This window comes from Schistocerca cancellata, chromosome 8 (genome assembly GCF_023864275.1).
Source record: "Schistocerca cancellata isolate TAMUIC-IGC-003103 chromosome 8, iqSchCanc2.1, whole genome shotgun sequence".
Lineage (NCBI taxonomy): Eukaryota > Metazoa > Arthropoda > Insecta > Orthoptera > Acrididae > Schistocerca > Schistocerca cancellata.
Window position 1 is genome coordinate 326,766,928 of NC_064633.1, and position 66,178 is coordinate 326,833,105.

At 38.0% G+C, this 66,178-nt stretch overlaps 1 protein-coding gene across 1 annotated transcript; it reads right to left on the bottom strand.

Annotated features, from left to right (window-relative positions):
• Positions 1-28,371: 28,371 nt before the first annotated feature.
• Positions 28,372-36,333, bottom strand: LOC126095031 (uncharacterized). The gene is made up of 2 exons (XM_049909693.1): positions 36,202-36,333; positions 28,372-30,753 (listed from the first exon to the last, which is right to left on the bottom strand). Exon 2 carries the CDS (start codon positions 30,748-30,750, stop codon positions 28,468-28,470), a length of 2,283 nt encoding a protein of 760 aa, XP_049765650.1. The 5' UTR covers positions 30,751-30,753; positions 36,202-36,333; the 3' UTR covers positions 28,372-28,467.
• Positions 36,334-66,178: the final 29,845 nt, after the last annotated feature.

Below are 66,178 nucleotides of genomic sequence, written 5' to 3' on the forward strand. Positions count from 1 at the left end.
CACAAATATGGCGGAAACAAAAACAAACACACACACTTTCCACAAGAAGCCTAATGACACTAACGGGACAAGTGCGGGAAATGGGGTGTTTTGGGTGGGGGGGGCAAACTAAATATAAACAAATTTAGACATCTTGCGTAGCTACAACATGTAAGTGAAGACAGCCATGCATGAATACCCACCCACCTCCCCAGGGGTCGTAACCCCTGCAACCCATAGAAGATAAAGATGCTTCAGTAGCTGATTAGTGTTTTTTGTCTTTTTAAAAAAAAAAATCTCACGGGATAGAACGAACAGATCAGAAAGATAAATATAATAAACTAAAACAGAAATTGGAGGAAACAGATAATTAAAATAAGTAATAAGCGTTTTTAAATTAAAAAAAAAGATCTCACGAGATAGAACGAACAGATCAGAAAAGTAAACAAAATAAGATAAAACAGAACTGGAGACAGCCACACTCAAACCAAACTCCGCGCCGTCATGACGTCACACACAACACCCTTACGTCACGGGTCAAAGCCGACGTGTGGGATCGGACGCTTCTGTCGACCCCTTCAGTACTCTTATAATTTAATATTTTTCTCCATTGAATTATTTTAGTTTCAAATTTTAGTACAAACTTTGAATTGCCTTCGTCATAAAAATCTGCTATATGGAAGTGTTGAAGAGTAAACAAACTTTGTGTTCCTTTATGATAGCCAACATGGTGAAATGAGAGTTGTGAAAAGTCATTGCAGGATATGTAATTACACTGCTGATATTAAGTTCAGACAGTATTGTAGACTCAGCCAAAACCTACTTGCAGTCTTTGTTGTTGTGGTCTTCAGTATGGAGACTAGTTTGATGCAGCTCTCGAAGCTGCTGTATCCTGTGCAAGCCTGTTAATCTCTGAATAGGCCTAACTGCAATCTACATCATTTTGAACCTGCTCAATATATTCATCTCTTGGTTTCCCTCTATGACTTTTACCCACCACTCTTCTCTCCAGTGCTGACCTTGTGATTTGCTTGTCTCAGAATGTGTCCTATCAACCGATTCCTTTTTCTTCTCAGTTTCTGCCACAAATTTTTCTCCTGAATTCTATTCATTGGCCACTTATTCTGACCATCTAATGTTAAGCATTCTTCTGTAGCACCACATTTCAAAAGCTTCTATTCCCTTTTTGTGTAAACTTTTTACTGTCCATATTTCATTTCCATTCATGGCAACACTCCATGGAAATACTTTAGGAAAGGACTTCCTATCACTTAAATCTATATTCGATGTTAACAAATTTCTCTTCTCCAGCAATGCTTTTCTTGTGGTAGCCAGTCTACTTTTTATATTTCCTCCATATTGATCATCAACAGTTATATCGCTGCCCAGACAGCAAAACTTGTGTGCTACTTAGTGTCTCATTTCCTAATCTAATTCTCTGAGCATCATCTGATTTAATTTGACTACATTCCATTATCCTTGTTTTGCTTTTCTTGATGTTCATCTTATATCTTCCTTCCAAGGCACTGTCCATTCTGTCAGCTGCTCTTCCAGGTCCTATGCTGTATTTGACTTAATTACAATGTCATCAGCAAGCCTCAAAGTTTTTATTTCCTCTCGCTGAACTTCAATCCCTTCTCCAAATTTTTCTTTAGTTTCCTTTACTGGTTGTACAAAGTACAGACTGAATAACATTGGGGATAGCTTACAAACCTGTCTCACTCCCTTCTTAACCATTGCTCTCCTTTTATGCCCCTCAACTCTTGTGACTGCCATCTGGTTTCTGTACAAGGTGCAACTAACTTTGTGCTCCCTATATTTTACCCCTGTTACCTCCAAAATTTCAAAGAATCTATTCCAGTCAAAAGCTGTCTATAGGTCTACAAAAGGTATAAACATAGATTCGCTTTTCCTTAGCCTATCTTCTAAGGAAAGTTCTAGGGCCAGTATCGCCTCACATGTTGCTTCATTTCCTCAGAATGCAAACTGATCTTCCCCAAGGTCATCAGCTTACATCAGTTTTTCCATTCTTTTGTAAATAATTCGTGTTAGCATTTTGCAGCTATGATTTATGAAACTAATAGTTCTGTAATGTTCGCACCTGTCAGCATCTGCTTTCTTTTGAATTGGAATTGTTATATTCTTCTTGAAGCCTGGTCATATTTCACCTATCTCATACATATTGCACACCAGATGGAGTAGTTTAGTCATCGGTGGCTCTCAAAGGGCTGTAAGTAGTGCTGACTGAATGTCGTCTACTCCTATTGCATTGTCTCAATTTAGGTCAAATTCTTCTAACAGTATCATACCCCCCTTCCCATTCTGATCTGCATCCTCTTCCATTTCTGTACCATTGCCTTCAAGTACATCTCCCTTGTATAGATATGCTATGCACTCCTATTACTTTCAGCATTCCCTTCTCCTCTTAGGAGTGGTTTTCCATCTGAGCTCTTGATATTCATACAGCTGCTGCTTTTTCCCAAAGGCCTCTTTAAATTTCCTGTAGGCAGTATCTATCTTCTCCCTGCTGATATATGCTTCTAAATCCTTACATTTGTCCTGTAGCCATTCCTGCTCAGCCATCACCATCTACTTTATTCCTTCCACCTGTTGTTGTCAGTCGTTGCCTAGTGCTTCCTCTGAGACACTCAACTTCTGGTTCTTTAAACTTATACAGTTCCTATCTCCTTAATTTCCTACCTTTTTGCAATTTCTTGGTTTTAATCTATAGTTCATAACCGATACATTGTTAGAGCCTACATCTGCACCTGGAAATATCTTACAGTTTGAAACTTCCTGGCAGATTAAAACTGTGTGCCGGACTGAGCCTCAAGTTGTACTAGCACAGTCACAAGAGCACTTGTCTGCAAAAGACAAAGGTTCCGAGTTCAAGTCTTGGTCCGGCACACAGATTTAATCTGCCAGGAAATTTCATATCGGCACACACTCCGCTGCAGAGTGAAAGTTTCATTCTGGAGCTTACAATTTAAGATCTGGTTCCAAAATCTCTGTCTTACCATTACATAATGCAATCTGAAATCTTCCAGTGTCTCCAGATACCTTCCATGTATACAGCCTTCTTACATGAGTCATAAATCAAGTGTTAGCAATGATGAAACTATTGTCTGTGCAAAACTGTACCAGCACACTTCCTCTTTCATTCCTTGCCCCAGCCCATATTCACCTACTACTTTTCCTTCTCTTGCTTTTCTTGATAGCCCTATCAAATTCTAGTGCCCCATCACTACTGAATTTTCATCTCCCTTAAATATCTGGATAATTTCTTTTATCTCATTATGTGAGGTGTGATCAAAAAGTAATGGTGTGCTTTTTTTAAGATTCTTTATTTCATCATCAACAACAATGTTGTCCCCTTCGAAGTAACACCCTCAGGTATAATACACTTGTGCCAGCACTTTTTCCAATCTAGGAAGCACTTTTCATCGTAGTGTTCAGCGCTCCGTCAGCAATTCTGCTTTTCTCTCCTCAGTGATGATAAAATGACATCCTTTCATGGCTCTCTTCAGCCTTGGGAATAGAAAGAAGTCATAGGTGGATGGGGCAGCGTGATGGTTTCATTGTTTGCCAAATAATCGTGAGCAAGCATTAAGGTGTAGGCAGGAGCATTATTGTGATGCAATTTCCACATGTGGTGTTGGCGCATATTCCCCCCCCCCCCCCCCCCCACACCACACCACACACACACACACACACACACACACACACACACACACACACACACACACACACACACACACACACACACACCGTATTTCTTATTGATCATGCAACCATAAGCTAGGAATTCATGATACACTATCCCATTATAATCCAGGAAAACAGTAAGAACCACCTTCACACGTGATCGAACTTTTTTTTTCCCCCTTGGCTCTTAGGGCAGTTTCCATTGGGACGATTATGCCTTGGTTTCAGTGTCATACCCATGTTTCATCACCTGTTATAATTGTCTTTAAAAGTTCTGAATCATTGTTGACTTCATTCAGCACTTCCTGAGTGATGTTTGCACAACTTTGTTTTTTGTCAAAATCAAACAGTTTTGGAACAAACTTTACTGCTAAATGTTTCATGCCCAAAACATCCAAAAGAATTGTGTAGCATGACCCAGAGGATATGCTGACATCATCAGCAACATCTTTGATGGTGACTCAGTGACTGTCCAGAACCATTTTCCTTACTTCTACACTGTCATCATTTTCCATTTTCTTTTTTGAATTTTCTAACTTCTGCCCAATTAGGGAATCTAACATTCCATGATTCAAATTTTTTTTTTTTTTTTTTTTTTTTTTTTTTTTTTTTTTTTTTTTTTTTTTGAAAACAAATTTGTTTCTCCTGATGACATGTTGAGTAGTGCCCGCCCAGATATCCAAATGAGGAACTATTTTGCTTCCAAAATATTTTACCGGAAAGGATGCTATTATCATTTAACCTTAGAGTAGAGCTGCAAGCCCCGGGGAAACATTGCAGCTGTAGTTTCCCTTTGCTGTTAGCAGTAGCAACAGAACACGGTTGTTTTTGTTGATGTTATAAGGCCAGATCAGTGAATTGTCCAGACTGCTGCCCCTCTTCAGGAACATCATTTGTCTGGCCCCTCAACAGATACCCCTGTGTTGTGGTAGCACCAATGGTATGGGTACCCATATTGTTGAAGCACACAAGCCTGCCCACCAACAACAAGGATATATTGGGAGGGGGGATTTCGTGTTTACTAACAATTCTCTATCCTTATTACAAAATCCAACATTAATTACAATGTCTCATTGACTATAAAAATGTAAGATGATAACTTGTTTTATTGAGCTCTGCAATATTTTGAAGGCAATTTTTTTTCCTGTGAGTACACAATATCTGGTACCATAAATTTTCTGGATTTTTAGAAATGCCAGAGAAATATTTAAAATTATTCCCATGCGGTGATTGTGGGGACAACTCCTGAAGTATACAGTCTACAACTAGTGTTATATGCGTTCTACAATGCATGAGCCAAGAAATGAAAGTACTCTTTCGGTTTGTAATGGGCATGAAGATGGTGTAAGTGTTGTGCCAAAACTAGTTGTCTGAAATAAAGTTCTTCGATGATCTGGCTGTGGTGATTCTTTTTCTGTATTTATTTCTCATACTTCCCAAAGACTCAAAGTTTTTTCTCATGCTTGTTACTAACAGAAACTGTTTGCACCTCTAGAAGCTGAAATAGTGTATTTAACGACTCACTTGTGACAATTCAAATAACTATGCAACAGTAATATCTCATCCCCTCCATTTTCATATAGTCACATTGTTGGTCACATCCCTCAACTGATTTAGGAACGATTGTTTACTGAAATTATCTTGTATAAAATTTGGAACTACGCCAACATTTATGAAAATTGCAACATCCAGAACAAGTATCAAGTAATCCATACTTGGATGTCTTGCAGAAGAGTTTTCCAATGATAACTGATTAAGGTTGCAGAGGCATGATGTACAATACCCAACTGTGCAGCAGCCACAAACATTTTGTTACAGTAAGCTCTGTTTGTGATATAGTGTGAAATAATTTGGAAACTTCAAAGCAAGAGCCAGTATGCCTCATCAACATTAAAGGGCAAGATGTGAATGAACGTAGTAGCGGAATATTCACAGGACTCGAAGATTGGATTTGTCGTACCATGACAGTTATTCTTACAGACCATGTTGATATAATTGACTGTAATACTAGTGTGTAGATAATGATTCTATGTTGGACTTAGTGTGTACTGGACAGTGCATGTTGCGCACAGCATGGTTTAACTGTTGTCTTCTCTTCATTGTCATAATGAGTTAGTCAGCTTCATATGGACTTTTCAGTATCAACGCTTTAATGCTTTGTGCTCAGACAAGAGTGGGCATATGTGCCTGAGCAATATTGTGGGTCTTGATGTGGCAGCTGTAAAGGTACGGTCTTCTTCAAAGCACTCTGTGTGCCATATTTTTGTGGGACAACACTATATAAAGCAAGGGATGCACATGCCTTTTTCATGCACACACATTTATCAACTTGCAAGTTTGCCCAATATGTTTCCCATTCTACATTTCTGGGATTTGATTGATTTTGTTTGTTGGCGCTCTTATCCTACTGAACCCAGTCCCACAGCCATGCTAATAGTACTGAAGTACTTTCATCCATAGAATAAATATAACTGTAGAAAATTATTTAGTCACTCCCTACATATTTGCTTCATAATAAAATCTGCCATTGTGCAGCAGACTGCTTAGTAATGAGTATTATTGTGGCATGGGCGAATATAGAAAGAGCTCATTTAAAGCAGTTTGTTCACCATTCATTAGAAATAAAATGTTTTTTGGTACAAGGCTTCATGATTTTGTTTCGATTTGTTTTCAGGTACACCCAAAATTATTCATGATGGGTTCATGCAAGATTTCATAAACAGTCTCTTTTTGTTTGTCATTTCCATCATATTGTTTTATTATTGTACAATGTATTTTATTGGCAATAAGTATCTGATTGTATTCTGTTGAGCCCATGGCCAAACTTAAAGCAAAATTCTGTATTTCAAGATGCACTGAAAAAAGATATGATTCTAAAAGTGACACCAAACAATTTAGTGCATCAGAAAGACAACTGCCAAGTTTGGAGTTTCTGAAAGAGTGGTGAAAACAGACAACAGGAAAAATAAGATCAGTATTTTTGCTTCATCAGGTGAAAAAAGGCTAAGTAAGGTTCTGTCTGATGCTGTAAAAAGATTGACTGCTTTTTATAATGAGGAATTAATGGATTAAAAACTACAAAAACTGACTACTGCTAGGCAATAAGAAAGAAACTTTTATAACTTATTTTTTTAAGTTCAGCCACAAAATCCTACAGATTTGAACTTATTTTATGTATTACTGTACTGCCTTGCAGAATGCAGTTCATAAGAATGTCAAAAAAAGTTCTTGCTAATAGCATTGTCCAAAATTGTTAATAGATCTGACAGAATGCCACTAAATATTGCTTGCTGCATCAGTATAACATTTGTCTAGGAAATACTGCTTTGGTGTCACACCGTTGTTTTTTTACAAAGAAGTTGTTGATGCAGATTATCATGAGTACAAATAGTGGGTGCAGGCAGTTCATGCATCACTTGAGAAGAACTGTTTTTTGCAGATTTAATAACAGATTGTCCATAAAAAAATCTCTGGTTTGACAGTTGCAGTTGACTTGAAGAATACTGAAGTAAGTTTTTAGAGATGTGTTAGCAAAATTTCTAACTCAAAAGAGCATCAGCTGGAGTTTGAAGTTTGTTGACAGGAACTCTTTATTTGAATTCATGCAGTTTTATTTATCAAGGATTGTGCTGCAAGAACATTCACAGGTCACTGTGTATATGCACAAAAGACAATAGGTTTTGCTTTGGTAACATTTCTTAAATTTCACTTCAGGAACATGATGTTCGGATTACTATCATGCATCCTTGTGAACCTTCATGTTTCTGACATTGGCCACTCAGAAGGGAGAATATCTGGTTCCCCAGTTAACATGCTCTTCAAAAGCAGCCAGTTCTTGAAGCATCCTTTTTGGGCAGACAACAGTTTCCCAGACAATTTGGGTGACAGAATATCAGTTTGAGATCCATTACGCAACTGACTTGAGATTTGCGAATGTCGCTTGAGAGGTCCACTCAGAAGCTTGGGTGCCTCAGAAAAGTGCCCCACCTGCAGCTGGCTACTAGGCGTGTCACCATGGCAACTGGAATACCATTTCCTTTGGAGTGGTGGTGGCAAAAAATCACCATGGACCAACAGAGGTTAGTGCCCAGAGGATCCCAGCACCAGCAACGAACCTTTGCTTACAATGCAGTTGAGGATAAATTTGCATGTAAACGAAAACTGAATGGGGCAGTTTTTAAGGCATGCTTTGTAAAAGTTAACTTTGCCATGGTTTTGAAAAATTGCATATTTTATGCAGCAGGATATAATAGGACTTCTCTTACCATCAAAATAACCAAGGGACATCAATATGTTTTAAACAATAAACAAGTGTTTCTTCGTTTATGAAATTTTGCATGAATATGTCTTGGATAATTCTGAGCTTGTCTGAAAACACACTAAAATGAAATGTTGCCTTGTTATGAAAAATGTGCTATTTCTAATGGATGATGAATGTGGTGTTTATAAGGTTGTCAGGTCTTCAGTCGAAAGACTGGTTTGATCAGCCTGTCCACTCTAATAATTCTGTGAAAGTCTTTGCATAACTGCTGCTCCTAACATGCACTGGAACTTGCTTTCTATATTCAATCTTTGGCAAGGTGTCTGCTGGTCATGAAATTAATTACAAGGAACTGAAGATCATAAAAGTAATGAAATTGAGTGAGTGGTCATGAATTTTGTTTTGAGGAACAATCATTCAAAGCAAAGAAAGGTTAGTAATCATGTGCTCTAAAATGCATACCGTAAGGCTATGAGCACTTTTTCATCTCCACTATTGTGGAACCTCTCTTCTACTGAACTGTCTTTGTTATCTGTAGAGGACTTATATATCCATCTAAGCAATCCATGTTAGCACAGCCTTTGCTACTGAAGTATAGGCTTACCATACGTCTGGAATTATCCCGGACAGTCATGCTGTGGTTTTTTTTTTTTTTTTCCTGCCCGAGGTTGCGGAAATGTTTTTTTCTGCCCGAGGTTGCGGAAATGTTTTTTTCTGCCCGAGGTTGCGGAAATGTCGTTGGGTTTGAGAACTTTGACTGTTGAGGTCTTTTTTATTTTAATATCAACACCATGTTTACAAACATTATCTTATGGCCGTTCCTTTGTGCTCTGACACTGGAGAAAACACTGCCACAACTTTGCACTTGCTCTTAGTCGTTGGGCTTCGCAAGAGGGGCAATTTGTTTGTGGTGTTTTGTGTCAACTAACTCGTTTTTGATCATTTTATCTCTATTCAGTTTTTGCGTCATCGTTTAGCAATGGGTAGAGAGAGATTAACCCTAACCTGCAACAAAAATACAAATTTCTGGTTGTGAATTATATGATGTAATTAAAAGAAACAAACAATTTCTGAAAAAATGTTGTCTACAAAAAAATACTGTTGACTAAATTAAGTCTAATGTTTCAGTAAACTGTTAAGATTTTTAAGAAATTTGAAGCATATGTCCTGGGTTGGACCCAAAAAAATACGGTAAGCCTACATAGGGGGCCGGTGCTGAGGCAGAAATTTGGAGGTGTGGCTTCATTAACACACAGCTATATGAGGCATATATACCTAATGGAAATGACGTGTGAACTGTAATGCTGCCCAAAAGAGTGCTGCCATCTAACGTGTTTCTGGAGGAGTATCAGAACAGCTGTTTTCTTTAATTCTATTCACTATTCTATTTAAATCTCTTTAATCCGTGTCATTTTTAGAAAGGCATTTATTTAAACATTTAAAGGTGCTAAGGAAAATCAGAGTGAATTCATTTTCTCACCAGCAAAAAAGTTTTCCAAGCTATATTAGTACATAGGAGCTTGCAGTAGTGTCTGCTGGTTTTTAAGTTTGTTTTCTTCATTCCACATGAGATTTTAGAGTATTGTGCAATACAAATAGTGTAATAATATTAATTTACTGTTAGTGAAATGAAGGCTATAAATAGTTTGATTCATAAGCATTTTCTTGTGAGGTCATTAGAGGAGAAAATCAGAATAGAAAGACTTGATAAACCAACACCTGCCATCAAACTTACACAGACAATTTCATTCAAATTTTAGAAGTGAGTGCACAGTTATTTTGCAAGATTTGTATTTAAAATTTGCTGGGAAGAGTACTTTGAAATTAAAGATTGTGTATTGTGGCGCCCATGTTTATCACCTGAGGTTATCCATAGATTCATTTCGAGAAGCATTAATAGCGAAGAGAATATTTTGAAATTTCAGACTGTTATGAAATACAACTGAAACAATTCAGTTCCAAGGAGAACAAATTTGATCACTTTTTGATGAATGTAGAACAAAGTGTGAACGATAACTACATGAAGTTATGCATGTTTCATGAAAATGCTCTGTTAACAAAGAAGTTTTAATTGAAAACTTAAAAGGGTATAGTTTCTGCAAAAATAAGTGTTTACAATGCAGTACATTCATTAGGCGATTTACTTAGTGAAAAGTAACTGAATGTGGATAGAACAAAATCGATGGTACTTGCTGTGAAGAACACTTCACCACAAAGAGTATGAGCCTCAAATAAGGAGAAATATGATGAAACTGAAGTGACCAAGGAGAATAGTGCAAGAAATAAGTGGTCAAAGATAAAAAAAAAAACCAAAAGGTTATACAGAAGGCAAAGCAAGAAGATTCAGTTTTAGATGTTGAATTTCAAGTTTAACTATCACACTTAAACACTGAATCTTTTACTTCGAAATTTGATATTTATTTTGTACTTTCGTAAGGATTATTGTCTCAAGGAAAATTGTAAATTTTGATTACATTACTATGTTAAAACAATTTGTATTTTAATTGATGTAATGATAAATATATATCTGAAAATAGCCATACCCCATCCTAGATGGAAGTTGAATGTCTTTATAGCATTTAACGAATGGTGTAGTAAAAGTCATATATAGTAATGTTATTCATATTGACGTACTGTTTAAGTGATACAAGAATTATCACATTCAGGTTTCATTTCAATTGGCTTTCAGGCTTTAAAAAACAGTGTACTTTTTGGTAAGTGGGATATATAAAGTACCCTAAGGTCTCCCTGGTCACTGCCTCTCCTAAACAAAATCCCATGATCTACCACTGGCATGCTTCTTACTGTCAGATCAAGGAGCAGTGATAGGTTCTGTATTTTCTGGACAGGAGACATATTGATAATATCTGTGAGAAACAATCGTACGTGCAGTACTTTTTGTACCTCTAGTATATGACTTTCTGTCATTTCACCCAGAAACCCATTTGCATCAGCTTCTAATCAGTCTACAGTAATCAAGTCAAATTTCATCTTTTTACAAACAGCAACTAACTCATCACATGCCCGAGAATAGCATTCACAGTGGGGCTGTATTGTGGTTGGTGAAATTATTCTGGGCGTAATCTATTGGGTAGAAGATCTATATCTAATACAGCTGATGTCAAGAAGTTTGCAGTCATCAAATTATTTCATAAAGCTGTGGATTGTAAAGTATTAGTTGGCCACAATATTACTGCATTTAGGAGTGAGAGTTCTTCAGTCGGCTTATGGTGAGTTTTTATCGTGATATTTCACAGGGACATACTGAACCACTTGATGATATGTGCACAATTGTCTTGAAATCATTCACGGGGCACTGTGCTTTCTTTACAACACTGTTTACTGTGAAGTTGCAGTGTTTTTGTGATAATGGCCACTGGAGGCCAAGTGCAATAAAATCATGGTTGAGCAGTGATTAATTTATTGTATTGACATGGCTCATTCTCTTAGCCTCCCCATTGACATTTCTCAAAATCTAACATTTCTGTGTAATAATATGCTGGGTATAGCTAGTGATTGGAGTGTAATCCTTGATAACAACCTCTTAATTATATGTTATTCTGATAAGTTTTGCCATCCACAATGACTCTGTCACTGCAGTGGTTGTTTTTGTGTGTGTGTTTACTAGTATTTATCATAAAACTATGTACAATGAATACGTCCTGCCACTGAACTTTCTTCTTCAGTCATATGCATAATTTCACTACAAGTGAACTCGTGACCAAAATTTGTTGCCTCAATTTATGTCGAACATATTTTCAAGTCTGAAGACCAGTGTCTGATGATCTGATAACCCATCAGTGCCCCTCCCATAATGAAACCACTAATGGTGCATCAATAAACATATCCATTGCTGTAGAGCTTTTCCTCATATTTTTAGCGGAAAATTCATAGTTTGAAGCAAACTGAGTCTACATTGAATTCCTCAATAATTTTATCCTCCATGAATAACTTTCATTGCACTTAATAACTACATTTATATTACGTACTGTGATTGTTACAACTCTAATTTCCAAATTATTCTATTAATAACACATATGGAGGTGCCTTAATTGTTACGTTAAACTGAACAAAGTTTCTTAACCAAGTATGTTAATCAATAATGGACAAGTTTGCAAACTGCCACAGAATCATCAGGAATGGCACTCAGTTTGAGGAATGTCAGTTTTATTTTCATGTGGTATTTGCAGCCTTATAGCTGGACAGTAGTCATGGGAAGGGGAGGGGGGAAATGACAGAACTTTTAAGAGTATTACAGTACATGGTGATATAACCTGTGATTTAGGCTCATTGAAGAGCGATGTCTGAAAATAGACAATGTAGTGGTAGTTGAAAATGAGGCAAGACTTGGGCCATTAGGGATGGCATTAGACTTTAGCACATTGCTGAGAATGCTTCTCATATTAGTGTCACTATGAGCAGTATGATAAGCCCTGGATGAACCATTCTGTGGAATATGTTAATGCTGAGGTTGGAAAATTGCTCAAAGGAGAGGGACATTCATGTATGGGTGTGACCTTGCACCATAATCAATATAGTTTGTATCTTAATGCTTCTGGTAAGAGTCTACTTGCATACGTAATTCCCGAAAGCATCCAGTCTGTTCAAAAGAGTATCCAACCTATCCCAGTAATTTCTAATGCATTCCCCAGGTGATCTTTATGATGAATTCATCTGAAAGACAGAGTTGGAAAGTAAATAGAGTTTTACTTCAAACAGGTACTAGTGAAAGAAAATACTGCAGCTTGGGAAACACAATAAATATTATATAAAAGACATTCAGCACCTCCTATCAAAACTTCAGAAGCATCATTACAAAAAAGTTAAACTTCGCATATTCATTAGGGAAAACAAAATGATGGACGGAATATCATCAGATTTGCTGGTCGTATAAGAATATCATATGGAATCAATGGAAATTGAACAGAAGCATCTTGATGGATACAACCTGATATCATATTACCGTAGAACCAGTAGGAAGAAATGGGGTGTGGGTATGTATGTAAAACATGGCATTAAGTCCCAAGCTCTCCAGATTAATAACTATTGTGTTGAATAGCTCTTTGAATGCTCCGTTTTGGGGCTAACAGCACCTGTAGTACATGCATGTGTAAGACTCCTGGCCCTCTAAATTGATGAAGGATAAAAGCAATAGATAAATCGTGGGACAAGTCTACTCCAGTGGCAGTTCCTATACAAAACTCTTTGTGACAGTGTTCACTTTTCAGTGAGCCTGTCAAGACCTTGTCAGTACCTTATGGACAAGTTGCCAAATCGGGTTCTCCAAAGACTCACCTAGCAGTTGCATACATACATTTGGGATTCTGGAGCGACTACTGCCTCCCTCGTCATCCTGATACACACAAAAACTGCTTCCATCATGCAGTAGCAGTCATTGCACATGCTGACCCGCAACACTTTCTATGAATACTTTGTTGTTGTTTTGGTGGTCTTCAGTCAAAAGACTGGTTTGATCCAGCTCTCCACACTACTCTATGCTGTGCAAGCCCCCTTCATTTCCAAATAACTACTGCAGCCCACATCCTTTTGACCCTCTATTCATCTGTAGCGCCACATTTCAAACACCCTTCTGTTCTCTTCTTGTCCGAACTGTTTATCATTCAGGTTTCACTTCCATATAAGGCTACACTTCAGACAAATGCATTGAGGATAGACTTTCTACTTAAATTTAAATTAAATGTTTACAAATCTTTTCTTCAGAAATGGTTTTCTTGCCATTTTCAGTCTACATTCTATCTCTCGTCTACTTCGGTCATCACCAGTTAGTTTACTGCCCAATTATCAGATCTTGTCTGCTACTTTCAATGTCTCATTTCCTAATATAATTCCGTAAGCATCATCTGATTTAACTGACCTACATCACATTACCTTTTAAAAGTCATCTTATATCCTTTCAAGACCGTAGCCATTCCATTCAACTGATCTGTCTGTGACAGAATTACGATGTCACTGCCATACCTCAAAGTTTTTATTTCTTCTCCCTGAACTTTAACTCCTTTTCTAATTTTTTTAGCTTGCTTTAATGCTTGCTCAATGTACAGACTGAATAACATCAGAGATAGACTATGACTGTGTCACACTCCCTTCACAACAACTGCTTCGCTTTCACTCCCCTCAACTCTTAGAACAGCAGTCCAGTTTCTAGCCTTTTGCTCCGTGTTTTACCCCTGCTACCTTCATAATTTCAAAGAGAGTATTCCAGTCAACATTGACAAAAGCTTTCTGTAAGTCTACAAATGCTATAAATGTAGGTTTGCCTTTCTTTAACCCTACCTTCTAACATAAAACATAGTCAATAAAGCCCCATGTGTTCGGCATTTCTCCAGAACCCACACTGCTCCTCTCTCAGGTTGGTTTCTACCAGTTTTTCCATTCTTCTGCAAGTAGTTCGTGTCTGTATTTCCCAACTATGATTTATCAAATTGATAGTTTGATGATGATCACATTTGTCTGCACCTGCTTTCTTTGGATTTGGAATTATTACATTCTTCTTGAAGTCTGAGGGTAATTTTAACCCTCTCTCACACACAGCAGGTGGACAAAAATATGGAAACATGAAAAATACAACACATTACAATGTATAGTAAAGTGTACGAAAACTGTTGGCTTCAAAATAGCTTCCAGTTGTCTCAGAATGGATAAATACTGCTCCTCTGTGGTTTCGAAGGGAAGATTATATCCATCTTTCTGTAAAATAGTGGCAAATTCAGGTAACAGTAATGGAGCTGAATAGCAATCATGCACCCATCTCTCCAAAGTAGACCACAAAAGCTCAATAATATTGTGTCCGGTGATTGTGGTAGACAGCAACAATTCGTCCTCATGCTCACACGGCCAGCCCAGGACGATGCGAGCTGTCTGAACAGGTGCCGTGTTGTCTTGGAACACAGCATCACTATTGGGGGAGGGTGGGACCATTGAACCATGAGATGGATCTAATCAGCCAAAATGGTCACATAATCCTTGGCAGTAATGCACCACTGCAGAGCAACCATGGGGCCCAAGGATTACCACGATATAGCTGCCAGAATCATCACATTTTGGGGATGTAAACTTGACAAGAAGTTGGAAACAGTATGAAACAAGACTCATCCAAGCAAATGACCTCCTTCGATAAGCCCACAGTACACATTTTATGGCTTTGGCACCACTTTGTCCTGATATTGGCATTTGCATCACTGATGTGTGGTTCTGAAATTATGCCTCACCGGACAATTCCCCACTTCTGTAGCGGACTTCATGTTGTTTTGATGCTGACAGCTTTCACAAGTGCAACATTCAGTTCCGCAGTGACTTTTGTAGTTGTTGTCCTCTCATTTTTCGTCACAATCCTCTTCAATGACTGTCTGTCAAGATCACTCAGCATGCACTTTCATCTGTGCTGACTTAGCAGATTATGTTTTTCCCCTTCTTCTGTATGCAGTATAAATACGGTGCCTCTTCGAACACCATAAACTTTGGCTCCCTTGATTATGGAAGTACCTGCCATATGAGCATCCACAATTTGCCAATGTTCGAATGCACTAAGCTCTGACATAATGCACTCCCAATCACACACAACACTGTTCGGACCACAAATGACCCTTGCAACATGCTGAGGGCGTGGCACAGGCACTGTTCATAGTCGTAGTGCAACCAACAGGCTTGGCTAGCACCTAACTTGATCTTCAAGTGTGCATTTCTTGTGGTGTTTCCTTATTTTTGTCCACCCCCTACACCTGCCACACCAAGTGGAGTTTTATGTCGTGGCTGGCTCTCCCAAGGGTACGAGCAGTTCTGAAGGAATGTTGTATACTCCAGGGGCCTAGTCTTGGCTTAGACCTTTCAGTGATCTGTCAAATTCTCCTCACCGTATCATGTCTTCCATCTTGTCTTCAGCTACGTTCTATTGTCTTTCAATACTAGTGCCCTCAAAAACATTTCCGTTGTATAACACCTCTACATATCCCGTTCACCTTTCCCTTCTTTGCTTAGTACTGATTCTGCAAAGACCTCTTATTTTCCTATGCGTGGTATCTATCCTTACCTGTGGTTATATATGCTTGTGTAGCCTGGCATTTGTCCTCTAGCCATTCCTTCTTAGCCATTTTGCACTTCCTGTCAATCTCATTTTTTAGAGTATTCCTTTTTCCTTGCTTCGTTTGCTCCATTTATATATTTTCTCCTTTCATCGATTAAATTCAATATTTCCTGAGATATCCAAGCATTCCTACATGGTCGTTTCTTTTTACCTATTTGGTCCTCTGTTGCCTTCAATAGTTCATGTTTCGAAGCTACCCATTCACCTTCTCCAATATTACTTTCCAGTGCTTCTTGTTAATTGTTGCCTAATGTTCCCTTTGAAACTACAAGCAGCCTCCGATTCTTTAACCATACCCACGTCCCAATTCGACTTTTCGCAAAATTCTTAAGTTTTAGTCTACAGTTCATAATCAAAAAATTATGGTTAGAGTCCACATCTCCCCCTAGAAATGTCTTCCAGTTTAAAAACAGGTCCTGTCATCTCCGTCTTACCATTATATAATCATTCTGAAATGCCAGTGTCCCAAGTTCTCTTCTTTCATGATTCTTATACCAAATGTTAGCAAATGATTAAATTATGCTCTGTGCAAAATTCAATCAGCTGGCTTCCTCTTTCATCCTTTTTTTCCCAGTCCATATTCTCCCACTATTTTTTTCGCATATAAAAGTACAAAACTAACCTAGATTTCAGAATAATTAGTTCCTTTCTTGGGAGAAAAGAGGAATGATGGATCGCAGAAGATTAGAAGGGAGGGGGCCAATCATGCAAGATGTGACACACCCATCTTAAGATAAAGTGACTACTATAACCACTGAATGCAATGTCTGAGTCAAGTATTGATGATATACACTCCTGGAAATGGAAAAAAGAACACATTGACACCGGTGTGTCAGACCCACCATACTTGCTCCGGACACTGCGAGAGGGCTGTACAAGCAATGATCACACGCACGGCACAGCGGACACACCAGGAACCGCGGTGTTGGCCGTCGAATGGCGCTAGCTGCGCAGCATTTGTGCACTGCTGCCGTCAGTGTCAGCCAGTTTGCCGTGGCATACGGAGCTCCATCGCAGTCTTTAACACTGGTAGCATGCCGCGACAGCGTGGACGTGAACCGTATGTGCAGTTGACGGACTTTGAGCGAGGGCGTATAGTGGGCATGCGGGAGGCCGGGTGGACGTACCGCCGAATTGCTCAACACGTGGGGCGTGAGGTCTCCACAGTACATCGATGTTGTCGCCAGTGGTCGGCGGAAGGTGCACGTGCCCTTCGACCTGGGACCGGACCGCAGCGACGCACGGATGCGCACCAAGACCGTAGGATCCTACGCAATGCCGTAGGAGACCGCACCGCCACTTCCCAGCAAATTAGGGACACTGTTGCTCCTGGGGTATCGGCGAGGACCATTCGCAACCGTCTCCATGAAGCTGGGCTACGGTCCCGCACACCGTTAGGCCGTCTTCCGCTCACGCCCCAACATCGTGCAGCCCGCCTCCAGTGGTGTCGCAACAGGCGTGAATGGAGGGACGAATGGAGACGTGTCGTCTTCAGCGATGAGAGTCGCTTCTGCCTTGGTGCCAATGATGGTCGTATGCGTGTTTGGCGCCGTGCAGGTGAGCGCCACAATCAGGACTGCATATGACCGAGGCACACAGGGCCAACACCCGGCATCATGGTGTGGGGAGCGATCTCCTACACTGGCCGTACACCACTGGTGATCGTCGAGGGGACACTGAATAGTGCACGGTACATCCAAACCGTCATCGAACCCATCGTTCTACCATTCCTAGACCGGCAAGGGAACTTGCTGTTCCAACAGGACAATGCACGTCCGCATGTATCCCGTGCCACCCAACGTGCTCTAGAAGGTGTAAGTCAACTACCCTGGCCAGCAAGATCTCCGGATCTGTCCCCCATTGAGCATGTTTGGGACTGGATGAAGCGTCGTCTCACGCGGTCTACAAGTCCAGCACAAACGCTGGTCCAACTGAGGCGCCAGGTGGAAATGGCATGGCAAGCCGTTCCACAGGACTACATCCAGCATCTCTACGATCGTCTCCATGGGAGAATAGCAGCCTGCATTGCTGCGTAAGGTGGATATACACTGTACTAGTGCCGACATTGTGCATGCTCTGTTCCCTGTGTCTATATGCCTGTGGTTCTGTCAGTGTGATCATGTGATGTATCTGACCCCAGGAATGTGTCAATAAAGTTTCCCCTTCCTGGGACAATGAATTCACGGTGTTCTTATTTCAATTTCCAGGAGTGTATCAGCAATAGAGGAACTGGATGTCCTATGTAGCATAATTACAGTGGCACTAATTCTTATATAAATGGCCACCAAGCAAAATTGCAGCATTATTTCCATGTAGTGCATGTCCCAGTCACTGAAGATATTTCTAAGCTCTATCTAATCTCCCCTCATTCTCATCTTGTGGTATGAGTGGCCTATTCCTCTTTTCTTCCCAAAAAGGAAACAATTGCCCAAAACCTAGACTAACATACCTGTTAAATCTGTTGTTGCTCATGCTATTCTTGATGGTTCTGTAGTTTTTGTAGGATGTAATTTGAAATTCAGTTTGGATGTTAATGATACATTTTCGCAATGTAATGGCTGGTTTACAGTACCCATTGTTAGGGGACATAGTGGTGAATTTAATGTTCCTGTTCAGCTTTTCTAAACGCTTTTCACTGAGAAGTAGCCAACAGGGATTTTGGAAAGTCGTATCATATTTCACCATCTGATTTTAGTTTGTAGACTCATAATAAAAGTAAAATAAACTCTGATGAAAGTGCTCATGTCTGAGTTAAAGGTAAAGGAGTACGTGAATATGTAAAAAAGACTGATGATTGTACTGTATATTATCATAAATAAATTTATTTTTACAAAAAAATGAGCTACACTTTAATCTTGTGAAAAGCCAAAACGCAGTTCTTCTTAGTGCTTTAGCTCCCTGGAGCACTCTGGGATGCTCTGTGTCGTACATAAACTGGATAATGAGGCACGAGTTGTCTATTTTTGGTACGTGACATTGGCTGGTTCCTACTGCTTTGGCTGCTTGTACTAGAGATCCTATACACACCGGTGGGATAATGACTAATGCAGATCCCTGCCATGAATTTTTCTCGAAGTCCCCCATGGGTATATAAAGCAAGTGCAGTCACTTCCTTGCAGTGGTCTGGATCGGGCTGCTGCAAGGCAACTGCATTGAACGCCAGCATGCCTCTATGTGGAAGATTTTGTCATCGTTCAAGATATACTGTATATAAATCTATTTATAATATAGAGCTAACTACTACCACTGCCGATAAGAGGGAATAAAACACCTGTTAAAACTGTTGCTCCTCATGCTATTCTTGGCGGTCCTGTAGTTTTAGTAGGATGTAATTTGAATTTTAGTTCATAATTTTGTGTCTCTGTCAGCAGTACTCAGAATTTTGTCTTCTTACAGTCTCTTCCTGATATCTCATGATCATGGATGCTGGATGAACCTGGTCAGTTTTGGAATCAGGCTGCTGTAGAAACTGAAGATCAGACAGAACCTGAGAGTTTAGAGTCGAGCCTAGAACTAATTTCTACTTGACTCTGTGGATAACTACATGGCAACAGCCCTAAAGTTATACAAAATGCTCCCTGAGCATCATACATACACAAGATTATGCTACTCTCCCAGGATGTGACAGTTCAACAGTTGAATTTCTTGTCTGTGTCAGTTGTCAATGGTGTATCATGTCATCAGATGTATTATATAGTTTAATTATGGTGGTAGTAATTCCTATGTCAGCTGCCTACATGCAACAATGTTGTGTTATTTAAAGGTAGCATACTTTTTACTCACTGAAGATGCTGGTATGTTCTCTAATCAAAGGTACAGACACAGTCATCACACTTTTATTTCCCTCATGATCCTCAGTATGATGCAATGGCCTGCAGAAATACTGCCTTCTATCAAAATAAATGGTAGAGATGAAGGAGGAGGCAAAGCTTGTGATATTCCCATATCTGCTCTACAGTTCACAGCTTTCCGTCTTCTCTATAGGAAAAAAGTCATGGTAAAAATTCATAGAATGCTAAGAAATGACTGCTGAATGAATAAAAGTGTTACAGTACTGCTGGATAATAGGAGGGCATGAGGGGGAATTATGTTTTGAATTTTAGACCTTAGCAGAATAACAGCAATGTGCTACCAATATACTTTTCAGCTGAGCTCATTAAAAAGTATTTTTGTTTGCATAGTGTGTTTTGACTCGTGAATTACTATTGACTCTAAAATGATTGTGACAAATGCACAAAATATGTTACTGATGCTGCAGAACAGAAGGGGAAACATGATACCAGTACATAACATTTACCTCTCTCTAATAGCACAAATGCTACTAGGGAGAGCAGTGTTCTATGTTTCTGTTGTTGTTGTTGTCTTCAGAGACTGGTTTGATGCAGTTCTCCATGCTACTCTATCCTGTGCAAGCTGCTTCATCTCCAAGTACCTACTGCAACTTACATCCTTCTGAATCTGCTTAGTGTATTCATCTCTTGGTCTCCCTCTACAATTTTTACCCTCCACAGTGCCCTCCAATACTAAATTGGTGATCCCTTGATGCCTCAGAACATGTCTTACCAACCGATCCCTTCTTCTAGTCAACTCGTGCCACAAATTTCTTTTCTCCCCAATTCTATTCAGTACCACCTCATTATTTACTTGATCTACCCCTCTAACCTTCAGCACTCTTCTGCAACATCACATTTCGAAAGCTTCTATTCTCTTCTTGCATAAACTGTTTATCGTCCACGTTTCACTACAATTCACAGCTACACTCCAAACAAATACTTTAAGAAAATCCTGACACTTAAATCTACACTTGATGTTAACAAATTTCTTTTCTTCAGAAAAGCTTTCCTTGCCATTGCCTACATTTTATATCCTCTCTACTTCGACCATCATCAGTCATTTTGCTCCCCAAATAGCACAACTCATCTACTACTTTAAGCAACTCATTTCGTAAACTAATTCTCACAGCATCACCTCATTGAATTCCATTATCCTCATTTTACTTTTGTTGATGTTCATTTTATATGCTCCTTCCAAGACACTGTCCGTTCCGTTCACCTGCTCTTCCAGTCCTTTGCTGCCTCTGACAGAATTACGTCATTGGCAAACCTCAACGTTTTTATTTTTTCTCCATGGATTTTATTCCTATTCCAAATTTTTCTTTTGTTTCCTTTACTGCTTGCTCAATATTCAGATTGAATAACATCGGGGATAGGCTACATACAACCCTGTCTCACTCCCTTCCAAACCACTGCGACCTCAAGTACATCGCTCTTGTATAAACCCTCTATATACTCCTTCCACCTTTTTGCTTTCCATTCTTTGCTTATGACAGGTTTTCCATCTGAGCTCTTGATATTCATACAAGTGGTTCTCTTTTCTCCAAAGGTCTCTTTATTTTTCCTATAGGCAATATCTATCTTACACCTAGTGATATAGGCCTCTACATCCTTACATTTGTCCTCTGGCCACCCCTGCTTAGTCATTTTGCACTTACTGTCAATCTCATTTTTGAGACGTTTGCACTCCTTTTTGTCTGTTTCATTTACTGCATTTTTATATTTTCTCCTTTCATCAATTAAATTCAATATCTCTTCTGTTTCTACTAGCCCTAATCTTTTTACCTACTTGATACTCTACTGCCTTCAGTATTTCATCTCCCAAAGCTACCCATTCTTCTTCTACTGTATTTCTTTCCCCTGTATTTGTCAATTGTTCCCTAATGCTCTCTCTGAAACACTCTACAGCCTCTGGTTCTTTCAGTTTATCCAGGTACCTTCTCCTTAAATTCCCACCTTTTTGCAGCGTCTTCCGTTTTAATCTACAGCTTATGACCAACAGATTGTGGTCAGAGTCCATATCTGCCCCTGGAAATATCTTACAATTTAAAACCTGGTTCCTAACACTCTGTCTTAGTAGGATATAATCTATCTGAAACCTTCCAGTGTCTCCAAGCCTCTTCCACATATATAACTTTTCATGATTCTTAAACCAAGTGTTAGCTACAATTAAGTTATGCTCTGTGCAAAATTCTACCAGGCGGCTTCCTCTTTCATTGCTTACCCCCCATTCCATATTCACCCACTACTTTTCCTTCTCTTCCTTTTCCTACTATCAAATTCCAGTCCGCCAAGACTATTAAATTTTCGTCTCCCTTCAGTATCTGAATAATTTCTTTTATCTCATCATCATACATTTCTTCAATCTCTTCATCATCTGCAGAGCTAGTTGGCATACAAACTTGTACTAGTGTGGCAGGTGTGGGCACCACCATTTCTCCTCCTTCCACTCCACTTGCCATTCAAATTTTGGGCTGTAACATTTCTCCCAAAACTGTGATTTGTACTGGCTATCTACAAGATGAGCATCATATGACTACCAAACATTAATGATCACACCTGTGTGGTGAATGAGTCTGGAAGATAATAAAAAAAATCTGATAAATATCTATTGTGCTCCAGTTGTATGAATTTACTCATTTTTTGAGGTTTTATCACACTCTAGGTATCTCTCGGCCTCTTGTTTGTTACACACACTGTAGATATCTATTCAAGGCAATGAAAGAGGGATGGAGAGGGGTAAGCTAGATGATCAATTAGTATGATGTAAGGACCCATATAAAATGCATGCTATCACACCTAGTCAAAGTATATCCATCAAAGTAGAAATATCAAAGAAAACTACCTGTTAGTACTAAAGAATTTTGAATACTTGCTTCTGTTTGCTCCCAAAAATACAATATTGCTTTTCTGCTATTAGCTCAATAGAATTCGTCACCCTCACCTACTCCACCCAATATAACCTTTCACCTTAGATAAGAGCAGTGCCAGTACAACCAATGGTCAACTGGGACAGTATAGAGCCACACCCATGCAAGTGTGTGAATGTTTATTCTGTACTAATTACTTCAGGAAAATGATGTCATTCTGATGATTAAGAGTGTTTTCAGTCTTGTTTATGTGTGTATTGATAACTGAATGCCCCAACTATCAACTCAGTTGTTTCTTTTACTCTTTACATTAGATATATTGCACCTAGGACTTTCCACAACTAAATTTGTACAAAAAGCAATGATTGATAACTGGGTTATTTCAAGCTGTTTAGTGCCCTTACATTATACAATCACAAACAAGAGTAATTAACAAACATGTTCAAAACAAGTTTTAGATCATATCAAATAAAGTACTGAAGAGATCCTCAGTGCAACACACAAAATTACTAGCAAATTGATGACACAGTTTTTAATTAACACGCACACTCAATGCAAGAAAATGCTAATATAACAGAAGGGTATCATGAAGTAATAGCGGTCTCGGTCTGAAGCATATAACTTGAAAAAGGGGAAAGAGGAGACAGAAAGAAAACTGACCTAGAAATTATGCAGTTTAACACTGCACCTTCTCAGTCAACAACTGTATATGAACACATTACTAAAAACACAAGACTTTATGCAATTACACTCTCATAGTTCAATGCCCTACCATGACCTTTTACAAATAATATTACAGTGACACTGCATACAACTGTAGGCCTCTTTGTTGTAAACTGGAGAAGACCTACAATTATCTCTCTCCCTCATTACCATAGGAAGTACAGTTTGTGTATTCTTGTTAAAGCTATTTATTTAAAGGGGTCAGCTCTAGTGTCCATAGTTCTGTTCATAATATATCTGTTATTTATTAACAGTAGTGAACAGAAGATTCTTTCTTTTTATTGGACCATTTACTAGGGACTGGTTGAACAGCCCAATGGATCTCGCAAGTCTGAAGAAATTGAAATTTTTATATAAGTACATATGGGTATGTACTTCATGTGCCTTTTGCTTCAGTGTTTATTCTATTCGGAGTATCACTGATATAGGGACTGCGGGACCTATAGTAAGGTTTGTATTTTCCTTATGATCTAAATGGTGGCCTCAGCTTTTGCATACTGCTCCAATTCTGATGATGTTCCTCCCATGTGTTACCATTTATCTATTGCCCCCCCCCCCCCCCCCCACTCTCTCTCTCTATCTCTCTCTCTCTCTCATATATATAATAGAGGGAAACATTCCACGTGGGAAAAATATATCTAATACATTTCGGCCTCAACTGACATCTCTGCCCAAACTCTTTGCCCTTACAAATGTCTGCTTGCGTCTGTATATGTGCAGATGGATGTGTGTGTGTGTGTGTGAGTGTGTGTGTGTGTGTGTGTGTGTGTGTGCGCGCGCGCGAGAGAGTGTATACCTGTCCTTTTTACCCCCTAAGGTAAGTCTTTCCACTCCTGGGATTGGAATGACTCCTTACCCTCTCCCTTAAAACCCACATCCTTTCTTCTCTCCCGACGAAGCAACCGTTGGTTGCGAAAGCTTGAATTTTGTGTATGTGTTCGTATTTGTTTGTGTGTCTATCAACATGCCAACGCTTTTGTTCATATATATATATATATATATATATATATATATATATGGTTATAATAGAAGGAAACATTCCACGAAGGAAAAATATATCTAAAAACAAAGATGATGTGACTTACCACATGAAAGTGCTGGCAGGTCGACAGACACACAAACGAACACAAACATACACACACAATTCAAGCTTTCGCAACAAACTGTTGCCTCATCAGGAAAGAGGGAAAGAGAGGGAAAGACGAAAGGATGTGGGTTTTAAGGGAGAGGGTAAGGAGTCATTCCAGTCCCGGGAGCGGAAAGACTTACCTTAGGGGGAAAAAAGGACGGGTACACACTCGCACACACACACATATCCATCCACACATTGTGTGTGTATGTTTGTGTTCGTTTGTGTGTCTGTCGACCTGCCAGCACTTTCATTTGGTAAGTCACATCATCTTTGTTTATATATATATATATATATATATATATATATATATATATACACAAAGATGATGTGACTTACCAAACGAAAGCACTGGCACGTCGATAGACACACAAACATACACACAAAATTCTAGCTTTCGCAACCAGCGGTTGCTTCGTCAGGAAAGAGGGAAGGAGAGGGAAAGACGAAAGGATGTGGGTTTTAAGGGAGAGGGTAAGGAGTCATCCCAATCCCGCGAGCAGAAAGACTTACCTTAGGGGGAAAAAAGGACGGGTATACACTCGCGCACACACACACATATCCATCCACACATATACAGACACAAGCAGACATATTTAAAGACAAAGAGTTTGGGCAGAGATGTCAGTCGAGGCGGAAGTGCAGAGGCAAAGATGATGTTGAATGACAGGTGAGATATGAGTGGCGGCAACTTGGAATTAGCGGAGATTGAGGCCTGGTGGATAATTCCCGTTACGTGGGAAAAATATATCAAAAAACAAAGATGATGTAACTTACCAAACGAAAGCATTGGTACGTTGATAGAAACAATAACAAACACACACACAAAATTCAAGCTTTCGCAACCCACGGTTGTTTCATCAGGAAAGAGGGAAGGAGTGGGAAAGATGAAAGGATGTGGGTTTTAAGGGAGAGGGTAAGGAGTCATCCCAATCCCGGGAGCGGAAAGACTTACCTTAGGGGGAAAAAAGGACGGGTATACACTCGCGCGCGCGCGCGCGCACACACACACACACACACACACACACACACACACACACACATCCATCCGCACATATACAGACACAGGCAGACATATGTAAAGACAAACAGGTTGGGCAGAGATGTCAGTTGAGGTGGAAGTACAGAGGCAAAGATGTTGTTGGGTGACAAGTGATGTACGTGGGGTGGCAACTTGAAATTAGCAGAGGTTGAGGCCTGGTGGGTAACGGGAAGAGAGGATATATTGAAGGGCAAGTTCCCATCTCCGGAGTTCTGATAGGTTCGTGTCAGTGGGAAGTATCCAGATAACCTGGACGGTGTAACACTGTGCCAAGATGTGCTGGCCGTGCACCAAGGCATGTTTAGCCACAGGGTGATCCTCATTACCAACAAACGCTGTCTGCCTGTGTCCGTTCATGCGAATAGACAGTTTGTTGTTATTGTTGAGCTGAAGAGGATTCCTCACACTCAACTAATACAGAAGTGTAGGTCACATTACAGATTTACATGTGCCTCCTCAGCGTAAACATTAAAATTTCCAAGTAGAATTCGCACAACAAATCAAGGTACTGCATATGTCCTTCCCTAATAAATAAATTAATTAATTTACAAGGCATGAGACAAAAACACTCGCCCCAGTATTCAAATTTCATATAAACTAAATCATCTAGAACTGACACATCTGTGATAAATAAATGTCACATTACCTTTTCAAATGATGTATGTGAAACTATATATATTACTTGGCAAAGCCCACAAACTGGCTATAGTGGAAACTAGCTCGGTCATGTGACTTAAGTAGAGTTATATTCTGCATCCAAGTAGCGCACTTGTTATCTGTCGGCACAAACATGAACAGTGACCATATGAGATGTCTTCAGAGACAGCTTGCTATAATATCATAAAATGTATTCAACACGAAAAAAGGGGAGAGACTGCCAAGAAAGAAAGTTATGAAATGTGCTCGCAAAATGTTAAAGTCAAATAAGTTCATGGTGTCCAACTTGTCAAATGGTGTGTGATGCCAAAAGGAACGAGATTAGAGTGTCTACCCTACAAAAGAATAACTGAAAGTGTTATCTACATCCATATTTTGCAAACCAATGTGAAGTAAGTGGTAGAAGGTAATCCCAACTGTACCACATCCTGGTACTGTTTCTTGGACCCATTCCATTCATGTGTGGAACACAGGAAGATTGACTGCTTAAATGTATCTGTGCACACTGCAACTAATCTTATGGAAGTAGGCTGTTTAGGTTTTCTTATTGGTAACGCCACGTAGCGCTCTGTATGAAAATCACTGGCTGTGCTGTGTGCAGTCTGTGGCTAGTTTGCATTGTTGTCTGCCATTGTGGTGTTGGGCAGCTGGCTATTAACAGCGCGTAGCGTTGCGCAGTTGGAGGTGAGCCGCCAGCAGTGGTGGATGTGGGGAGTGAAATGGCAGTGTTTTGAGAGCGGATGATCTGGACGTGTGTCCATCAGAAACAGAACATTTGTAAAAATGGATGTCATGAACTGCTATATATAATATGACTTTTGAACAATATTAAGGTAAATACATTGTTTGTTCTCTATCAAAATCTTTCATTTGCTAACTATGCCTATCAGTTGTTAGTGCCTTCAGTAGTTTGAATCTTTTATTTAGCTGGCAGTAGTGGCGCTCACTGTATTGCAGTAGTTCGAGTAACGAAGATTTTTGTGAGGTAAGTGATTTGTGAAACGTATAGGTTAATGTTTGTTAGGGCCATTCTTTTGTAGGGATTTTTGAGAGTCAGATTGCGTTGCGCTAAAAATATTGTGTGTCAGTTTAAGCACAGTCATGTATAATTGTTCAAAGGGGACATTTCACTTATTTCATCTACAGATGTCCCTAAAGGGGTATCACCTAGGAGAATCAAATATATTCTTCAATTGCTCACTTAATACTGGTTTTTGAATCTGTAAGCAAGCACTCGCACTATAGTTCATGTCCATCTTCAAGTACCTGCCCGTACCAATTTCTAAGCATTTCTGTGATTCTGCCTGGTTGAAAAACAGTGACAATTTGTACTGCACTTATTTGTATATCTCTGATAGCATGAATCCCCCATGACTTTTAGATAAGCAATCTTCTTTGTAAAACGACTGTATTTTCCCAGTACCTTGCCAGAGAACTGAAGTCTGCCACTTGCATTACATATAACTGTGGCTACATAATCATTCCTTTTCATATCCCTACAAATTGTTACTAATTGACCAATTATAATTGTGAATCAATGATACAATAGTCATTTTTGTTTTATTTAGTGAAGTGAGCACTTCGATATCCTTGACATTTACAAGTTGCCAATCTTTGCATCAGTTTGAAATTTTATCAAGATCTGAATGAATAAATGAATATTTGTGCAACATTTTTCATACAGGTCACAACACATGATTAGCAAGAGCTTCAACGTACTTCTCTGGGGCACACCTTAAGTTACTCCTACATCTGTCAATGATTTTCCATCCAAGATGACATGCTGCTTCCTTCCTACTCTGAAATCCTCAATCCTGACACAAATTTTAATTAATCCCCTATATCATGTACTTTCTTTAATACGCATTTGAGCTGTGTCCAGTCTAATGCATAACACAACTTGCAGCAAGTTAACTTTAAGATTCAAAATTACTAAAACATGTTAACAGATTTTTGCTCATAGTAGGGCACCTAGTATGACAGTTAATAACGAGCAACGTAAAAAAAAAATACTTTAAAAATTGTGCAGTACCTTATATGAAGCACTAAAAAAATTTGAAGCAAAAGTAGCTCGTTTTACAAAAATAAATATAATTACATAACAACAATGATAATTAAACACAAATGATTTGTCATTTATAAAAAGCCTAACCACCATACATCGTATTTATATTTTCTTTTTATTTCTATTTCTATTTTTCACATTGTGCGTAGCATAGAAATTACTTCCAACCTTTTTAGGCCGGTTTTGTCTTTCTATTCTTCTTCGCATTTTACTTGTTAGCTGAGGAAGAGAAGCACTGTCTTGATCAACCTTTCGTCTTTTCTTGTGTTTCAGATTTGTTACCTGGAAATTACCACTTGTTGATTCCACACTAACATTATGCTTACTTTCAAAGTATTCGTCGTCAGAATCAAATAGAGATGAACTGTCACTGTCACCATCACCATTACCGCCCCCTTTCTGGTTTTCTGCACTATTTTCATTGTCCACTTCACTATCTGAATCTTCTACAGAACCCTCACTGTCACTTAAGTCTGAAGGATTATCTTCACAACCTAGTTTCTGTCTTAGCTCTCTGTCCTCCTTAGCAATATATGGCAATGCCACTTTTATTTTACTAAAGTTCTGCATTACTTTCAACAAAGGTTCCTTCTTATTGCACTTATTGCTGTCTTGCGTGATTTCCTCATTTATCTGCATATTATCTGTAGCCTGTGTTTCAACTGACATTTCACATTCTTCCACAGATTTTACTGGATCGTCTCTTTCCTGTATGACACTAGCACTATTATGATTACCTGATACATTATCATTTGTATTCTCATTAGATACTTTATTCTCACTTTCAGTGGTGACAATTTTCCCTTCATCTTCTTTGTCAATGGTTTTCGTTGTTGGTACTTCACTTCTGTTACCTGTTTCCTTTATTTCAGTAGTGCATGGGGTTTGGCTATTACTGCTTTCATTTGCAGGAACAGAGCTTTCATTTCCATGTTCACTGTTTCCTGTTTGCTCCTTCATGGAAAGTGGAATTTCAAATCCAGGTGGCATAACATAAAAGGGCAACTTCCCTCGCTGCCAATCATTGAGAATGATGCGGGAAACTATTGTAATATCAGGTTCACCTCCTTTCAAAAGCTTCCCAGTTCGAAATGCTAATTTCTCAAGAAATTCTTCAGCTGTTTCCCAGCCATCTACTTGGTATGTTTTAACAATGTATTCTCTCTTAACTCGCTCAAGGACAGGTGGAATATAGTCCTCTGGGTTTTGAACTAGCTCAACCCGCACTACTCCCTTAAGAACTTTCTCAGTATCAGTCTCTGCTGATGGGTACACAACACCTGGACAGTCTATCAGGTAAATTCGCCTCATTAAAGTGACATACTGCCACACTTTGGTTTCACCAGCTATTGGTGCCACTTTGCATACCTTCTTTGAGCGAAGTGTGTTAATTATAGAGCTTTTTCCCACATTTGGGTACCCTATGAGGCCAACACTAATCTGTTTCTTATCAATATGAAGCTTTGAAAATTGTCTCAGTAGGTTTATCAGAGATCCTTTACCAAAAGGATGTGTTATAGAAGCATGAAATGCTATCGTAGGATATTCTGAGCTGAGGACAGCAACCCATCTTTGTGTCACCCACGTGGGGACCAAATCAACTTTATTCAAAATAAATATGAGGTGTTTATGAGGCTTTTCTGTCTTCAAAAAATTTTCAATGTATGGGCACCTGGTGCCTAATGGATCTCTAGCATCTAAAACTTGCAACACAACATCAGAGGAGTCAATCACCTTGTGCAGCTCATTCCAAATACGTTTACTCTGCCCAGCTGCCATTATCCACTCCCGGGGTGCATCTTTAATACCGCTGTCCTCTTTCACTAAATCACGATCTTTATCTTCTTTGTAATTAGCAGCACTACTTTCAGCCATTTTTGATAAGTTTTCAAGATCTCCTACTCTTATATGCGGTCTCTTTCTGCTTTTTTTAGGCCCAAAAACACTGTCAAAACTTTCTGTGTCTAAAATATGTACTCTTGTGTTCTTAGCTTTCTCATTCAACAGTGTTATTGGCAGCTTTGTTGGTTTCATAACAACATCATATGGATTTTTTACAGCTACTCCTAATTCCTCTTGAAACTTCTGGAGTGCATTTTGTGTGATGACACGAGAATTCCCAAACCATTTCTGATTTGGCTCAATTCTTGCCACTGTACCAGATGCTAATTTCCCTTGAAAAGGTGCTGGACTTATGATTTTTCCTGTTCTATCTCGTTTTGGTTTGAAGTTCCTGTACATCTGAAGACGCTTAATTGTAGATTTCGTTCGTACTTTTGCAACTCCCTTCAGTCCTTCTGTCCTTCGTTCTGGATTCATGCTGTGACCAGACCGGTTGAACCCCTCTTTTCTGGGGGCTTTATTTTCAGATTTACTCTTTGCCATGATCTACAAAAGAAAACAAAATGCTTTAATGGAACATCATAAATACTTTAGTAAAATTCATCATAGGATAAGAAGGAAAAAACATTATGCACACGAAGCAAACAAACTGAAAAAAAATCTTGCTGTGTAATTCTGAAAACTACAGCTTACACTGTGTGATCAAAAGTATCTGGACACCCCCAAAAACATAAGTTTTTTATGTTAGGTACCACCTACTGCCAGGTACTCAATATCAGCTATCTCAGTAGTCATTAGACATTGTGAGAGGGCAGAATGGGGTGTTCCATGGAACTCTTGGATTTAGAATGTGGTCAGGTGATTGGGTGTCATTTGTGTCACACATCTGTACAATATATTTCCACACTCCTGAACATCCCTAGGTCCACTGTTTCTGGTGTGATAGTGAACTGGAAATGTGAAGGGACATGTACAGCACGAAAGCGTACACGCCGACCTTGTCTGTTGACTGACAGAGACCGCCGACAGTTAAAGAGGGTCGTAATGTGTAATAGGCAGACATCTATCGACACCACCACACAGGAATTCCAAACTGCATCATGATCCACTGCAAGTACTATGACAGTTAGGTGGGAGGTGAGAAAACTTGGATTTCATGGTCAAGCGGCTGCTCATAAGCCACACATCACGCCAGTAAATGCCAAACAATGCCTCGCTTGGTGTAAGGAGCATAAACATCGGACAATTGAACAGTGGAAAAACATTGTGTGGAGTGACAAACCATGGCACACAATGTGGCAATCGGATGGTGGGTGTGGGCATGGTGAATGCCCGGAGAATGACATCTGCCAGCACGTGTAGTGCCAACAGTAAAATTAGGAGGCCGTGGTGTTATGATGTGGTCGTATTTTTCATGGAAGGGGCTTGCACCCCTTGTTGTTTTGCATGGCACTATCACAGAACAGGCCTTCATTGATTTTTTAAGCACCTTCTAGCTTCCCACTGTTGAAGAGCAATTCGGGGATGGCGATTGCATCTTTCAACACAATCGAGCACCTGTTCATAATTCACGGCCTGTGGCATTTGGTTGCATGACAATAACATCCCGATAATGGACTGCCATGCATGAGTCCTGACCTGAATCCTACAGAACACTTTTGGGATGTTTTGTAACGCTGACTTCGTTCTAGGCTTCACCGACTGACATCGATACCTCTTTTTAGTGCAGCACTCCAAGAAGAATCGGCTGCCATTCCCCAAGAAACCTTCCAGCACCTGATTAAATGTATGCCTGCGAGAGCGGAAGCTGTCATCAAGGCTAAGGATGGGCCAACACCATATTGAATTCCAACACTACTGATGGAAGGTGCCATGAACTTCTAAGTCAATTTCAGCCAGTAGTCCGAATACTTTTGATCACACAGCGTATCAACAACAACAACAGCAATAATAATAATGCATCAAATCACTGGGCTCTAAAAACAAAATATGAACAAAATTTGGGTTTTGGCTACAGAAAGGGAAGAGGCATATCATTTTGGCACTATAATATTATTACAAATAAAAATTAATTTCATCACTGATTTGCATACTGTAATAAACCTAGAAACGTATCTCTGGCAGCTGCTGGGGCAACCTAACAAAAATCATGAAACATATGCCCCACTATTGGAAAGATTATTTGAGTTACACAAAAGAAGAATCCAGAAAGTCAATGGACAGCAATGAAAAGCCACAATATGCTTGTTCAAACTTTGCACTGAAAAAACTTGAAAAAAAAAAAAAAATCTGCTGGAATTACGTAAAATTTCCAAACATTGGCTAAGGTTTGCTACTGACAGTACATTACGAGATGACACCAAATGTAGTCAAGATATCAATTAAATTTCCATCTATTTTGGAGGACTATCACTCAACAGTAATAAAATCAGAATAACTGTTGCAGTATCACCTGGGCAAAACAGAATATGGTATGATGAGTTTTGTAATTAATCTGAATCATAAGACAGAATAGATTCTGCACTGTATTTAGGATGACAATTTTAATATTAAATGAGTTAATATTGGGAAGGAAGCAAACAACTGCACTTACTAGAAAAGGGAAATAGTCCATTTATATTTTATCGATATAATTAATTCACTTTCTGCAAGATTTCTTTTTAGCTGCTTAAGATATAAACTTTGGTGTTCTGACACAAAGTGATGGCTTCTTAAACGTATTTTCAAAATCAGTGCCTCCATGAAATATTCAACAGTTCTCTGGCAAGTTTCCAATGTGTCTCTTCCAGCATGGACACATTGCTTGTATTCCATTGTTTCTTCAGGGTCACAGTCTTTAAAAGAGTCTTCAAGAAAAGCCTCTAGTCGCATTTTTCCTGGACATTCCTCACGAAGTTGGAGCATACAATTTTGTGATTCCAAACTGCATACAGTTTTTTCATCAAATCCTCGTAGTAATCTTGAATGGATGTTGCTGAAGCCAACATTAATTTGACATTTTGATGTCTTGCACATACACATACTGAATGTGATCCAGAAGCACCACTGTACTACACCATTTCGGGCTGAGCTCACAAAATTTTCAGATGCTTAGTTCATTTACATATTGCTTACAATAAGCAACAAACATTTCTTTAAGGTTACAAAGGAGTAGGCGTTTCTCCTTGTGAATCTTATACTATTAAAAGACACAACAACTACACATTTTTTGATTTACAACTTCAAATTGTGTTAATTTTTGCATTTATCAGTAATCTATTTTACCTACTTTTGATAGGTATTCTGACGCATCAGTATGTAAGATCCAGAAATTAAACAATATAGTTTGGAAAGCTTAAAGGATGCTCTATCCAGCTGTGACAAGAAAAATAGGATTGAAGTAGACACAGTTGAGATATTGTCCCCCAAAAATACCCTAAAATTTGCACCTAGAAAATTTTGGCCAAATTTGCAGGTGCATATCTTTTAATGGGGGCATCCAGTACTAATTAAATTTGATTGATATATAGACATCATAGGTAGGAATAGTTTTGGCGCGATTGGCTCATACGAAAAGTAGCAGTGGTCGGTGAAATCATGGCTCTCAGAATAGAGTGATGAATTTTTTTGCCACTTTAGAGGCTTGTATCTATATTTAGGTATGGCTAAATCCCTAATTTTTGCAAGGGTGTGATTCAGTATAAAAAGTTGTCTATGTATATTAAAGCAAATGCTCAAATGTCTGCTAGAACTTTTAAAAAAGCCTAGCAAAGTTGGCACATTTGCACCTTCCTCTCTTTAAAATCCCCTAAGAATTCAACCACTTAAGATACTGGTCTGAAATTTGGTATATAACCACCAAAGCCCATGTAGAACCCTCACACCAAATTTAATTAGATTTTGAGATGGCTGATTGGGGACACTTTTCAATATCGCTCCCTCTGATGTGGAATGACCCTACTACTGTGTTTTTATTGGTAATTATGTACCTCGCCCTGTACTGTGTAAAACCCAATTTCCTTTATTCTAGACACTAAAGTACTATCTATAAATATAGTCAAACAGTTTCCATTTCTTAACTTTTGCAAAGTTTTGATATTTTTCAAAAGAACCGAGTTTTAGTGTATGTATTTACCCGATCAAATGTGTGTCAATTAACACTTCTCGCCAAGCATATCCCTGTGTCATTTCATACAAAGAACAAGCATAAGAAATTATGATTATATCAGAGGGATCTCAGGAGGTTGTTACAGGGTCATCGTTGACAAAATACAGAAAGTACTAAGTACACAATCTAGGAACTTTCTGGGATTTACTACAATCAATGTAATCTGACAATGTGAAAGAAAAATTATATTGTGAAGATTACTGTGTGGTGGTGCAGCATGTCTACCCAAGAAGCAGGACAGAAAACAGTTATCTTGCAATTTTTGTTTTAAAATACTCGATCTATTTTTAAACACGATTCTAAGAACATATATTTTCTATTAGGAGTCATGCTCTCTAAACTAAGCCAGTAGATGTCTGATGATTCCGAGCAAATTTTACAGCGAAACAACCCTTCAGTGAATGAGCAGCCATACCACCATTTCTACTCTAAATCTCAGGCTTTAGGCAAAAATAATATTTTAGTACGCCTAATGCATATCTATTATTTTATACCCTGCAGAAATCATAACTCCAATTGTGTAAAACAGTTAAAACATTGGTTACCTCTGTTTACTACTCCCCTAATGAATAATACTTACAAGACAGCTTACTCTTTATGTACCGCAATCTCACCCTAGGTATTTTAAATGTATTTGCTGCTTTCCTCTACTACCTGCATCTTCCATCTAAAATCTATCAGAAGAATGTGTACAATCTGTTATCCATGCTGTGAGGAAAGTTACAATAAAATCTGACGAAACAGTATAAAAGTATACAGTCATTACAAAGCAGGCAGGGTGCTTAATTATGGAATCAAGTATTTTGACCTAATATTATATAACAAACATACAGATGTAGATCCAAATCACACTATAAATTAAGTTACAACTTATTATGTTTCAATTAACATATTCATCTGATTTTTAATTTCATATCTTATGTGTCTGCAGCCATTCACAAAACAACTAAAGCAGTACCTTATGAAGGTGCTTTATTTAGGCTACTATGAATTTCTATTTTTTCCTTATTGCAACGGCCACTGAAATAGTATCATCACATGATTATAGAACATGTAATTGCAGTAAACGAATATAAAAGTGACACATAATGAACGACAACAATAACATGACAGTAAGATTACAATGTCTTCCTTATTGCTGGGGAAGCATGTTCGTTCATTTTCTTTGGTTTCTGAGAGACTCTGATGGTCTATGTCATTTGCATCATGACAGCCTAAGATATATAGCACACAATCATCGAACACTAAAATTAGAATATACATAATCCATCCCAAATGCTGAAAGTGGCAAAGAGGCCTGATTTGTAGCGTAGCCCAAGGTCTTGGTTCACTTTTATCGGCACTGAAGCTGGGTTAAATATGCATATTATGTCCATGTATGCAACTTAAAATAACTGACTGTTTGTACGCGTAACTTACAAGTCTTATGCCTACAAGCATCGATGCATTTTATACGATGGTCAGGCAGTAATTTTTGACTCAGATGGTTGGGGCAGTTAACCGGAGGTTAATAACATGTTGCTACGCCTATAACAACATAACCTTAGTCCATGGGAATCATCTGAAAGAAATGTCAAGGTAACTTTGATCCCGTTCACTGGGCCTATATATGCAGTCCTGCGTTGGCAACAACGGTAGGTTAACTTTATAATATACTTGAAAATGATCGAAAAACACAAAGTTAAACCACCCTCATAATTATGTTAGTTGATAGTGTCGCAGTGACAGTTTCTGTGTTAAGCAATTAACAAAATTAATTCCTGTAAACAACACGTGCAGAAACCTCACACACTCACGCAACGATGATTAGCACATGATAATCACAAAGTAAAATAAAAAATACTCACGGAATCGGAAAAACACTACAAACTGCCAAAATTCAAACTCTATTTTATGTTTCGTTGGCTATTAAACTCTGTCACACTGCTTTATTTACACTTTCCGTTTAAACACACACGTCCCACAAACTATCAGAGAACATGATTCGAAAACATGCCGTCCCCATACAGATATATCAGTCTGCTGGCGCAAGTCGAACTAGTATATTCGAATCATATATGATGGAGAATGCTTTTTATAGTCGAGGAAGTAATGACCTGAATTTAAAAGCAATCCAAATATTTTAATTGATTATCTACGTAATTAAATATAAGTCTTATTTGTATCTTCTTATGAAACTAGAACGAACGAAGTTTGACGAAATTGAACGGAACGAGGCGCGACGGATCGTTAAGACATTCACAATGCATTTCATACGGCGGCTTTCACATAGGATGCCTAAGGAAAGGAAAGAGACGTCAACAGATCAAAGTATCTGGGAAAGAAAGTTTTGACGTTGATATTAGTGGTGAAACGGTGTCGTCGTCTCCTTACGTTGGAAGTTAACCTATTCTTCCTGCGCTCACCAAGGAGGTATCAGCCTTGGGGCTTACACTCGTTATAGGCCAGTTCGCACTGTCTGTCACGGCACAGTCACGTCACGGAACCGTCACGTCAAGGTGTATTCCCACTGTCCATTACGTCACAGCAAGTCAAGTCAATTTCAAGTCACTTGATCTCAACTCGCTTTCCTGTTCTCAACTGTTCTTTTCGTGGGAAGAGCTCCGAAGTCTACGTTCCCTGGTTGAGACGATGACCAAACAGATACAGGCATTATAGTCAAGGACTGGTCCTAATAGAAGGTTACATTCACAATTTTCCTCTGCCCCTCAATATCAAAATCGCAACCAATATCAAGCTAGCCCTACTGACATCTACTGACTTGAAGCTCAAGCTGAGAAGTGCACAAAGCTGTTCGACTACCCAGACAGCAAGGGCGACCTAGATTAGGTGCGACAGATCGCAACAATTACAAACAGTGATGCCAACAAATGGAGCGTCATTTTACAACCATTCACAGATGGCAACACAGTGGAAAAATACGCCATTTGCAGCAGTACAGCACCTGCCGCAACGATTCAGTCACTACTACAACTGGCGTTCATATGGAAGCGTGGTGGTTACATATTTCTCACAAAACTTCTGGTCTGATTTTCTTGATTGGCATTGGCTCACATATCAGCACAGTCCCTTTCTATTGTGCAACGTCTGGTGAGCCTCTACGTTTAATGGCTGCAAACAATTTTGATATCCACACTCATAGCCACAAATATCTGAAGATTTATGTAGACTCTGCTTCTCATTTTTTATTTTTGTGGTCTCTGACATCACTCAGCCCTTCTCAGACGCTAATTTCCTTTCTCATTCCGTGCTAACTGTGGACTTAACTGAATCCATGTCTAATAAACGGGATCAATGGTCACAATGTCACTGAAATTCAGGGTCGATCTGATACTAGCGTGGCGAGAAGAGTTGACAATATAAATACACAGTTCTTTCAGAAAGCTAGCACTGCACATATTTGGAGTGACATCAATCACATAGAGCTCCATGGAGCAATGCAGCTTTAAGCACAGTTCTATGCATTACTTATGAAAAGCCCCAGGCTCACCTATTTAACAATGCATCTACAACATTGCACCAGAGCGCCTAATAGTGATTTGGGCAATCTTTGAGGAAATGCTTCACTCGGGAACTGTACATCGTTCTGACTGTTGAAGGACATCTCCTCTACACCTGGTATGTAAGAAGGGTGCCTTGAGGCGTCCCTGCAGTGATTACCACAGATTGACCATTCAAGCACCTCTAACAAATGCACTGTCTGGTCACAACACAAGGGCAAGTGAGTACTCAAATGGGCTCCAGAAATGGACAAGGCATTCTATGATCTACGGGAGAGCCTCACAGAGGCAGTGCTACTTGCCCATCCTGTACAATCTAAGTCATTGGCTATTAATGTAGACAAGACAAAGAGCAATTGGTGCCGCTCTACAGCAAAAGTCAATGATTGGTGGCAGTCGTTAAACTTTTTTTTCTTTTTTTTTTGTAAATTAAAGTCATGCAAAGAAAATGTGCTTACAATAGACAGTGTGAGGCAGTTTGCCCTGAAATCAAAGCCCAGACAGTGACTATCTTTACAGACCACAAGCTAATTGTGGCAGCCTTTCAATATATCAGTGTTAAATTTTCCCCTCAACGATGCTGACAAATTGAATTTACCATGAATATGTGTCATATTAAAGGTGCAAAAAATATAGCTGTCGACTTTAAGTTTCCCACATTTGCAGTTTGATAGGCATTCTAAAAAGTTCTAAAATATCTGAAAAGGGAAATGCAGAGGCTCAATCTAAATATAATGATTGCCAGCGAAATAAAATGAACAGAAAACAAGGATCAAAGTCAGACGAGTAGAGGTCAATATCAACAGCAGCAGAAAATGACATAATGGTAGTAGGATTCGTTACGAATAGGAAGGTAGGGCAGAAAGTGAGTAACTGTGCTCAGTTGAGTGATAGCATTGTTCTCATCAGAATCGACACCAAACTAACACCAAATGCAAAAGTTCAATAATAGATGTCAACTTTGAAAGAAGAGACTGAAGAGATAGAGTATGTGAGGATACTGAATTGGTAATTCAGTATGTAAAAGAAGATGAAAAGCTAATAGTCACGGGGGATTGTAGTACAGTAGTAGGGGACGAAGTTGAAGAACGAGTAATGCAATGATAAGGCTATGGTAGTAGGAACGAGGGGAGAGGTGAAAGGGTAATTGAGTTCTGCAATAAATACCAGTTAGTAATAGTGAATAATCTGTTCCAGAGTCACAAGAGGAGCAGATATACTTGGAAAAGGCCAAACATACAGAAGAGTCCAGTTAGATTGCATCAAGGTCAGATAGTGATTCCAAAATCAGATATGGGATTCTAAGGCATGTGCAGGAACAGATACAGACTCAGATCACAATTTAGTAATAATGAAAAGTATCCTGAAGTTTAAGAGACTAGTAAGGAAGAATCAATGTCCAAAGCAGTGTGATATGGAAGTAATAAAGGATTAAGAGGTATGCTTGAAGTTCTCTGAGGAAACAGCTATTGCTATAATGAATAGCTCAGAAGGCTGTCCAGATGAAGAGAGGAGACATATCTAAAAAAGGCAATCGGCGCAGAAGCTGGAAAGAAAAACATGGGTGCTATGATGGTAACTACAAAGAAACTATGAAGACAGAAGAAATTCACATTATCAATGAAAGAAGGAAATACCAAATGTTCACGGAAATTCAGGACTACAGAAATACAAGAGACTCAGGAACGAAATAAATAGGAAGTGTGGGGAAGCTAAGGCCATATTTCACTTCCTGTAAGAAAAATGTGAAGGATCGAAAAATAAATTAATGTTGTAGGAACAGACTTAGAACATAGAAAAGTAAAAACAAACTCTGCTGAAATTAAAAGCAAGGGTGGTAACATTAATAGAGCAATGGGAATTTCGCTGTTAAACGCAGAGGAGAGAGCGGATAGGTGGAAAGAGTACATTGAAGGCCTCTGTTAGGGGGAGGACTCATCTGATGACATGACAGCAGAAGAGACAGGAGTCGACAGGGAAGAGATAGGTGACAATTTGTAGAATCTGTATTTAGAAGAGCTTTGAATGACTTGAGTTCAAACAAGATAGATAAGATTCCCTCGGAATTTTATAAAATCATTGGGGCGAAGTGGCAACAAAACGACTGTTCATGTTAGCGTATAGACTGTATGAGACTGGCGATATAACATCAGAGTTTTGGAAACATTAACCACTCAATTCTGAAGATAGTAGGAGGCACAAGTGCGAGAATTATTGCAGAATCATCTTAACACCACATACACCCTGTTGCTGACAAGAATAATATACAGAAGAATGGAAAAGGAAATTGAGGATCTGTTAGATGATGATCCGTTTGACTTTAGGAAAGGTAAGGGCATCAGAGAGGCAGTTCTCACGTTACGGTTGATGATGGAAGGAAGACTGAAGAAAAATTAAGACACATTCATAGTATTTATCAAGCTGGAAAAGTGAAAGATGTTTGAAATTCTGAGAAAAATATAGGTAAGCTATAGGCAAAGACAGATAATATACAATATGTACAAGAACCTAGAGGGAACAATAAGATTGGAAGACCAAGAATGACGTACTCAGACTAAAAAGGACTGATGAAGTCATCTATTTTTAAGGTATGTGACCATTAAGACTTGGCATGTAGTAATTCCTTGGAAACTTTATTTATGATGCATTTCAAGTAATCATCATCAAATAATAGTGGAAAATTAATGTGAATGACAATTAATAATTTCTTCATGAATATTAGCACCTAAAAAAATTTTTAACAGATTACTTTATTGAACAATTTTTTTCAATTCCTTGTCTTTCATTTTTTGTTGTTGTTCCATTTGGATTACATGTGTCAATAAATTTTTTACATATCAAGCAACAGATATGACTGTCTGAAAGGTGATTAAGGTTATCCATTTACATAAGATAAAATTTCACCAAATAAAACTATTTTCACAACAACTAGATAATATTCAACTTTATATTTTGATTTTACAGTTAAAAATTTGATTTATGCAATTTTTCTATTGATTGGTTAGCAATAGTTATTTTTAATGAATATCAAACATATTTAATCAAAATCATTAAATGATAAATTTGTGTGTATGTTTTGGCAATAATAACAACTGTTTGAGGGTGGAAATATATACTCAGAATAATTATGTGTTTTTTGTTCATTTCCAGTTACAAATCAAAGTTCAATTATTTCTTATCATAGACCTCATTTTAATCCATTAAATTAATCTGAAGTGTAATTAAGGGTTGAACTGATATTATTTATATTTTTTGATAATCTTCTATAACACTATCATATATTTATTTATTTACTTATTTATTTATTGATTTATTTAACCTGGCAAGATTAGGGCCATCAGGCCCTCTCTTACATCTAACCAGGCATTCTACTTATTTTACATTCATACATTTTAGTAGGCATGTTAAACTACATCTAGTACAAGAAGTGAAATAAACAATTAGAAAGGTACACCTGGTAAAATACATACATATAGAGTTTATATTTGTAGATCATAAGTACTGTTATAATCAGATATTATTGAAGAGACAAATTTTAGATAGGAGTGCTGGCAGCAGGGAGTATGAGGGAGACTCATGGTGAAGGGAGGAGAAGAATAGACATGATGAAACATAATTAAGTAAATATAAAGGAAAAGAAGATGGCCTGGCTAATAGAGATAGATGAAGAGGAAGGCATCTCAGGAGCAAGAAAGGAGACGCTAGCTTTGCTATTTGACAGATGAGAGGATTGGCCTGGTACATTAATTTTGTGGAGAACTTTATGAGAATGATAGTAGGAAATGCTTCAACTTCTTCTTAAAAGCAGCAGGAGATTGAATTTTGCGCAAGGTAAGGGGCAGTTTGTTCCGGAGGCGGACAGCGGCAACTGAGAAGGAGTTGGCAAAAGTTTTTGTTTTGTGAGTGGGCACAGTTAGGATACCAAATAAGAGTGACCTCGTGTTTCGATTATGATGCCATGACAGGTTTTTAATCTCTGAAGCAAGGTACTGGGGTGATTGCGTGACGAGGAGTCTGTGAAGTAGACATAGAGTGTGGTAGTCACGCAATTTGTCCGGCCGCAGCCACCCTAGCTCGGAGTATGAAGCACTAACATGATCATATCGGCGAATGTTGCAGGTGTAACGCACACAGGCATTCATGGTTAGCTCTAGCCGTCTTTTGTTTTCACTACTCGTGCCTTGTTGAATCACATCACAATAGTGGAGGTTCAGTAGAACGAGTGCTTGCACGAGCTGGCGTTTCAAGTCCTGTGGAAATATGTTCCGAAACTTTTTGAGAGCATAGAGACAAGCAGACGTCTTTCGGCACACTGCGACTGTATTCTCCGCCCAGTTGAGATGGTCATCCAAAGTTACACTCAAGTTCTTCACTGTTTTCTGAAATGGTATTGGAGTACCGTCGAGCAGAATAGGAGGTAGCCGTTCGCGGAAATCTGAACTTATTAATTTCTGATGGGCTGTTAAGATTACTTGCGTCTTTTTTGCATTTAGTTTAAGCCCCAGGCTTTTCGCCCATGTCACTACTGAAGACAGATCATCATTCATCTGAGCGATTGCAGTGTTTACGTCTTCGGGTCTGACGCTTAGGTAGAGCTGGAGGTCGTCGGCATAGAAATGATATTTACAGGAGGACAGAACCGACGAAATATCGTTGACATATAAAGAAAACAAAAGTGGTCCTAAGACTGATCCTTGTGGCACTCCCGAGGAAACATGTTTCCAGGAAGATTTTTCATTTACGCAGACAACACATTGCTGTCTGTCTTTTAAGTAGCTTTCAAACCATCTCATTGCACTATCAGAGAAATTAAGCTGTTGCATTTTCCTGAGCAATATGTCAAAGTTAACAGTGTCAAAAGCTTTGCTGAAGTCCAGTAGCGTCAATATTGTTGCCTTTCGATTGTCGATGGCACATTTCAGGTCATCAGTTACTTTAATTAGAGCAGTGTTTGTGCTGTGATGTTTACGGAAACCGGATAGAAATTTGTCATATAGGCTGAATTCATGCAAGTGTTCAGTGATTTGGTCATGAACAATATATTCGAGTGCTTTTGAAACAGCAGGCAGTATGCTAATTGGTTGGTAATCACTAGGCAGTTGCGGGTTTTCGATCTTAGGGATGGGTCGAATTATGCTTCTTTTCCATGCAGTGGGGTATATTCCGTTCACGAGGGAAAAATTAAATATGTCAGTTAAGACAGGTACTAAGATATCGGCAACATTCTTAATCATGGTTATACCGATACTGTCGTTGCCTATTGCATCAGAAGAGATTCTCATTATTGCTTTTCTTGCCGTATTTGTTGTTACATGTTTTAGATGGAAGCTATCGTTGTTAGTTATCCTGTTTGGGGATTCTTGTGGACGGTAATTATTAGCCGTGCTGGTATTCAGAGGTGCAGAGAAGAATTCATTTAATTCGTTAGCTGACACATGAAAAGTAGTTTCAGATTTTGCCTTTCCGACCCCCAAGCTACGGAGATTCTTCCATAGAGTCGTGGGCGTCAGATTGCTGCATACAAGGGAGCGAGCGTGCCTGATTTTAGCATTGTGAATGCATTGTTTCACTCTGTTCCGTAGCTTTCTGTATTCTTCGAAACGCTCGGGTTTCGGATCTGCCTTGAAACGCCTGTGGGCAGCATCCCTATTAGTCATCATTTGACGTAATTCAGCTGTCAGTCATGGAGCAGGAGATTTTCTTACACGTATTGTGCGCATGTTTAATTTATTAAAATTTGTTAAAATATTTTAGTTCCTATTTTAAAAGTTCTTTGATAACAACATCATAACCATTAATTGGATCACTCACTTCTAATAATCTTCAATTTTTAAGTAATAGAAGTCTTACTGTATTGAAAAATGTTACCTAATCCATTCTTTAATTAAAGTTCCTATTTTTGGATCTATTCCATTTTTAATTTTTCTAATTCATTTTTATTATATTTGTATTAATTTTTATTTAACTTCTCCTAAATCATGTTTATGATTTTATGTATTAATTTTTGATTCTGTGGCGACGTATTACAGTGACAGTAGACCAGACGCAATAGTTGAAATGGCTGAGAAGTTCATGCCATTGTTCATTCTTTGTAATTTACTGGGTGTCATAGCTTAGTGCCATAGCTCAGCGTATTAATAAAGATTTAGTTCTTGGGTTCAACATGAATCTATTCATCTAGTTATTTCAGATAATAATAAGCAGCTACATTGGTGACCCTCAATGAAAAAAGAATAAGGTGCAAATCACAAATAAACAGCAGTGTAGCATAACAATGACAGAGTAATGGGAAGATACAAGCGTACAGTTGTCTTTGGCTCAAATGAGCAAGTCCACTACAGCAACCAGAAGTACGACTACAACATTACGTTTGCCGAAATTTTGGACTACATTATCTAAGAAATGGCTTATAAGGGTGGAGATCATTTCGCAGTAGTATAATGTGAACAGTGACAGTGACAAACTAAGCTATATTTTCGAAAATACGGAACCAGAGATCGCAAAGGTAGCACAAGATCCATCATGAAGACAGTTAATGAGCAATCGTGTCAAGCCTTCAAAGAGACAGTCATAAAACGCTTAGCATTACCCAAGGAACAACCCATGCAGCGTGTTTTTTCTCAGGAAGCAGTCATAGATCATACTCTGTCAGAATTACTGTGCCATTTACGCAACTTAGCGGGACATAATCTATTTTCGGACGAAACGTTATGTACTATTTGGCTCAAGCGTCTCCCAACATACCAATGGTAAACGTCAGGTGCCATGGTCACAGCAGATGAGAGGAGCTTTCTCTAAACTCAAGGATTCTTTGGTGTTGGGTACACTGTTATGTCATTCAGGTTACACCACAGAGCTGGCTCTAATGGTTGACTCGAACTAGAGCGACATTGGTGCAGCAATACAGCTGTTAATAGCAGGGAAATGGCAGCCATTGGTATTCTTTTCAAGAAAGCTCATGCCTGTGGTCAGCCATCTTTAAAGATTAACTGGCAATGTACAGAGCAGTAAAATATTACCATACAGGTTTAAGGGCAAGACACTTCTGTGTTTATATAGACCACCGCCCAGCAGTCAACGCCTTTGAGAGGATCCACCAAGAGAGTCCCCAGATATTTGGAATTCATAGGACAATTTACAACATCAGTGGTTATGACAACACTGTGGTGGACTGTCCATCAAGACTGTGTACAACGATTCAAGGAATTTCATGGCCAGCTATTGCATCAGCACAAAATTTGATGAAGAGCTGTATTAAAGAAAGATAAAAATTTGAGTTATGAATTTAAAGAAATTTATGTACCAGCAGTCGAAACGGCATTGTGCTGCGACACAGCTCACGGTCAGATTCGCATCTACATCCCTAAGCAATACCGTAATACGATATTGCATGTGGTCCACGACCTTTCACATCCAGGAATTAGCACATCGGCACGCACAGTTACTCAGAACTTTTTTGGCCTGTGAAGACAAGGATAGTCGAAAACTGGCGAGATAATATTACAGTGTCAAAAACGTAAGGTTGGAAGGGATGTTTTTGCACCCATTGGCAATATCAGTACTTCAGCAACAAGATTTCCCCGTATATACCTAGACATCATTACTCTTGTCAGTAGGATATGGGTACCTATTTACAATGATTGACTGCTCTACACATTGGCCAGAAGCTGTACTGATTAAGGACATCTCAGCAGAGATTTTCAGAACTTTTTCAGTGTATGGGTCGCCAGATTTGGAGTCCCAACCATGGTGACAACCGACTGGAGAGTCAGTTTGAATGTGAACGATTTTTAGAACTTAGGAAATTATGTAGGGTTTTTCATTTGCAGAATACAAGCTATCATCCTGCCAGTAATGGCATTGTAGAAAGACTCCACAGAACTCTTAAAGCCGCACTCATGTGTCACCAAGAGACATGGTCGAAGCTTTGTTAGTAGTGGTGCTTGGGTTTCAAACAGCTGTTGAAACAGGTATCGACCTAGCACTAAGTCAGTTGGTTCTTGGCCAGAAGATTCGTATTCCCGCCGATTTAATAGAGCAACAAAATACGATATCTTCAGCAAGCGTGCTACATGACTTTTCACAATAATAACAACGTTTAGTGTAAAAGCTTCGCCCACAGGCTCATCTGCATCTACATCTACATCTACATCCATACTCCGCAAGCCACCTGACGGTGTGTGGCGGAGGGTACCTTCAGTACCTCTATCGGTTCTCCCTTCTATTCAAGTCTCGTATTGTTCGTGAAAAGAAGGATTGTCGGTATGCCTCTGTGTGGGCTCTAATCTCTCTGATTTTATCCTCATGGTCTCTTCGCGAGATATACGTAGGAGGGAGCAATATACTGCTTGACTCTTCGGTGAAGGTATGTTCTCGAAACTTTGACAAAAGCCCGTACCGAGCTACTGAGCGTCTGTCCTGCAGAGTCTTCCACTTGAGTTTATCTATCATCTCCGTAATGCTTTCGCGATTACTAAATGATCCTGTAAAGAAGCGCGCTGCTCTCCGTTGGATCTTCTCTATGTCTTGTATCAACCCTATCTGGTACGGATCCCACACTGCTGAGCAGTATTCAAGCAGTGGGCGAACAAGCGTACTGTAACCTACTTCCTTTGTTTTCGGATTGTATTTCCTTAGGATTCTTCCAATGAATCTAAGTCTGGCATCTGCTTTACCGACGATCAACATTATATTATCATTCCATTTTAAATCACTCCTAATGTGTACTCCCAGATAATTTATGGTATTAACTGCTTCCAGTTGCTGACCTGCTATTTTGTAGCTAAATGATAAAGGATCTATCTTTCTGTGTATTCGCAGCACATTACACTTGTCTACATTGAGATTCAATTGCCATTCCCTGCACCATGCGTCAATTCGCTGCAGATCCTCCCGCATTTCAGTACAATTTTCCATTGTTACAACCTCTCGATACACCACAGCATCATCTGCAAAAAGCCTCAGTGAACTTCCGATGTCATCCACCAGGTCATTTATGTATATTGTGAATAGCAACGGTCCTATGACACTCCCATGCGGCACACCTGAAATCACTCTTACTTCAGAAGACTTCTCTCCATTGAGAATAACATGCTGCGTCCTGTTATCTAGGAACTCCTCAATCCAATCACACAATTGGTCTGATAGTCCATATGCTCTTACTTTGTTCATTAAACGACTGTGGGGAACTGTATCGAACGCCTTGCGGAAGTCAAGAAACATGGCATCTACCTGGGAACCCGCGTCTATGGCCCTCTGAGTCTCGTGGACGAATAGCGCGAGCTGGGTTTCACACGACCGTCTTTTTCGAAACCCATGCTGATTCCTACAGAGTAGATTTCTAGTCTCCAGAAAAGTCATTATACTCGAACACAATACGTGTTCCAAAATTCTACAACTCATCGACGTTAGAGATATAGGTCTATAGTTCTGCACATCTGTTCGACGTCCCTTCTTGAAAATGGGGATGACCTGTGCCCTTTTCCAATCCTTTGGAACGCTACGCTCTTCTAGAGACCTACGGTACACCGCTGCAAGAAGGGGGGCAAGTTTCTTCGCGTACTCTGTGTAAAATTGAACTGGTATCCCATCAGGTCCAGAGGCCTTTCCTCTTTTGAGCGATTTTAATTGTTTCTCTATCCCTCTGTCGTCTATTTCGATATCTACCATTTTGTCATCTGTGCGACAATCTAGAGAAGGAACTACAGTGCAATCTTCCTCTGTGAAACAACTTTGGAAAAAGACATTTAGTATGTCGGCCTTTAGTCTGTCATCCTCTGTTTCAGTACCATTTTGGCCACAGACTGTCTGGACATTTTTATTTGATCCACCTATCGCTTTGACATAAGACCAAAATTTCTTAGGATTTTCTGCCAAGTCAGTACATAGAACTTTACTTTCGAATTCATTGAACGCCTCTCGCATAGCCCTCCTCACACTACATTTCGCTTCGCGTAATTTTTGTTTGTCTGCAAGGCTTTGGCTATGTTTATGTTTGCTGCGAAGTTCCCTTTGCTTCCGCAGCAGTCCTCTAACTCAGTTGTTGTACCACGGTGGCTCTTTTCCATCTCTTACGATCTTGCTTGGCACATACTCATCTAACGCATAATGTACGACAGTTTTGAACTTTGTCCACTGATCCTCAACACTATCTGTACTTGAGACAAAACTTTAGTGTTGAGCAAACAGGTAATCTGAAATCTGCTTTTTGTCACTTTTTCTAAACAGAAAAATCTTCCTACCCTTTTTAATATTCCTATTTACGGCTGAAATCATCGATGCCGTAACCACTTTATGATCGCTGATTCCCTGTTCTGCGTTAACTTTTTCATAAAGATCTTGATCAGCGTTCACATGTGTGGTTAGAAGTAGATGCAGTCTGAAGATCATTGTATCCGCTAATGTGGGACCATTCCGAGTCCTGAAGCATAAGACACATACTATTGTCACAGAGAGAGAGGGCAAGACCACGAGAATATCTATAGAGAGACTAAAACCAGCGTATGTGGCACAGAAGGAGGCAACAGTGCAGCCTACAACAGTCAGAAACACAAACAATCGATAAGGTAGAGAGACATTAGCACCAACAATACAATTGTCATTACGAGCGAGGAGAAAAGTAGTTCACAGAAGGAATGGGATGAGCAGCCATTTGAGCACGCAGTCCAGACGGAATATAGAGTGTGGGCAGGAAGAAAACCCTTAACTTGTCGTCCCTGCACTCTACAAGCCTCAGCAGCCGATCAGCAGCGGCCAGAGGAACAGCAAAAGAAGGCCATGGACACCAGTTGTGGTAGCTAGTGAGACACCTCAATCAACAACATGACACTGTAGAGAAGTGTTCTCCCGAACTGGAGATCGCATTTATCCTACGTATCCAGAGGTTCCAGGTGCACCAGGATTGCAGAGGAAGATTTTTACAGTCAGAAGAGAACAAACAGGAGCCACATTCTCCAAAGAGGCACCACACAATGGTACCTGAATGACCCATATTCAGAAAGGGGGGCTAGTGTGACGATGTATTACAGTAACAGCAGTCCAGAGATGATAGTTGAGATGGCTGAGAAGTTCAGAGCTGTTGTTTATTCTTTGTAATTTACTAATTGTCTTACTTTAGTGTTTATCAGAGTAATAATAAAGATTTTTACTTTGTGATTTGACACGAATAAATTAATCTTTTTATTTTGGAGAATGACGAGTGTCTACAATTACATTTCTAATTCACATTTAATCAAATTTCTATTTGTTGATCTATTTCATTTTTTACTTTTTCTAACTCATGTCTATTAAATTATTACTATACACACATCAAATAATGTTTTGCATCACCTCGGTTCTGAGAGTACCAGAACCTGTACAGAAAACTGGAATAGAGATCAACATAAACATCATTTCCGCCCTTTGTATTGCTCATGAAAACCACACATTGCATGTTGTACCATCATACAGCGAGACCTTCAGAGGTGGTGGTCCAGACTGCTGTACACACTGGTACCTCTATTACCCAGTAGCATGTCCTCTTCCATTGATGCATGCCTGTATTCGTTGTGGCATACTATCCACAAGTTCGGTGTAGATCCCTCAGAGTGGTTGGTGGGTCACGTCGTCCATAAACAGCCCTTTGCAATCTATCCCAGGCATGTTCGATAGGCTTCATATCTGGAGAATATGCTGGCCATTCTAGTTGAGTGATGTCGTTATCCTGAAGGAAGTCATTCACAAGACACGATGGGGGCGCGAATTGTCGTCAATGAAGACGAATGCTTCGCTAATATTGATGCCAATATGGTTGCACTATCGGTCGAAGGATGGCATTTACGTATCGTACAGTCATTATGGCGCCTTCCATGACCACCAGCGGCGTACGTCGGCCCCACATAATGCCACCCAAAAACAGCAGGTAAGCTCTACCTTGCTGCACATGCTGGAGAGTGTGTCTAAGGCATTCAGCCTGACCAGGTTGCCTCCAAACACCTCTCCAACGATTGTCTGGTTGAAGGCATATGCGACACTCATTTATGAAGAGAACATGATGCCAATCCTGAGCAGTCCATTCGGCTTGTTGTTGGGCCCATCTGTACCGAGCTGCATGGTGTCGTGGGTGTAAAAATGGACCTCGCCATGGACGTCGGGACTGAAGTTGCGCATCATGCATCCTACTGCACACACTTTGAGTCATAACACGACGTCCTGTGGCTGCACGAAAAGCATTATTCACCATGGAGGCGACAGGGTTCCTCAAGGCCATAATCCATAGGTAGCCTTTGGGTGGCCTGAGGCATGTCATTGACAGTTCCTGTCTCTCTGTATCTCCTCCATGTCTGAACAACATAGCTTCACTCCAAGACACCTGGACTCTTCTCTTTTTGAGAGCCCTTACTGGCACAAAGTAACAATGCGAACGCTATCGACCCGCGTTATTGACCATCTAGGCATTGTTGAACTGCAGACTACACGAGCCCTGTACCTCCTTCCTGGTGGAATGACTGGAACTAATTGGCTGTCTGACCCTCTCCATCTAATAGGCGCTGCCATGCATGTTTGTTTGCATCTTTTGGGGGGTTTAGTGACATCTCTGAATAGTCAAACGGACTGTGTCAGTGATACAATGTCTACAGTCTTCAGGAGTTCTGGGAACTGGGCTGATGCAAAACTGTTTTTGATGTATGGAACACTTGAATTAATTTTTTATTCTATTACTCCTAACTAGTGTTTATTAATTTTTCTATTAATTTTTTGATCTAAAATTTTTCTTATTCTTCATATATTATTTTTATTTTATTTTCGAAAACGTCCATTTATTAAATTTAAAATATCTTAAAATTTATAATTATAATAGTTTTAACACAAATAAATACATATTACCACATATGAATTCATCAAGATTTTGTATTTTTTCAAGATTATGATAACTAATTAAATGTTTTTGTTCCATGAAATGAATCATAACCAACTGTAATATTTGTTTTATAATAACATATTCAATGAGTACTCACATTATCAGAAATATATAAATTCACTGCACCACATTCAAATTTCTTTGATTTATTAGATAATTCATCAACCACAAACAGGTCTCTACAATGTTTAATTTTTAATATGTTAGCAAGATCTGCTTTATCAACATTTGATAAGGTTTTATTAATAAAGTTTTCTCGCGTTTACAGCCTCGTCAGGTGGTTAAAAACTCATGAGCTTTCGACCGAGCTCTCATCAGTCATTGTCAAGTGGTAAGACTGATTGCTGTGTCGTTGTGGCCGCGTCGTTATATAGCCGCACTGCTGGCTGTGAAGTCATTAGTGCTCTCTTCCTCGCCATATATGGTAATATTTTTATCCTGCGTCCATCGCGCCCATTTTAACTTCGTGATGGCCAGGTCCCAGGATGTGCTGAGCTGGAAACCACCGTCCTTGTTGATGGTGTTTTCAGATGTTTTTATTTCAATGGCTTCTTTTATGACACTATCCAAAAATCCGTTCATACTCATAACGACAGACGTTTCGTTGAATAGAATTCAGTGTCCATTTTCTAAGGCGTGTTCTGCCACCTCTGATTTTTCTGCGTAAGCACCTCTCGTGTTCCATCCGCCATTGCTCCACAGTGTGTACTGTTTGGCCAACGTAATAACAGCCACATTGACATGGTATATTGTACACTGCAGGCGTTCTAAGCCCTAGATAGTCCTTCACATGCCTCATGAGTTGTCAGATTTTTGCTGGGGGCCTGAACACCGATGAAATGTCATATCTCTTCAGAAACCAGCTAATCTTTCCGATAATGTCACACAGAAAGGGCAAAAACACAAGTTTCTTGCTTTCTTCTTTGGTGATGCTCTCTTAGGGTTAGTGTTTTTTTTAACGTCCCGTCTACAACGAGGTCATTAGAGACGGAGCACAAGCTCGGATTAGGGAAGGATGGGAAAGGAAATCGGTCATGCCCTTTCAAAGGAACCATCCCGGCATTTGCCTGAAACGATTTAGGGAAATCACAGAAAACCTAAATCAGGATGGCTGGAGACGGGATTGAACCGTCGTCCTCCCAAATGCAAGTCTAGTGTGCTAATGATGTTGTCTTCTCTGTTAGTTTGTTCCTTGTGTGTCACAAGCCATAGCATGTGACACCTGCCGTAATCATTTTCCAAATCTTTATTGTCTCTACACGAAATATCATGTTTCTTACAAGTTTCATCTAATGGATTCCTTTATCACCTAAAACTAGTACATTTTTCGAACTTTGTTCCTGGACCACAATCCATTTAAGAAGGTAATTTATTTATTAAAGTGTTAACGAGTCCTTTTCCATGTGTTTTGGATTTCCAAAATGTGTGACGTAAGTTATTCCAACATCTTATTGAATAAGGGATGTCTTTTGAATTATTAATAATAAAATCATTAACTTTAACTGTTAAAATTTTTGTTTATCCATTTTTATCATTATAATAATATTTAATTTCAGCTAGTTCTTCCCCATGAATTACCAAGAAACTATCGAATAATTGACAGACAACATCCACACAAATACTCAGCTGGGTTTTCTGTAAATTTTTAAATAATACCTTAAATAATTTTTCCACCCAAACTTGAATCTGAATCTAAACATAAAAGTAAAATTTTTGAAAAATAAACAAAGACAATTTCTTTTTTCTAACATTATTATTTCGTTTATTAACTTTCACTGATTTTGCTTTATTTGGATTATCAAAAGTCTATAATGATCTAGAATGATTTAATACATCCAAATGATTTGATAAATCAAGAAAATCAATCCATATTAACCATTGTAATTTGTTTTTTAGTTAAAAGAATCATTAATTCATTTGTTCCATCATATGATTTGTCACCAATGGCTAATTTATGACCATAAGATTTTACTGGTAACTTATCAACAACTTTTAATGTGCTGACGAGTCTTAATTCAAAAACTGTATCACTAATATTCATTGATTTACATTTATTTTCTTAATATTCGCTACATGTTCATCATATTTTCTCCTTTTTAGATCTTTTACCCCTTCTTCACATTTCTCACTAAATCTTGAATTTGTGATTCTCTTAAAGTATAATCTCCATCATATTGTTTGATTTTTTGTTTATCATTAATTTCTTCCATTTAATGGGGTTGTTGGTGATGAGGAACAATTTGTTCTTCATCTTCTCTATTTCTTCAAATGCTATTAGTACATTGTCAACTACTTACTCAATTACATCAGTAACACATTCGTCTCTTTGATATTGTGTTTCCCATGTTTTAAAATCCTCTCATAATTGTTTTTTTATGTTTGAAAAATCTTTAAAGTTTTTGTTTAGTTTATGTTGTTAAAAACGCTGCATAGTAGTTATTTAAAAAACCTTTGATGTTTTTCGTTCTGTTTCTATTGTTAAAAACGTTTCCTAACGACTATGTTGTTCAAAAAAATCTTTAACTTTTTTGTTCTGTTTCTTTTCATTAGGTTATCTAGTCCTAGCTATTGTAATAAATACATTTTAATGTTATTCCTACATTTACTACACGTTCCTTTAAAATCATAAAATTTTTAATCGCTGACAACAAATTCATGATATATGTGATTTAAATTTGTATCATTTTGTCTGCAAATATTTAAAAAATTAAAGTTATTTCTGATTAAGTGTGTTGTATGTTTCAATAAGTTTGGGATGAATAAGAACAATCTGTTCCTTTATGTCACCCTCTAGTAAAATATTCTTCTACTCTACTTTGAATTTCAATAATAAAATAAACAAATAAAACAACTGAATTATCTTCATATTCATCTAATGGTATAATTTCATCATCAATTTCAACAAAAGTAGCAATTATTTCTTTCTACTTATTTTCAATTATTTGCTTCTTTTTATAAATTCTGATTATTTTCGTTGATCTAAACTTTTAGAATACACATATAAATGAATGATTTTATCCCAATTTAACCATCCAGGGGCTAAAATATAATCATTAAACAGTAATGTCGTTTTTCCACATCCACTTGGTCCTGTTATTGCACATGGAATAAGCTTTCGTTTCTGGAATCCTTATTCGTGATTCCCATTTGCTTTCATTGTAACTAAAAGAATAATTTATTAATATTAGATGAGTCACCAGTTACAATTAAAACGTAATTCATCAGTTTGCAAAAAAAATTGTGTTTTCCTGTAAAAGAAAGCTATAGAAACGTTGTAGTTGATTTTTAAACAAACTTTTGACTCTAAATATTAGTTAACAATAATAAATTTTATTGTGATAGAGAAACTTTAATAATTCCTATTGGTCAGTAAAGTTTAAAAACTTTAGAAAACTTTAATCTTACAGATAAATCTCAGTAAAGAAGCTGAAGTTTTAAATAAAGTTATCATTGATTATGATGTTAAATTATATATAAGTTTAAAAGCTGCTACTGGAAAAATTTTGTGCTTTAATGTTCAAATTATAGAAGCTAATCAAGAATTTGTTGCTAACAGATTACCAAAAGCTATATCTTTTGAATTAATAAATGAAAATGTTGATTTTAGCTAATGAAATATTTTCATCAATAATTGAATATTATCGCTTCACATAATCTATTTTATAATTTTGTTTTCCATATCTATGAACTAAAATAACCTTTATTTGTTCCAAATTATGATAAACGAATACAAGATTTAGAAATAAATAATATTGATGAATGTAATAATCTGATAGGGTTTAATGATGCTGCTGTAGCAGTTTATTTAGATATACATTAAATAAATTGTGATGTTATTCAATGCTCAAATTTCGAGATAATTTTTCTATAAATAAATGGAAACAATTGTTAAGATGTACATCAATTCAAATAATTCTAACTTTCTGTAAAAAAACACTAGTGAGACAGTAGGAATTTTTTTAGATAATATTACTATGTGTGAATATTTGAACAATAGATATCACAAAAACCTTGTTTAGGACTCAATAAATTCTAATTCGTCAAAAACATAATAAGTAAAAGTTAATTTTTGATACAATATTATTGACTGTGTATATATAAACACTAATCATGGAAAAATTATTTGTTTGGAAGTCAATAATGAATTTAAAATTATTGTACCAAATGATACTATAAAAATGGATAAATATATGTTTCACGATCTTCAAGAATGGATTTCTAAACTAACGTTAAAAGTATTAAAAATAAAAGGTTCTTTGAATTTGAATTCAGTAATATATCGTATGCAATTGAAGCTTGTGACTCTCTTAAAAATAATTTCACTGTAGAAGAACTTAATGAATTTTGTAAGTGAGAAAATTGAAAGGGAAATTACAAATAAAATGAACGTAATTTAACTGTATATAAAATTAAAAACTTAATAAGAAACAGAAAAATGAAGAACCCATTAGGTTTTTCTAATTTTGAAAGTCTTGAAGGAATTTTTCAAAATAAACCTTCTAGAAGAACAGTTAATTACTATATAGTTGAAAATGCATTTAAACAAGATTACAAACTGTATTTTTCGATATAAATGTAAACTCAAAAATTATGAAAGCAGTCAATGGAAATTAAAATTATTTACAAGTTTAAAAATAAACTTTAATTTATCTTGTGAATAAAAATTGCAAACAAATAATGATATTAAGGGATATGGACGTCAAATTCGAGGCTGTAGTATTTCTACAGGAAAAGAAATAATTTAAAAATTTTAGAACTGAAACAAGGAATTTTAAAGTAAATGACTAATATTCGAGCTCACGATCCTGGTTAGACATTAAACAGACTTAATGGAATACAATTAACAATTAATAGTTACATTCTTACATCAAGTTACCAGAAAATTAAAGAAAAATGCTTTTATTAATAATAAAAATAATTATGAGAAATGTTCTCTGTGGCCCATAAAGTCTGCATTATATCCAATAAATAAAAATATAGAAAACGTTATTAAATATAAAAATTAAGGACTCGCTACTGACTAAAAACGTAAATATTTTGTAAAACCAATTTACATTAATGGTATTTTAAAAAAACTGAGATTAAACTGGATGTATCTATTAATTATATTTTTATTAAAATATCAAGTATATCCATTATATACAAAAAAGATGGAAGATGGAAAATACATTAATTTATTTATCTTATGTAAGGAAAAAAGGTTAATTAAGACTCGTTTCACCACAACTCTAAGACCATAAGGAATCGAAATATTTTGTGACATATTTGTTAAATTTAAATAATAAAGAAACAACTAGATGATCACATAAATAAATGTTTAATTAACAAGCTAGTAACAGTAGAACTACCAGAAAAACGATTAAAATTTTGAAATTAAAAGTATACCAAAAAATTTCATTTTGTTATTTATTCAGTTTTCAAGTGTTTTTTGTTAAATAAATGGATAATTTCTAACCAAATCTGAAAATGATAAAAATGTTTTAATTAATTCAAAAATATACATTACTAGCAGAGAAAGAATTTTTAGTGCGTTATACAAAGATACATCGAAAGATAGATACAAACATAGCATTAAAATTAAATGATGTATCTTATACTATGAAATATCAAAAGCATGAACAGATTAGCTTTTATATTATATTAAATACGTAAATAGTCCTTACAAAGAACCAAATATATATAGAGGATCAAATAAGGTTCGTTAAATGTATGAAAAAATAAGTTAAAAAATTGGTTATGTTTATTCTGAAACTGACGAAATGAAACCACTAATGACTGAAGATCAATCTAAACATAATGAATTTGAAATATGTTCTTTATGTGAAACCCAAAATACAAAATCTAAAAGAAGCCAGTCATTATTATCATTGGACTGAAAATATATAAATCCATTATATAATAATTGTAATTGAAGACTAAGGGATCACTGTTTTGTACCAATTGAGATACATAATACACCAGCAAATGATTTTCATTTTTTTGGGAAAGATCTTGGATGTGATGAAAAGAAATAAATTTAATACCAAGCAATAAAAATGAATACATTAGTTTGAGAAGCATCCTCTGAGCCGATCTTAGTGTGAGACATGCAGATTGTACATGATGGTAACTTTTAATTCTACTAAGTATGTCCCTGACATTATTTCTACATGTAACATCTGACTTTTAACCCCCTGCCCCTGTTGAAGAAGCACACCATGTTAGGACACAAACCACAAATATAATAAGTGTCAATTTAATAACAGCACAAGAGCAATCCACCAAAAGAGTAACTAGGTTGTGGGAACTGGCAGGTAATTTTAACTGAAACCCAAAAATACTGAGCAGAATGAAACAAATTTTCATTATGACAAGCTTTTTACATTACCATCTCAAAATGCATGATAAGGTGATGCCTTCTGATTAATAATGGCACAATATGCACAAATAAAAAATGACAATTAACAAAAAAGTACTATTTTCATCAGTTTTCAATATAGATTAGCACCTCTCCTATTACTGGCAGAGAGCACTACATTCTAGGTGATTTACTTATCAACATGAAGTTTATTGACATACTGAAGAAAACTACACTTTGAGCACGCGTTGAATATATGATCCACAACTAGCCCTTCTGAACCTGTCTCAGCAAGAATGATTTGAACAGGCCGGAGCTGCGGATGTTACCCTGTGATTTTCTATGCAACATCAAAACCACAGCAGGTAGCCAGCTCATGGTGTTGAGATGTGGATCAGTGTCTTATTGCAACTGTGACTCCCCTAAGCGATTGGGTATGTGCAAAACTGATGTCAGGGCTGACAGACGAAAAACAAAACTAACCTGACAGACGAAAAACAAAATTACACTACCACTCTGTCACACTGATTAGCAAAAGCGATTGCTTCTCTTCAAAGCCAAAACGCCTCTCATATCTGTAGCTACCAGGTGGACTTGACACTTAGGGCCAGGACATGTCACATAGTAACAATTTTCTTATGAACTACGCAATCACTGTCACTCTCGCTTGCTGTATGGATGCCCAATGGCTGTCCAATCAGTGATGCTTTTGGGAGGCGCCCATTGTCTGAGATCACTGGCCTCCGTGCCACACTTGCGGCATTTTCGTAATTCATGGAAGGTCCCTCTGTTGCCCAACAATGGCGCCACCGTCATGTGGTTTGGGCGTCTGGTCGAGGGTGCGATCAAAGGGATGATTCCATACAGGATCTCTGTGGGTTTCATAATATCTCCCAGCACTGAGCCCATTTGCAGCGGTTTCCAGCAGAGAACTCTGCCAAGGAAAAGTTTTTCATAATACATGATTTTCACTGCAATGTGGTTTATGCTCATTGTGCGCATAACAGACCTGTGATAGTTATAATAATACATGCAAAAAGCTTAACTTGATTTCTGCACTTTCCTAGTTGCCATGACAACCCTCAGTTCAGTAATAAAAATGCAAATTGGGGGACAATATGGGCCTTGCACTTGCAGCACATGGCCCAAATAGGACACCACCTTGTACGTTTAGGTAAACAAACAAAAAGTTTCAAAATGTGATTTATTGATACATTTAGATTTATGCCTTTTAGTCTTGATACAGTTTCTGCAAATTTAAAAAGTTATTTTTGTTCTGGTGTTCAGTCCAGAGACTGAATTGCATCCCAATGCTGGCTAGGAAGCTTGACATGTAACAGTACAATTCGTATAACTTCAGAATGAATTTGTATGTTACTGGGAGAAGAATAACAGTCATTTGTTTCCTTATTTAAATACTTTACTGTGTAGTAGAACTGTGGTAGCCAAGGTTCAATAACATTTAGGCTCCTGCTGGCTTTTGTTATATCACTAGAGACTTCTAATAATTAATATTTGAACCAGAAAAGTTAGTTTCGCCACTAAATATTAGCAGAATCGCTAATTTAGATTAATTCTCACAATTTACTCTTCACCCCACTGACGTAGTTTCAGCAGCATGTGGCAGTTTGAATCTCACTGGTTGAGTTCCAGTCGAGGGAACTGCTTTCCCACTCGCCACACTAGTGATCTATATCAATGCTTAAGAGAACAACTTACTCATGTTAACTGCAAAGTCGGAATACAACGTTAAAACAATAAAATAAATAGTGTCCACATTAAGAGGAGCCTCACACTCTCTCCCCTCTTGTTACAAAAGTTTTGTTTAAGACTGAGGAGAGGGCACTTTTTTCAGTGGAACCTAAACGAAAAGTCTTCTGGCGACATTTACATGATACTTTCGTAGTGTTCCCTGTGGTGAAGAAGACGTGACACAGTTTTCATGGCATCTAACTTCAATCCAAGGATTTTCATCACAAGTTTTTATAAACACCAATTCTACATTAATTGACTTCTTTGAAATTTTACGAAAAATGAACCATGGACCTTGCCGTTGGTGGGGAGGCTTGCGTGCCTCAGCGATACAGATAGCCGTACCGTAGGTACAACCACAATGGAGGGGTATCTGTTGAGAGGCCAGACAAACGTGTGGTTCCTGAAGAGGGGCAGCAGCCTCTTCAGTAGTTGCAAGGGCAACAGTCTGGATGATTGACTGATCTGGCCTTGTAACAATAACCAAAACGGCCTTGCTGTGCTGGCACTGCGAACGGCTGAAAGCAAGGGGAAACTACGGCCATAATTTTTCCCGAGGGCATGCAGCTTTACTGTACGATTAAATGATGATGGCGTCCTCTTGGGTAAAATATTCTGGAGGTAAAATAGTCCCCCATTCGGATCTCCGGGCGGGGACTACTCAAGAGGATGTCGTTATCAGGAGAAAGGAAACTGGCGTTCTACGGATCGGAGCGTGGAATGTCAGATCCCTTAATCGGGCAGGTAGGTTAGAAAATTTAAAAAGGGAAATGGATAGGTTAAAGTTAGACATAGTGGGAATTAGTGAAGTTCGGTGGCAGGAGGAACAAGACTTCTGGTCAGGTGGCTACAGTGTTATAAACACAAAGTCAAATAGGGGTAATGCAGGAGTAGGTTTAATAATGAATTGGAAAATAGGGATGCGGGTAAGCTACTACAAACAGCATAGTGAACGCATTATTGTGGCCAAGATAGATACGAAGCCCACACCTACTACAGTAGTAAAAGTTTATATGCCAACTAGCTCTGCAGATGACGAAGAAATTGAAGAAATGTATGATGAAATAAAAGAAATTATTCAGATAGTGAAGGCAGAAGAAAATTTAATAGTCATGGGTAACTGGAATTCGAGTGTAGGAAAAGGGAGAGAAGGAAACGTAGTAGGTGAATATGGATTGGGGCTAAGAAATGAAAGAGGAAGTCGCCTGGTAGAATTTTGCACAGAGCACAACTTAATCATAGCTAACACTTGGTTTAAGAATCATGATAGAAGGTTGTATACATGGAAGAACCCTGGAGATACTAAAAGGTATCAGATAATGGTAAGACAGAGATTTAGGGACCAGGTTTTAAATTGTAAGATATTTCCAGGGGCAGATGTGGACTCTGACCACAATCTATTGGTTATGACCTGTACATTAAAACTGAAAAAACTGCAAAAAGGTGGGAATTTAAGGAGATGGGACCTGGATAAACTGAAAGAACCACAGGTTGTACAGAGTTTCAGGGAGAGCAAAAAGGAACAATTGACAGGAATGGAGGAAAGAAATACAGTAGAAGAAGAATGGGTAGCTTTGAGGGATGAAGTAGTGAAGGCAGCAGAGGATCAAGTAGGTAAAAAGACGAGGGCTAGTAGAAATCCTTGGGTAACAGAAGAAATATTGAATTTAATTGATGAAAGGAGAAAATATAAAAATGCAGTAAATGAAGCAGGCAAAAAGGAATACAAACGTCTCAAAAATGAGATCGACAGGAAGTGCAAAATGGCTACGCAGGGATGGCTAGAGGACAAATGTAAGGATGTAGAGGCTTATCTCACGAGGGGTAAGGTAGACACTGCCTACAGGAAAATTAAAGAGACCTTTGGAGATAAGAGAACCACTTGTATTAACATCAAGAGCTCAGATGGAAACCCAGTTCTAAGCAAAGAAGGGAAAGCAGAAAGGTGGAAGGAGTATATAGAGGGTCTATACAAGGGAGATGCACTTGAAGACAAAATTATGGAAATGGAAGAGGATGTAGATGAAGATGAAATGGGAGATACGATACTGCGTGAAGAGTTTGACAGAGCACTGAAAGACCTGAGTCGAAACAAGGCCCCTGGAGTAGACAACATTCCATTGGAACTACTGACGGCCTTGGGAGAGCCAGTCCTGACAAAACTCTACCATCTGGTGAGCAAGATGTATGAGACAGGCGAAATACCCTCAGACTTCAAGAATAATATAATAATTCCAATCCCAAAGAAAGCAGGTGTTGACAGATGTGAAAATTACCGAACAATCAGTTTAATAAGCCACAGCTGCAAAATACTAACACGAATTCTTTACAGACGAATGGAAAAACTAGTAGAAGCCGACCTCGGGGAAGATCAATTTGGATTCCGTAGAAATACTGGAACACGTGAGGCAATACTGACCTTACGACTTATCTTAGAAGAAAGATTAAGGAAAGGCAAACCTACGTTTCTAGCATTTGTAGACTTAGAGAAAGCTTTTGACAATGTTGACTGGAATACTCTCTTTCAAATTCTAAAGGTGGCAGGGGTAAAATACAGGGAGCGAAAGGCTATTTACAATTTGTACAGAAACCAGATGGCAGTTATAAGAGTCGAGGGACATGAAAGGGAAGCAGTAGTTGGGAAGGGAGTAAGACAGGGTTGTAGCCTCTCCCCGATGTTATTCAATCTGTATATTGAGCAAGCAGTAAAGGAAACAAAAGAAAAATTCGGAGTAGGTCTTAAAATCCATGGAGAAGAAATAAAAACTTTGAGGTTCGCCGATGACATTGTAATTCTGTCAGAGACAGCAAAGGACTTGGAAGAGCAGTTGAACGGAATGGATGGTGTCTTGAAGGGAGGATGTAAGATGAACATCAACAAAAGCAAACCGAGGATAATGGAATGTAGTCGAATTAAGTCGGGTGATGTTGAGGATATTAGATTAGGAATTGAGACACTTAAAGTAGTAAAGGAGTTTTGCTATTTGGGGAGCAAAATAACTGATGATGGTCGAAGTAGAGAGGATAGAAAATGTAGACTGGCAATGGCAAGGAAAGCGTTTCTGAAGAAGAGAAATCTGTTAACATCGAGTATAGATTTAAGTGTCAGGAAGTCATTTCTGAAAGTATTTGTATGGAGTGTAGCCATGTATGGAAGTGAAACATGGACGGTAAATAGTTTGGACAAGAAGAGAATAGAAGCTTTCGAAATGTGGTGCTACAGAATAATGCTGAAGATTATATGGGTAGATCACATAACTAATTAGGAAGTATTGAATAGGATTGGGGAGAAGAGAAGTTTGTGGCACAATTTGACCAGAAGAAGGGATCGGTTGGTAGGACATGTTCTGAGGCATCAAGGGATCACCAATTTAGTATTGGAGGGCAGCGTGGAGGGTAAAAATCGTAGGCGGAGACCAAGAGATGAATACACTAAGCAGATTCAGAAGTATGTAGGTTGCAGTAGGTACTGGGAGATGAAGAAGCTTGCACAGGATAGAGTAGCATGGAGAGCTGCATCAAACCAGTCTCAGGACTGAAGACCACAACAACAACAACAACAAATAAATTTTACAAAATTACAAAAATACATACTAATATCCTTTTGAAACTTCCTGGCAGATTAAAGCTGTGTGCCCAACTGAGACTCGAACTCGGGATGTTTGCCTTTCGCGGGCAAGTGCTCTAACATCTGAGCTACAGAAGCACGACTCACGCCCGGTACTCACAGCTTTACTTCTGCCAGTATCTGTGAGTACCAGGCGTGAGTCGTGCTTTGGTAGCTCAGATGGTAGAGCACTTGCCCGCGAAAGGCAAAGGTCCCGAGTTCGAGTCTCGATCGGGCACACAGTTTTAATCTGCCAGGAAGTTTCATATCAGCGCACACATGCGTGTTCGGTCAGAGGGTTAGCAGCCCTCTGTAATAAAAAAACTGAGCTAATCGATCAACAACGAACTTAAAACGGATGTCTTTCGATGTCCGCCCCGAGCAGTTTCAACGAACGAAAACGAACAAAATAAAAAAAAAAAGATGATAGAGCAGTTGCCCGCGAAAGGCAAAGGTCCCGAGACAAAAAAAAAAATGGTAGAGCACTTGCCCGTGAAAGGCAAAGATCCTGAGTTCGAGTCTCGATCGGGCACACAGTTTTAATCTGCCAGAAAGTTTCATATCATCGCACACTCCGCTGGAGAGCGAAAATCTCATTCCATAATATCCTTTTCCTTCAGATCACAATAACAATCAAATGCTATCCACCATGCTCTCATAATACTAATATACAATACCAATTTTAATTTAATAAACAACAAATGCATTTCAGTTAATATAAAATATGCAATATTTCAAATTAATTCTTTAATATAATAATGCATTTTACCAAAATTCTGCTTTATATGTCGAGAACAAAGTCATGTAATTATTAGAAACAATTTCTTTAGTTGTATGTTACACAATATTTCAGTTACTCTCATAAACAAAATTTTTATGATGATCATTATACAGTCTCAAGTTTTACACTACCTCTATATACAAATATAAACATTACACTCATGTTTTTCTGGGGTCTGGGTCCTGTCTGATAGTAAACCATATGAAAATTGTGTAACCACCTACTACTGTCACACATTCACATCAAATAATGCCTTTAATTTTGGAAGAGGCACATTTATGACATAAACATACAATCTGACGTGGGATATTTTCTTTTCTTTTCACTTTATTACACCCTTTAATGATACCTTTTACATACACTTTATACTGTTTCCTTCAGCAAATACAGAAGTCTTTGATATGGTGGTCTGGCAGTACTCAGTACTTGGTGTCACCATCGAACAGCCTCTAACCAAGTCTCATCCTTTCTGGCCCTCTTGATCTAATCTTCAGATTTGGTATTCTGGTCATCTGGACCTAATTTTTCTCATGTTTCAGGGTGTCGTTGGCTGTATTAATATTACATCTAACAAAAAAAACATGTATTCGACAAGTACAGAAAATATTTTTAATAATTGTCATAAAAATTATTATTAACCATCCTTTCCCAAGTAACATAAAAAAATTATTAAAATCACCAAAATAATAAATAAGGCAATTTAATTTCCATATATATATATATATATATATATATATATATATATATATATATATATATATATATGACGTTATGTCTGCTTAAAAATGGAAAGTGACATGGACCTTGATCAAGCGTGACTTCCTTTTAACTGTACGGTATATGTTACATTGCATTTAGGAACTTTCAGGTAATTGAACATGTATCAATAATTACAGATTTCTGTAGTTGTATATATACATTTGGATGTAGCTGTATTGCGTTGATGTACTGGTGGATATTGTGTGGTATGACTCCTGTAGTTGATAGTATAATTGGTATAATGTCAACTTTATCCTGATGCCACACGTACTCAGCCAGTTATATGTATTTTTCAATTTTTTCTCCTGTTTTCTTCTGTATATTAGTTGTATTGGGTATGGATGTTTCGATTAGTTGTGTTAATTTCTTCTTTTTATTGGTGAGTATGATGTCAGGTTTGTTATGTGGTGTTGTTTTATCTGTTATAATGGTTCTGTTCCAGTATAATTTGTATTCAACATTCTCCAGTACATTTTGTGGTGCATACTTGTGTGTGGGAACGTGTTGTTTTATTAGTTTATGTTGTATGGCAAGTTGTTGATGTAATATTTTTACTACATTGTCATGTCTTCTGGGGTATTCTGTATTTGCTAGTATTGTACATCCGCTTGTGATGTGATCTACTGTTTCTATTTGTTGTTTCCAAAGTCTGCATTTATCTGTTGCAGTAATATCTTTTGTTTACTGTTTGATCCTGTATTGCAATCATGAATCCTTCCATCTCACTGTATATATTGCTTTTTCTTAGCCATGTTTTGGATGCGTCTTGATCGATGTGTGGCTGGGTTAGATGATACGGGTGCTTGCCATGTAGTGTTTTCTTTTTCCAATTTATTTTCTTCGTATCTGTTGATGTTACGTGATCTAAAGGGTTGTAGAAGTGGCTATGAAATTGCAATGGTGTCGCCGATGTCTTTATATGAGTGATTGCTTTTTGTATTTTGCTAGTTTCTGCTAATTCTATAAAGAATTTTCTTAAATTGTCTACCTGTCCATAATGTTGGTTTTTATATCGATAAATCCCCTTCCTCTCTCCTTTCTGCTTAATGTGAATCTTTCTGTTGCTGAATGTATGTGATGTATTCTATATTTGTGGCATAGTGATCATGGAAGTGTATTGAGTGCTTCTAGGTCTGTGTTACTCCATTTCACTACTCCAAATGAGTAGGTCAATATTGGTATAGCATAAGTATTTATATCTTTTGTCTTGTTTCTTGCTGTCAATTCTGTTTTCAGTATTTTTGTTAGTCTTTGTCTATATTTTTCTTTTAGTTTTTCTTTAATATTTGTATTATCTATTACTATTTTTTGTCTGTATCCTAGATATTTATAGGCATCTGTTTTTTCCATCGCTTCTATGCAGTCGCTGTGGTTATCCAATATGTAATCTTCTTGTTTAGTGTGTTTTCCCTTGACTATGCTGTTTTTCTTACATTTGTCTGTTCCAAAAGCCATATTTATATCATTGCTGAATACTTCTGTTATCTTTAGTAATTGGTTGAGTTGTTGATTTGTTGCTGCCAGTAGTTTTAGATCATCCATGTATAGCAAATGTGTGATTTTGTGTTGGTATGTTCCAGTAATATTATACTCATAGTTTGTATTATTTAGCATGTTGGATAGTGGGTTCAGAGCAAGGCAGAACCAGAAAGGACTTAATGAGTCTCCTTGGTATATTCCACGCTTAATCTGTATTGGCTGTGATGTGATATTATTTGAATTTGTTTGGATATTAAGTGTAGTTTTCCAATTTTTCATTACTATGTTTAGGAACTGTATCAGTTTAGGATCTACTTTGTATATTTCCAATATTTGTAGTAACCATGAGTGGGGTACACTATCAAAAGCTTTTTGGTAATCAATGTATGCGTAGTGTAGAGACCTTTGTTTAGTTTTAGCTTGATATGTCACCTCTGCATCTATTATCAGTTGCTCTTTACATCTTCGTGCTCCTTTGCAGCAGCCTTTTTTTTCTTCATTTATAATTTTGTTCTGGGTTGTATGTGGCATTAATTTCTGTGTAATGACTGAAGTTAATATTTTGTATATTGTTGGTAGGCATGTTATGGGGCGATATTTTGCTGGGTTTGCTGTGTCTACTTGATCGTTAGGTTTCAGGTAAGTGTATCAGGGAATGTGTATGGGTCTCCAATGTAACTGTTCAATAATTTGGTTAGATGTGTATGTGTT

Excerpts from the sequence above, each read along its gene's own strand:
- LOC126095031 (XM_049909693.1), bottom strand. The coding sequence starts at position 30,750 with ATGGCAAAGAGTAAATCTGAAAATAAAGCCCCCAGAAAAGAGGGGTTC.